Source organism: Zingiber officinale, chromosome 1B (genome assembly GCF_018446385.1).
Source record: "Zingiber officinale cultivar Zhangliang chromosome 1B, Zo_v1.1, whole genome shotgun sequence".
In the NCBI taxonomy this organism is placed as follows: Eukaryota; Viridiplantae; Streptophyta; class Magnoliopsida; order Zingiberales; family Zingiberaceae; genus Zingiber; species Zingiber officinale.
The window spans coordinates 11,877,579-11,938,526 of record NC_055986.1 but is presented as its reverse complement, the minus strand read 5'-3'; the positions used below and the strand labels follow the sequence as shown (position 1 = coordinate 11,938,526).

At 44.3% G+C, this 60,948-nt stretch overlaps 3 protein-coding genes across 3 annotated transcripts; all 3 read left to right on the top strand.

The window, feature by feature from the left end:
• The first annotated feature begins 1,717 nt into the window (after positions 1–1,717).
• LOC122050845 (GDSL esterase/lipase At1g28640-like) lies at positions 1,718–6,285 on the top strand. Its single transcript, XM_042611721.1, has 5 exons — positions 1,718–2,110; positions 2,173–2,373; positions 3,281–3,429; positions 3,640–3,916; positions 5,702–6,285. Exons 1-5 carry the CDS (start codon positions 1,861–1,863, stop codon positions 5,950–5,952), a joined length of 1,128 nt encoding a protein of 375 aa, XP_042467655.1. The 5' UTR covers positions 1,718–1,860; the 3' UTR covers positions 5,953–6,285.
• A 423-nt stretch (positions 6,286–6,708) lies between these two features.
• LOC122027786 (probable pectinesterase/pectinesterase inhibitor 21) lies at positions 6,709–8,495 on the top strand. Its single transcript, XM_042586826.1, has 2 exons — positions 6,709–7,690; positions 7,783–8,495. The coding sequence occupies exons 1-2, from the start codon at positions 6,709–6,711 to the stop codon at positions 8,493–8,495; spliced, it is 1,695 nt and encodes a 564-aa protein (XP_042442760.1).
• Positions 8,496–47,615: 39,120 nt separating this feature from the next.
• On the top strand, positions 47,616–49,381 carry LOC122027687 (probable pectinesterase/pectinesterase inhibitor 21). Its single transcript, XM_042586722.1, has 2 exons — positions 47,616–48,597; positions 48,669–49,381. The coding sequence occupies exons 1-2, from the start codon at positions 47,616–47,618 to the stop codon at positions 49,379–49,381; spliced, it is 1,695 nt and encodes a 564-aa protein (XP_042442656.1).
• Positions 49,382–60,948: the final 11,567 nt, after the last annotated feature.

Sequence of the window (60,948 nt, the reverse complement as noted above, 5' to 3'; positions counted from 1 at the left end):
ATCTTTCATCTATTCCATCACTATGCATTCATATTTTACCAACAGAGACAACCCATGGTATTATGTAAATGTGAAAAAAAAATACTTTTTTTTATTATTGAAGTCATGGAAGGGTGTCCCTTTCAAAAGGTTATCCCACTCTGTCAACCCTATATAGATGTACTTAAATATACAATTGGGCCAGTTTTAACTTTTTAATAGATCAGTTTGGATTTTTTGATAAATGGATTTCAAGTTTAAATCATGAATAGTTCGGGATGGATTTCGATCTATTCCGTAACATTCATATTATAACAATTATAATTTCATACTTATTCATGTTATAATAACATCACAACTGTTACAATACAGATTTGACATGTTTACCTAATATTCACGTTATAACCACTAGAAAACCATAACTACTATAACTTAAACTTATTATGTTCAACAATATTCATATTATAGTAGATATGATTTATAACTGTTACAAACTTGTTATGTTCAATAATATTAATATTCTAGCAGCTATATTTTTGTAGTTGATATAAAACGAACTTGTCCTAATTAATCGGTTCAAGATTTCATATGTGTAGCAGAAGATAATAATATCTAATAATATATTTAAGAATAGCTGTGTTAGGGAGAACGGGTGGAGATGGAGGACTCTTTTGATTAAAAAAAACACTCATATGATTAAAAATTATTATTTTGATTTTTATCCAATTTTTTAATCCTAATTTAAGGAATTGAATTAATAAAAATATTTTTAAAAAATCAATATATTTGTATTAGTCCTTGATAACTAAATTGTTTTAATAAAACATCTAGCCATCTAGGCATAATTTAACAGGATCAAAATTATACTAAATGGTTTATGATTTTTTTTTAAAAAAATATTAAAGAATATTATTTAAAATAATGGATAGTAAATTTTATCATAATTTTTTAAAAATTATTATGTGAGTTATAAATTTTAAATAATATATTAAAAATTAAAATTAAAAAAGGTTATAAATACTTTTTTAATAAATGTATATTATAGAATGCATTTTTACAAATGATAAACTTTAAAATGATCAATTATATAATTTACTGATCAATTTTTTTTTTAAAAAAAGTAGGATATAAAAAATGATAATTTAGATCAAAATTTACTATTTAATAGTTATGATAATTTAGAACAACAACTCCTATATTATTAGTTTAAGTTGTTTATTTTAACGGATAGATTTACCATAAAGAGAATTTGTTTATGTTTGCCATTTTAAGAATTTCTTGTTTAATTACGTACTGCTTCATTTTTGCCATTTTAATTAACTTTCTCGTTTAAACCGATCAATGAATTTCCGAACAAGCATTTTGTGCATGTTTGCTCCAGTTTCATGATGCAAAACGTGATGTGTTTCATGTCGGCTCTCAATTTAGACGGGATGAGTCAAACAATTTAAATAGACTAAATTAAAATTATATTAATCTGTTTAAAGATGAATGTAGACGGACTCATCTATCTGGACCAGCGATTTACACGGATCAGTCCATGGCGGACGATTTCTCAATCTGTCAAAATAACAGATCCAGTTTGTCTCAGTACAGTACGGATTGACTTGTTTGATGGCTCTACTCAAAGATAGATGACAAGAGTTAAGTACCAAATTACTCCGGAGGATTATTTATCACAACTACACCTCCAAACCTGGTCTATTAATATAAGTCTACTCTTTGCTACTAACATGGATTAGATAGACGGGTGACCGAGCTGGCCAGTTATTGTCGTCGGGATTTCTAGTCGCTGCTGCCAGTTTAAGGAATAGACTTTTCATTTATTGGACGATTCGGCTTTGATTTTTTCGCGTTGGGTTCGCCTCCTCCACAAGGTCGATGGCATCCGTCGCGGCGCCCCCTCCTTCAGTCGCCCTCGCCGTCGCCTTTCTCCTTGTCGGCGGCCTCGCGACTGCCGCCGGATGCTTCTCTGCCATCTTCAGCTTCGGCGACTCCATCACCGACACCGGCAACGCCGTCCGCCTCGGCAGAGTGGGCGGTCCCAGCGGCATCTCGCCGTACGGTCGCACTTTCTTCGGCCGCCCTACAGGCCGCTTCTCGGATGGCCGCGTCATCCTCGACTTCATTGGTATAATCTGGTTTGGGCGATTGAAACGATCGATGTTAGTGACTTTGAATCGATTGGTGCAGCGCAGGGATTGGGGTTGCCGCTGGTCCGACCGTATCTCGAGGGAGGGGATTTTCGCAGGGGGGTTAATTTTGCGGTCGCTGGAGCCACCGCCCTCGACCTCGACTTTTTTCGTGCGAAGGGGATTGATGCTTCGTGGACCCACAAGTCCTTGCGCGTGCAGATTGAGGAGTTCAAGCAGTTGCTGCCGTCGCTCTCCTCTGGTAGCCTTTCGCCTCTTTCTTTCTTCTATTTGTTCCCTCCAATTTTGTTGGAAAAGGGGCTTACTTTTTATTGGCAGTGATAGGTACTCCTGCGGTAACGATTCATTTTTGCTAGGCAGTGCACTTTTAACTGTTAGTCATGTAGGGTATAAGACCTCTGTAGCACCATGTGTTGGTATTTTCACTATGAGAGGATCACTGATAGGATCAATCCTAATAAGTTAGACCTTCAATTCGGTCATGGAAATCAACCCCTCTGTTGATCGAAATTGGTGCACGTAAAATGAGAAAATCATTTCCCTTATGAAGCCTCACAGTAGAGTCTTTGTGTTTCATGGTAGAAGCAATAGCTGAATGCCTTTTTTTCAGAGAGCAATTTCCTTTGAAACAATAAGATGACAGACGCAAAAACTCACTCCACAAAAGAGAATTCATTTCTATAATATGAGCAAGGAAAGAAACTCCCCAAATTGTGTACAGGAGCCCTGTAAATTCTCCCTAAACTCCTCTCTTGATAGTATTAGAGAAGGAAAAAAAACCCACCAAATTCTAGAAGTTCTCAAGAAGAAAACTATCTTCTCTACATGTTTTTTAGTCTCGCAGCATGTACCCAGACTCCAAGGTATTGTTGTGACTCCGACATGCTTTTAGATATTTTATTGCATGCAGTGTGCCATAGCTTGTAGTTGGGCAACGTGTGCTGTGATCCCGCATGCTTGTTTTGTGCACTACCCACCCAATCTTGCTGACACAACAATTCAACTATCTTTTGCTTGATAATTTACATTTTTATTGAATGATTGGTTTTTTACATATCAGTGAATCATTTATGTGCCAAAGAAGCTGGATTCAACACTGCACGTTCTTTATTTTGATTTCTAACTTTATATTTTCTATGTCTGTCTAGATCCCAAAGAATTATTGAATACTTCATTGATTCTGCTGGGAGAGATTGGAGGGAATGACTACAACCATCCATTCTTCCATGGAAACAACGCAGATGATATAAGAACCTTCATTCCTAGTGTGATTGATGCAATTAGTTCTACAATCAGTGTGAGTCATCTGCTGTTGATCTATTTGTAATCTTCGTACACCACAATGATGACTATTACTTGATGCTTCTACTCCACCATTGTTAACTAGATTTCTTATTGCTTCTGATCCTTTTATCTTCCTCTGCAGAACATACATTTGGATTCTTGCTGAAAGAAACAAAAAAACTGAACTACAACTCTATACTAACTATTTTCCCTTTTTGGACAGGATTTAGTAGAACTTGGGGCAAAGACATTGTTAATTCCTGGAAATTTTCCACTTGGATGTGTTCCAGCTTATTTAGATGTATTTGAGAGCAATGATGCTGAGAAATATGACTCAGAAACAGGGTGTATTAGGTGGTTGAATGAATTCTCCGAGTACCACAACCACCTACTTCTAGAAGAGCTGGAAAGGCTTCGAAAGCTTCACCCACATGTTACCCTCATCTACGCAGATTACTATGGTGCAACTATAAGCTTCTTTCATGCCCCCAAACTTTTTGGTGTGTATTCCTTTCTACGGTATACATCAAATATTTTAGGCTAATATTTTTGCAAAATTTTATAAACTTTATTTAGGTTTGTGCTACCCACAAATTTGAGAGCTGGTTAGCACTGAGGTTGTGCAATTATAGTTCAATGGCCATCGTTTTCATTTTGTTGTTTTAATCTCATCTTAATTACAATCACATCAGTTTAGTAACCTTAGTTGAAGAAATAGACACTATCATATTCATGTAAAGGAGGTACAATCATGTAAGGACCTTCCGGTAAGTATAATCAGAGCATGCAAGAAGATGATAGTCAATCCACTATATGTCAGTAATCTTCAATCATATTAGCTAGTTCCTAGCTGGAGCTGTCATGTTATTTGGTTAAGCTAACACACTAGCTTTGCATGCGTTGTAGTTTTACTGAACTATGCAATTTTGCTACAGTGTCTGTCTTCTATTTCTTTCATCAATACTTGGGCATGAACTGCCTAGAGAGTTAAGCAGAAGGAGAGTAAATGGAACAGTAGGTTGTGGCAGGAATGACTGCATAAGTATTTCAAGGGCTTGTAATCTTGGATAATAGCATTAAATTGTTTGCTTTAGTACATGTTTCTATTAAGATATGCTCTCCAGGAGGCTTTGTCTTAAGACTAGAACCCCAATGTTTGGCTTTCTTAATATTTGTAGATGAGCTGAGAGATCATTGAAGTATTATGAAAAGCATATTCCTGGGCCATCATAATGTAAGGATCTATTCCAGAATGATATTCAATTGCATCTCCGTAATTTAGAGGGCAAGCAAATGAAATTTCAATAAAGTCATTTTCTTCGGTTAGGAAAATGTTTAGTTAAGGGAAGGTCTAAGTGACCTTTGTTTTTTCTGTTGGAAGATAAATATGTACTTGATTCACCTTTGTCTTAAATGTATTTGGCTGATCAACTCAATTAGTCAACTATTTTTCCCTTTTTACAGCAATTCCACTATTTCATCTTTCCACTTTTTTTTTTCTTAAAGTGCCCTTATATTCTATTTAATGACAACTCATAAGGATGCCTTTATATGATTTCTTAGTGTGTAGAATGTTGTGTATATACCTTGTAGATATTTGGATGAGAAAGATAAACATGCCTTATCCATTGTAACAAGTAAATGCCTTTTAAGCTGACGAATGTGAGAAACATCTACATATTTCTTCTCTTGAGGATCTCACTAGATGAAACCGCATGCTAATCATATTTAGCTCATGGAAATTGGGTTTGTGTAGTCTTTTGATTCAATCTACTTAATGAAATACTTAAAAAACAATTGAGAAACCATAACTAAAACATTGAACTTGGTATTTGCCTTCAAACATAGTGTTATCCCTGAGTTGTATTTATTCTGAGAACTTAGAAATGATATTTGTTTCTAGATAAGGAACTCTCAAACTTAGTCCTAATTCTTCCAGGACTACCGCAATGGAGCATTTCATGCAATTAGTTGCTCTCTTTATGTTCTTGTGGCGACCTATGTTGTTTTGTTGAGTTATTATACTCACAAAGAAATACTGATCATTGTTGGTTGACAAACAATGACATGAGTCGGTTGTAATTAACTGAAAGAATTCTCTATGCCAGTTGCGATCCAAAAAATATTATACTAAGCGATGTCCGTAGACTTTCATCTTTGGTGAAATTGGGTGTGTAACATGCTAGATGAAGAATTAGGAAGTTTCCAAATACCAATCCTTTCGTCATTCTATTATAAATGCAGTTTGATTGAATCTTGATACAGTGAGGTAATTCTGGCTGCAGGATTTGAGGCTCCACTCCATGCATGTTGCGGATCCAATGGTCGATATAATGTCAGCCGTTCTGTTCAGTGTGGCCACAAGGATGCAAAGGTCTGCAGTGATCCATCTGCGTTCATTTCCTGGGATGGCATCCACCTAACCGAGGCAGCTTATGGCACAATAGCACGAAGCTTATTAGAAGGTCCACATGCCAAGCCTTCACTGCTCCAAACATGCTCAGGCACCCCACAGAATGAACTTTATGACTTCTAGCCAATTTGGTCTAGCGACGGTTCATTCGATCCCTATTTTGGTATATAAACTTTCTGAGTTTGGGAGCATCCTTACAGCTGTTTCGTCAGCATGTACTAGTAGTTGTAGATCATAGAGACTGTAGTATCAGCTTATAAGATTTCTGAAGAAAGAAATTGTGATTCAACAGCACAGTTGTATAGATAAAGTCCCTTCAGCGATGCTGTCGACAGATATAGGGAAAAAAGATACTAAACAACTGAAACAAATTTTTGCTATTGTACGGTCCTGTCATGGTGCATTGTCTGGATATTAATGAACTGTTAATTGGGAAAATGTACTTTAGATATTAAATATAGTTCCGATTTGATCAATGAAATCGATATCGAAAGTGATATTAAATTTGACTCTTTTTTTTTTTTTTTATAAAATAGGCTCGAGATCGAAGTTGGTTCATCCATTTATCCTGTCAATTTGTTGACCAAGGAAACAATTCTCTAAATTAAGGAAGTCGAGCTGGCCATAGCATCGAGGTCGTTGTATGGCGCCGAATGCATCCCGTTCCTCTTCCTTCACGACCACGAACACCCTCCGTCCCTGCGCTATATAATGGCTCGGCCCTCTCGTTGTCCATCATCCTGGGTTCGGGGTCCTCCCCTTCCATTCAGATACCATCTCCGAATAAATTCCACCTTCCATTATCCGATAATAAATCTCTTGATTGGAAGGGGACGGATAAAAAAGATCTAGTTTATTGGCCGGAAAATAATTTAGATCATGGGGAAGGCCGTCATTCTTGTGATCTCTGCCGTCGTACTAGTGGCCTGTGTTGCCACCGTCGGCGTCGTCACCGTTTCCAGCCGCCATGGCGCCGATTCGTCTCAGCCGCAGGTGGCCGAGCTGTCCACCTCGCGGAAGAACATCAAGGAGTTCTGCCGGCCCACCGACTACCAGCAGACTTGCGAGACCACGCTGTCCTCTGTCGCCGGCAACAACACCGAGCCCAAGGACCTCGCCAATCTTGTGTTTAATGTCACCATTAACCACATCAAGCAGGCCTTCGACCACTCCTCCACGCTTCAGGAGGCCGCCAAGGACCCGCGCACCTCCGAGGCCCTCGCGAACTGCCGGGAACTGCTGGACTACGCTATCGACGACCTCCGCAACTCGGTCAACCATCTCGACGATTTCTCCATGGAGAAGATCGACAAGTTCATCGACGACCTCAAGGTGTGGATCAGCGCCACCATCACGTACCAGGAGACGTGCCTCGACGGGTTCCAGGACGCCGACACTGATGCCGCGGCATCCATGCGCAAGGCGCTTAACAGCTCCGCCGAGCTCACCAGCAACATTCTCGCCATCGTCACCAACTTCGGAGATGCACTAGAGAAGTTCAACTTCGGGGGCTTCAATCGCAAGCTCCTTGCAGTCGATGGCGAGTCGTTCCCTTCTTGGGTATCTGGCGGCCAGCGAAGGCTTCTTCAGTTGAGCCCGGCGGAGCTGAAGCCCGATTTTACAGTGGCCCAGGATGGCTCCGGCGACGTCAAGACCATCGGCGAGGCCTTGAAACTCGCTCCCAAGAACAGCACGAAGAACGTGGTTATCTACATCAAGGAAGGAGTGTACAATGAGCTCGTCCAGGTCAACCGGAGCCATACCAACATAATGATGGTCGGCGACGGGCCGACCAAGACCAGGATCACCAGCAATCTCAACTTCATCGATGGCGTCAGCACCTTCAGAACTGCCACCGTTGGTATGTGATTCTCTCTGAAAGCTATGCTTATAAATTCACACACAGTTAAAAACAAATATACCACGTACAATAAATACAAATTATCGATGCAGCTGTGATTGGAAATGGATTCATCGCCAAGGACCTATGGATCGAGAACTCAGCAGGGGCAGCAAAGCACCAGGCCGTGGCTCTGCGAGTGCAGTCCGACAGGTCAGTGTTCTACAACATGAGGCTCGACGGATACCAGGACACCTTGTACGTCCACACCTACCGTCAGTTCTACCGCGAATGCACCATCACCGGCACCATCGATTTCATCTTCGGCGATTCCGCCTCCATCTTCCAGAACTGCCTCATCTTGGCCCGGAAGCCTCTGGACAACCAGCAGAACATCGTGACAGCTCAGGGGCGCAAGGACCGACGATCCGCCGGCGCAATCATCCTCCACAACTGCACCATCAGCGCTGACCCAGAATACTTCCCCTTCCGCAACAAGCTTCCCACCTTTTTGGGACGGCCATGGAAGGAGTACTCCAGGACCTTCGTGTTGCAGTCGCAGCTGGACGACCTGATCAACCCCCAGGGCTGGCTGCCGTGGTTCGGTGACTTCGGCCTCAACACTTGCTTCTACACCGAGATCGACAACCGTGGCCCCGGCGCCGACAAGAGTCAGAGGGTAAAATGGAAAGGAGTGAAGAACGTCGATCTCGCCCACGCCCAAAAGTTCACCGTGGAGAAATTCATCCAGGGCAGTACCTGGCTTCCTCAGACCGGCGTACCCTTCATCCCCGGCCTCCTACCTCCCTCAGGATCCACTAATTAGTTATTTAATGTTGTATTCATTCTATTACATGAATTATTAGCATCATCGACGGCGGCGTTCACCCGCAGGAACTTGTTCGGTCGATGATCACAATTCTTGTCACCGGCATCTTCCCAAATTAAGCATGCCTTTGATAATTTATGTTTACCAAATGTTAACCAAATGAAAAAAAACTCTGATCTTTTGCCTTTTCTACTCCGATTTCGTCGGATTTTATTGTTAATCTAAAAATGTTTAAGGGGAAAACCTCAGATTTTTTTGTTAATCCAAGATTCTAAAGGCTAAGTTGGCTTGTTAACCGATGTTAGAGCGCCGGTACTTGGTAGCTTGAAGGTAAAAATTGTTGGACTCCGTGGTAGTTTTGATGTGATCAACTAAGTTAGTTAGGTCCTGCGTTTTGTCTGAACCCTGTGTCTGAGTGTGCAGGAACTTAGGAGCGCAGAAAGTCGAGCGGAAGACGCAGCTAGCGAGAAGGATGGCACGGGAAGGGAGCCGACGGGCTCGGTGCGAGAGGCGGAAGAGTACTCGGTGGAGCGAGAAGAACGTGCGACGCTCGAGGGACGGAAGCGGACGAAGCCCTTTCCCTTCATTAACCGAAGTCAGCCGTTGGTGACACGTCAGCAACACATCTGCCAACGATGAAGTGATCGGTCGACAGAACCTCATGATCGGTCGACGAACCCAAGTTTATCCAGAGACTGAGTCGAGCGTTTTCATCGGGCCAGCGCAGAGGAAGACCGTTGGCCGATCGGTCGACCGAACCTGAGCTCGATCCACAGAGACTGCACCTGGACGGAAAGCTGGGCAGGTACAGCAGGTTCGGTCGACCGAACCTGGGGATCGGTCGACCGATCCCTCTCGAGTCAAAACCTGATCCCGAAGATCAAGTCATCCGATAAGCTCTAGAACCCCTATATAAAGGTGGCTCTCGGGCAGCTTTAGAGAACAACGATCACGAGCAAAACTTAAATCTTGTAATCTCATTCTCTTAGCAACTACTGTGCTGTCAAAATGTAAAAGGCTTCTCCGCCTTCAAAGAAGGAGTTTCTTACTGCGCTTTCCATCGCCCTGGATTAACAACCCTCTTGGTTGTAACCATGTTAAAATTCTGTCTTCAGTTCTCTTTCTATTTAGTGTTGCTTTATTTTAGAGTTGAAAAGCTTTGAGGAGGGTAAGTTTTATTTGCATGCAATTCACCCCCCTCTTGCCGGTCCCCGCTGCACCTACAAGTGGTATCAGAGCCCAACAGCCTCAGAAGGACTAACCGCCATCTGAAGCACAAAGATCAGAACAATGGCCGGCGCGAACATTCATCCCCCAAAGTTCGACGGAGATTTCGCTACATGGAAGCGAAAAGTGGAGGTATTCTTTAAAACTGAATTTGATATACTTTTAATAATGAAATATGAATATGCAGCGCCGAAAGATAAAGAAGAAAACACGTGGAGCAAGAAGGAACAAGCCGACTTTGTCGCCAACGGAAAGGCTGAGTTCCACCTGCTCAGCGTTCTGCCACCTCAGGAGGTAAATCGGATCGGAAGCTACGACTTCAGGTACTTCCGAAGCGAAGCTAGCAAGGCGCGACATCCTCCGGACCCAGTTGACGAACCTCCGGATGAACCAAGGCGAAAAGGTAGCGCAACTCCAAGCAAGGATCAAAGAGCTGATCACGCAACTAACCAACCTTGGAGAAGAAGTAATGAACCGGGACTCGATTCGGTACGCGCTCAACGCCTTCCCGAGAACTCCCGAGTGGGCCTCCTTAGTAGATGCGTACTACATCTCTAAAGATTTCGAGGTAAGTACTCTAGAACATTTGTTTTCTACTTTTGAACTTCACGAATCTCGAGTTGCAGAGCCTAATGGAGTAGAAAAGATTAGTCAGAACATCGCTTTGAAGGCAAGAACAAACGATTCTGACTCCGAAGCCTCGATCGACGGATCGGAAGCGGCACTATTGGTAAGACGCTTCAATAAATTTTTTAAGTCTAATAAATTTAGATCGCAGACAAAGAGGCATCAGCAAAAGAAAAGGGTGGTTCGTTGCTACAATTGCAACGAAGAAGGACATATCAAAGATGACTGCCCAAAACTGAAAAGCAAAAGTAAAGAAAAGAGTAAGAAGCTAGCTCGACCCAAATACAACCTAAAAGCCATGTGGGATGATTCATCATCCTCCGAATCCGATGTCGAAGAATTTTCGGAACTAGCACTGATGGCCAACCATCAGCTAGAAGAAACGTCTAGCTCAGAAATGAGCATAGATGAAGGGGAGGAACAACAAAAGAAGAAGAAAGCTATGATGAAGGGGGAGCATCGTAAGATGAGGTAAGTAAGGTACGTGCCCTAAACCGTAAACAATCCTTTCGTTTTATTAAAGCTCTTTCTAAAGAATTAGATAAAGTAGAAAAGGAAAATGAATATTTGAAATCAGAAAATGAGGTTTTAAAATTAGAAATTAAAAAAATTGAAAACTGATGCATGTTTTAAAAATAATTTTCCAAAATCAAAACTTAAAATTTATGAAAAATTAAATTGGTAAATAAGGAAGTATCAGGGTCAACTTAGGAAAATTCCTAAGAATTATATACCCCCTAAGTTTTTGACTAATCCTGTAGGAAGTAACCTTTATTGGATTCCAAAATCTATGCTAAACTAAGCTCTTAAAATTAAAAGTTTTATAGAGAGAAAATTAAACATTTTCCTTACACTACAAGAAAATTGGGATTCTACAACACTTAAAAGACAACGTTTTTTATAAAAAGCGTTGTCTTTTTTCCTTTTACAACGCTTTTAGTGAAAAGCGTTGTCTATTTCTTTATGTTCTTACTAATAGACAATGCTTTTTTAAAAATCATTGTCTATTAATGATTTTTATGGATCAAAGACAACGTTTCTTGAAAAGCGTTGTCTATTGCTATTTTTTTTAGTGTATATGACAACGCTTCTTGATTTTTAGTGGGTCAAAGATGCCGATCCTTTTAATCCCGAGCCTGACTTCTGCTCTGCGCGCCCGATTCCTCTCTTCCCATATCTCCCCTCTGCTTGACGTGCTCTCTCTCATGGACGACTCGAAGACGACGGAACGGAGCTTCGACCTTCGGCGATCGACAGTGTCACTTGAGGAGGAAGTCGCCGGATCTCGACGATACCGGCGAAGTCCAAGCCATCTTTAGTAATCGATACCTAGGGCACGACTGATCGCCTGCTTCTCGCCGGACCTTTTCTTCTTTCCTCGGCACCGCCGGTGTAGATTTATTCCCGGAGCCTCAAGGATGAGCTATCTTGTTCTTCTTTGATTTCCCGCAAACCTCAGCGCCGAACCTTTCCTCGATTCCTCCTCTTCCTCTTGTGGCGCTGTGCCCTAGCCGGATCTTGGAGGTAAGGCATCGTACTCTGTGGGTTGTTGAGATGTTGTGTGACCGATTCTTCTTTTCCCTTGCTCACCAGAGACGTTCGATTGTTGAGGTAATCTGGTGGGGGAGTCTTCTTCCGGCAGCAACCATCTATGGTTGAGGATCAGCAGAAAGTGAACTGTTGATTGCCTCTAAACCTTACGTGAGAAAGATTCCAGCAGGGAAGTTTAGTTCTGTGGTGTTCTTTGGTCCCATCAGCTACTCTTTCATGGCAGTAACGATTCTGGATTGGGGATCAACAGAAGGGGCTGAGCTTGAGGTATGTGTAGGGGTTTTGATACATGATGTAGATGATTGTTAGATAGGTTTATGTGTTGAATTAGGGATGAATTGGATCACATTGGTTAATTGAATTTAGAATAGCACATGTGTAGTTGAATTTAGATCATGGTGTAATCTGATCATTTAGTAATTAATTGTGCGGACAAGTTGTTTTGTTTACAGTTTCTTTTCTTTTCTCTATTTTTGAGTAATTTATTTCTGCTCGAGAAATTTGTACTTTGACACTTTTATTACTTGTAAGTTGTATCCATGTTCTCTTTTATATAATGCTCAGTTAGATTAACATAGGGACATTGCAACTGATATATCTATATATTCTGGAACTCTATAAAATCAATTACTAGTGCTTGGTTGTTACATTGCACTATCCTTGCAGTTAAGATTGGGAGGCCAGGGTATAGGGTCTCAAAGCAATTTGATCCAGAGACAAAACAACGGTCTCTTCTATTTCAGGTTTCACCTAGTACTTTTATAATATTTTGATTAATATATCTGGTATTATGATTTCAATTTGCACACATTATGATTTCATTGACTCATGCCCATCAAGTGTTTGATTAAATGTCTCTTCCATTGTATATGTTTTAGTTGATACAATTTCTTTAGTTTAATTCCAAGTAAAGCTTGTTAGTTTAGTGATTTATGTTCCTATGATGTTTGTTCTTTATTTGAATGTAACTAGTTTAGGTTTTGTCACATGCTCTAGTTTATGTTCCTATGATGTTTGTTGGATTCTCTAAGGCACCGCATTCATGATGAGAATTGGAAATATATAGTAGAAATGTGAGTTCATATTTATTTTTATTAAGCATTTATGTTAATACAAAACTCATATATAAAAAATCATTAATATATGAAGGACCTTAAGATTGTTTAATTCAAACAAGGGAAGGAAAGGTAGAAAAAAAGGCTATGTGGGAAGTAGTAAAGGTATGTGTAATTATATATAACAATCTTCCTTCATGTGTATGTTTATCATTAATAATTTGTATCTAATTACCATAGGCTCCTCGACAACAAGATGCCAAACAATGTGGTTATTATGTGATGTGATTTATGAGACAAATTGTTGAAGAAGTTGAAATTATCGAGAGAGATTCCCTACGATCTATAGTAATGTTTTCTTGCTTATGTCTCAAATTATTTGAAATAAACTATTTAAAATTTGCAAAGTCAATGTTGATTTTTTTCATTAATGTTCACAGTTCACACAAGGGAGTATTCTCGAGAAGAAATTGATGAGGTGCGATCGGAGTTGGCAGAATGTATACAAGATCATATTTATGAGTAGATGCGTTCAAGTTTATGTAAGTTCATTACCTTGTTTTAGCTAAAGTTTATGTAAGTTCATTATCTTTAGCAAGAAGCAACTTCTTGCTTCTTTGGAATCCATTATCAGCTATGCTTGTTAGTTTTTTCCTGCACTCTCATATTTTCAATGGATTGGCCATGGACATTGTATCTCTTAGTTCTGTTTCGTGGAAGGTTTCTGACAAATTGAATTTCCAGATACAATAGCTTTTATCTCTCAGATTATTGCAGCTTAGATACAGGAATACCTGTCCATTTGCTCACTATTTCTGCTGTCACAGCCAACCCTTTGTTTCAAAGTATTTTGATGTTATTGATCCTTCAAGGACGAACAACAATCTTTGACAAGGTAGCAGCAACTTGATTTCTTAACTTACCTTTGCTAATGATATCATTTTGTTCTTTTTGCTCATATCAAGATTGTGTGAGTGATATTGTCCAATTGAAGATGGACAGTCTGGAATCAGACTGTGTTCATCTTTTATGCTGAATTGAGAGCTACTAATATATAATTGGTACAACTTCCACTCTAGAACATAGAACCATTTGTTTCAACAAGGTGTAGTAAAGTGTCAAATTACAAACTTTAACACCTCTTTACCATCATTTCTAGACATTATGATTTCATTCTTTTCCATTAGTAAAGTGTCCATCTCTTGCAATTATGAAGCATGACATTCTACATTCTCTACAATTAACTGTTTGACGAACAATCCATAAACTGCATTGTGATTCGTTTGTGGATTGTTATGGCTATAACATCTATGCTTGTTGATTCTTGTTTCATCTCTCGTCTAAACTATTAAATTTTAGATTATTTTTCCTTTCGTCCTGAACAAACTTTGATTTCACAGTTAGACCTTTTAGTTTTATGGAAATCTACATTCGTATAAGAGTTGAATGAAATCTAGATATCAAAATATTGTCTAGTGAAATGTGGAAACGTTGATGAGCTCATTCCATTTTTTGAAGCCTACTGCTTCTTGTTTATGATGAGTGGATGAAACGTTGGTGATCTCATTCCAAATTCTGAAGCCTACTGCTTCTGTAAAGAAACAGTTATGCTGTAGGAATTCATTCTGTTGAATCCATTCTGAAGCTTACTGCACATACTAAAGAATTCATTCCATTCTGAAGCCTACTGCACAGACTAAAGAATTCATTCTGTTGAATCCAGATTTTCTATGGCACTACATCTAGAATTATGATTATTTTGTCTTTCTCAATCCAGATTTTCTCATTATTGTATGGTGTGAACTGTGACCTTTATTTTCAGCTTTAAGAGTTAAAAATATCTTTTGCATTATACTGATGGTATTATTTTCTGTGGCAGATACACAGTGGTAGGTGTTTTGTGCCAAGTCTCAAGCCGACAATCCTTTTTGAACAATATTTCTAGTAGAAGTAAGCATGCAGATCGTTATCTTTGAGGCCGGCTCACTATTTTGTGTTTGTTTGTTTTAAATTTGAATGTCACTATCTACTATGAAATAGAACTATTTAGTCTTTGTATATAGTTGAATTCTTCTATAAATTCTAATATTTTATGGTTGTATTCTATTGTTTTGGTTTCAGTTTGAAATCATTAGCCGAGCTGATTAAATGCTATTTTATATGTCAAATTCGAATCTAGACATGGTAAAAGAAAATTAATAGTTTTGTAAATATAAAAAAATGATTTTGAAAATAGTTTTTTTTTTTAATTTTAAAAAAATAACGTTTTTAAAGCGTTGTAAAAGTGTTGTCTTTGCCAAAAACAACAACGTTTTTAAAAGCGTTGCAATAATGTTGTTTTTCAGAAAAAAGACAACGCTTTTAAAGCGTTGCAAAAGCGTTGTCTTTGCTACAAACGACAACGCTTTTAAAGCGTTGTCGTTGAGCAGACTTTTAACAACAGTGCCTTTAACAACGCTTTTTCAGGCACAAAGACAACGCTTTAAAAGCGTTGTCTATTAGCTTTTTTCTTGTAGTGTTATGAAGGCTTTGTCTAAGGAAGTGGTTGTTGCTCCAATAACCAAGAAGGTCTAGTGCCTCGCCACGACCTGAAAGCTGAAATATTGAAACAAAATGTTTAATTAACTTTCCGAAAAAGCATTAAAAGTAGAATTAAAATGCTTTGAAAGTGTACAAACATTTTTTTGTGACTTTTCTAAGTTTTGGATTTTTTTTAAATTTTTTTAACTTAGAAAATAGATTTTTACTTAGAAATTTTTTTTCTATCTTAAGAACTTGCTTCCCCGTTTTTACTGTGATCAAAGGGGGAGAAAAAAGTACAAGTTTAGGGGGAGTTAGGAAAATTAAAAATTTAAATTTTTAATATTTTTCTAAATACTGTTGCAATTTTATTTATTACAAATCTTATGCTTAAAATGCTAGTTTAGTAATTTTTCTTCAAAATTACTTTTTGTGTCTGTTTTACCCTAACTTGAACTTGAGTTGATGCACATCAAAAAGGGGGAGATTGTTGGACCCCGTGGTAGTTTTGATGTGATCAACCAAGTTAGTTAGGTCCTGCGTTTTGTCTAAATCCTATGTCTGAGTGTGCAGGAACTTAGGAGCGCAGGAAGTTGAGCGGAAGACGCAGCTAGCGAGAAGGATGGCACGGGAAGGGAGCCGACGGGTTCGGTGCGTCCGAAGGACGAGAGAGCTGCGGAAGAGTACTCCGGTGGAGAGAGAAGAACGTGCGCGGCGTTCGAGGGACGAGAAGCCGGACGGAAGCCTGCTCGAGGAGAAGGCCGGGAACTGGGTTCGGGTGAGCCCTATTCCGGATGGCCGTAATCACCCAAGGAGCCGAACCGGATCAAGTCAACTGGAAGTTGACTTGTCAACGGTTCGGTCGACCGAACCTATTGATCGGTCGACCGAACCCTTCATTAACTGAAGCCAGCCGTTGGTGACACGTCAGCAACACATATGCTAGCGGTGAAGTGATCGGTCGACCGAACCCAAGTTTATCCAGAGACTGAGTCGAGCGTTTTCATCGGGCCAGCGCAGAGGAAGACCGTTGGTCGATCAGTCGACCGAACACAAGGATCGGTCGACCGAACCTGAGCTCGATCAACAGAGACTGCACCTGGACGGAAAGCTGGGTAGGTACAGCAGGTTCGGTCGACCGAACCTGGGGATCGGTCGACCGATCCCTCTCGAGTTAAAACCTGATCCCGAAGATCAGGTCATCCGATAAGCTCTAGAACCCCTATATAAAGGTGGCTCTCGGGCAGCTTTAGAGAACAATGATCACGAGCGAAACTCAACTCTTGTAATCTCATTCTCTTAGCAACTACTATGCTGCCAAAGTGTAAAAGGCTTCTCTGCCTTCAAAGAAGGAGTTTCTTACTGCGCTTTCCATCGCCCTGGATTAACAACCCTCTTGGTTGTAACCAGGTTAAAATTCTGTCTTCAGTTCTCTTTCTATTTAGTGTTGCTTTATTTTAGAGTTGAAAAGCTTTGAGGAGAGTAAGTTTTATTTGCAGGCAATTCACCCCCCTCTTGACGGTCCCCGCTGCACCTACAAAAATATCTTTAGACAATTAAGACAAATTATTTTTTATCGCACCTTCTTTCAATTTTTTAAAATGAGATACCTGTTCTCAAATACATTATTAAGTATTATTATTTGTTATCGCACATATTATATCCTGACATGATCATTTAATTGTATAAACAAGACAGATTCATATTGATGCTGTGATGATGAGGGGTCTTATCTTGCTGTTCCGGTGGAAGTCAAAGTCAAGACGATCAACGTGCAGATTACATTGGCCAGTTGGGCGAAGCATGCCCTGACTAAGGAAGATGGCCTCGATCCGCCGCCTCCTTCGACACGAGGAGGAATCAAACGGCCGACACTCAAAGGATTATTAGACGCCGAACGAAGGAGGAGACAAGGTGCAGAAGCTGGGTTGAGCGACTACCTCGCTCGGCCAAACAATAGGGCCTGATGGACAGAATCAAACTTCGGCCGAGCGGCTACCCCACTTGGCCTGGCAGCAGATCTCGACAGTGGCAGAGTGGAACTTCGGTCTAGCGGATACACGCACTGGAGTAGCGAGATTCTGGCCGACCGGACGGGACACCAGAGTAGCAAAATTCCAGCTGAGCGGCCAACCTGCTCGCCCTAGCAGTACACCGGGCATGGACAACTAGAAGATCGTACGGCGGAAGCTTCCATTGTCACTTCAGAAATATGCTTAGCCCGTTAAGGTACTGTGTTAGGGACACTTTATTGACAAGTCTTTTCAGGAAAAATTTTGAGAAGCGTGTTCTCCTTGGGAAGCATGCACGCGCACTACCGGAGCTCTATATAAAGGGGGTCCAAGCATCGACGGAGGTATACAATCTTCACTATTTGCGCTACAGCCTTCTTGGTACTTCGTCTTATACTTCATCGCTGGTGACTAACTTGAGCGTCAAAGGGTCAACATCGGAGACCCCTTCCCTGGCTCTGCACTGACGTAATTTGTGTTGCAGGTCCGAGCGAAGTCTACAAGCGGTCAGCGGGAGCGCCACATCCCCGGTTTTCCATCTCTTCGACTTTCGTACAAGATCATATTTGGCACCATCTGTAGGAACGTAGCCTGCATCCGAGCCGAGAATATGGAGGATGCTGGACGACTCACCACCGTGATGCTCACCCAGGAAGAGCTCGACATGCTCATGCAAGCCCGAGCGACAAAGATGATCGAGCAGCAGCAACAATAACAGGCATTAGCCGATCGGTAAGCGTCACAGCCTGCAACATTGGCGGCAGGGAGACGAGTGGGGTAAGAAGACCGAGCGGAGCAAATCTTCATATGGGGGCAGAATACAAGGTCGACCGACACACAGGGGGAAGCGCAATCCCCGCCGAACTCCTTCCATCGCACCTTATTCCAAACCCCCTCGGAAATAGCTCAGGCGAATCAAGAGCGGGAATCGTCTTTGGATGATGCTCCCGTTCAGAATGCACGAAAAGACTAGGCGCCCCGAAGCAACGCGTCGCCCGAACAGATCAACCGGAAATTCTCTGAAGAGATCTTACAAGACCCTCTGCCAGACACTATACCTCGCTGGAGATCGGGACATACAACGGATCGACCGATCCAGATGATCACCTGGATAGGTTTGATAACGAAGCCACTTTGCACCAATATACAGATGGAGTGAAGTGTCAAGTCTTCCTCACTACCCTCTCCGGATTGGGGTAGTGCTGGTTGTTAGAGTGTATACTAAAAGCCTAGCTTTTGTAAACATTTATTTGTTGAAATAAAAGAATCACATTGGTCAATATTTGTATTTATTTGTTAAATGTAATTGTTCAATTAATTTATATAGTAGATAACATGGATTGTGGTGTCACACTCAGAAGATCATATTGTCGGTTCTCTATAAATTATAAACAGTTGCTCGCGACTAAGATGGAAAGGAACAAACCATCAGAATAATTGTAGTGAAATTAAGTATTAGTTTATCTTGATTAATAAATTACACTGATATACTTTAAGTGTATTGAGTAGGATCATTTAGGTATATTCTTTTTGTACTGACTTAGTAAAAAAACTAGACCTTAGTTATTATGGAAGTGTGTGCTTTTAATCCTAATATAATAACAAGCACATATATTTAATATTTATTTCTTTGACTTATCAATGGGTGAGGTTTAGCTCGATAAATCAATATGCCCGATAAGTTGGGAAATGATATTACTTATAGTGTGTGTTGTTGATTATAGAAGGAATTTGTTTCCTAGTTATCTAGGTTGAGAATGTCCCCAAGAGGAGCTCATAAGGATTGCCATGTTAAACCCTGCAGGTGGACCTAGTCCGACATAACAATAAAGTTGAGTGGTACTACTCTTGAAGCTAGATATTAATTAAGTGAGTTGTCAGTAACTTACTTAATTAGTGGACATTCGTAATCTTAAACACAGGGAGACTAACACACTCATGATAAGAAGGAGCCCATAATGTAATTTGGGATTGGTGCGGTAGTGCGGTAATAACTCTCTAGTGGAATGAGTTATTATCGATGAACTTGAGTTGTGTGTTCGGGGCGAGCACGGGATACTCAAGCTCATTGGAAGGTCAAAACCAATTTCTCCTCTAGGTCCCTGACGTAGCCTCATTATAGCCTCAAGTCCATCCAAATATAAGGCTCTTCTTGGTGTCCAAGAAGGGGGTCGGACCATTGCTTGGTGACCAAGCAATGGCCGGCCACATCCTCTTAAAGGGGCCGACCCTATAGCTTGGTGACCAAGCTTGTAGGGACCGGCCAAGATTAATTCAAATAGGAGGGGTGTTTTAAATTTTTAAAATCTTCTCTTTGAAGAAAACTATAAGTTTTAAAAGAGAGATTTTAATTTTTAAAACTTTCCTTATTTGAATTAGGTCACATGTTTTAATAGAGAGTTTTAAAAGTTTTAAAACTTTCCTTTTTTTAACAATCCTCATGGTTTAGAAAAAAAGGGAGATAAGTTTTAAAATTAAAATTTTCTATCATCATGTTAAAAAGGAAATTTTATAAGAGAGTTTTTAAATTTTAAAACATGGTTTTAATTTTTTAGAAACTTTCCTTTTTTAACTCTAGGAAAGAGAGTTTGTAAAATTTTGTAAGAGTTTTTCTCTTGTAAAATTTTATAAAAAAATTATTATTATTCTTTCCTAAATATGGTGGTCGGCCACCTTGCTTGGTGTCCAAGCAAGGGGCCGGCCAATCCAAATCCTAAACCAAATAGAATTGATCACAACCATTGATTGGTGATTGATTCAATCAAGAGAAAAGAAAAGAAAAAATAAAAAGGAAAAAGGAAAAACTCTTGGATGATTTCATTTTTTGTAAAAGGTTTTTCCTTATTTGCCTTGGGCAAGTAATATAAAAGAAGGGGTGAGGGGGCTTCATGAGACACAACTCTTATTCTTTTTCTTGGGTGATCTCTTGGTGTGGCCGACCCTCTCCCTTCTTCCTCTCCTTTGCTCTCTTCTCCTTGGTGGTGGTGGTGGCGGTGGCCGGATTTTAGAAGAAGAAGGAGGAAGCTTTTGGGTGGTGTTCATCTTGGAGGATCGTCGCCCACACGACGTCCAAGGCGAGGCGAGGAATACGGCAGAAGATCTCGAGGTCATTAGCATACAAAGAGAAGGTATAATTAGCAATTGTTTTCCGCATCATGCTAGTTTTTCTCTTTGTAAGAATTCTAAATACAAGAGGCAATTAGATCTAGTTTTACGAAATAGTTTTTCGAGTTTGTGTTTTCTTATTTTTTGAATTTGTGATTCGATTGTTCTTTTTGGTTAACCTAGAGTTATTTAAGGAAATAAATATTAGCTTTCCTTAAAAGGCTTTGCCTAGGCGGAAGGTCATGTGCCTCGCTATGCAGTCTTGGAAGCCAATTTTGGAAATTAATATTTATGGAATTAATAATTTAGGTAGATTTGAATCAATAGTGTTAAGTTCCGCTTGCGATTCAAATCTAAACCATTAAGAACATATAAGTTAAATTTGGAATCAATGATGTTAAGTTCCGTCTGTGATTCCTAATTTAACTTCTAAAGAACACAATAGGTTATTTAAGGAAAGGTTCGACACTTGTACAAAAATTTTGTACAGTGGAACCGGTACGTTTTCCTAGGATTAATCAATAATTGGTATTAGAGCTAGGGTTTGCCTCTGTGTATTTTTAGAATTCAAATAGGTTATGCACATGTCATACATAATTTAGGCAGGAAAATAGTAGGATGTGCTAACTCTTTGGTTGCAGGCTCCAACTATTATGACTTATTGATATTGTGTGTGATTGGACCCTTGGACATGTCAAGGACATTATTTGTGTGCATGATTGTATGTATAAAATACAGCAGGAGCTATATTAATTTTAGAGTTTTATTTTGTTCGATCTAGAATACATGTACATTCCCTCGAGGAATATAGGATCGATATATGTAAAATTCTATTTTTATCGCGGATCGGATTCTTGCGAGGCGAGGTACTTTTGGAGCACCAGAGGCACAGCGGAATAAGAAGCAAGAAGGATGCGACAACTCGACCCGATGACGGTGGCTAAAGATGGCAGCAGCTAGGGTTGGAGCATACTGAAGACAGTGATGGAAAAGGCCATAATAGTTGAAAAATTAATTTCCAAATTTATTGCTTTTATTTACTGTGATGTTTATATGCATGTGATGAATGCTAGCATAGGTTAAAATCTTCATTTTTAAATAACTAAGTGGGAGAGGGATTTTAATAAATCCCATAGTCTCCATTACTGGTTTGTAAGTGATGCAACAAGCTTGCGTGTTGGCTCTGAGTGCCTCCCTCCACAACGGATGGGTTTGTTGCAGATCACTAGATCAAACTTCCTTTTATGGATGGTTATAGGAAATTATTTAGGAGCGTGTGATCTTCTCCAACTGAAGGGGCACAATCCTATTTAATGGACTTAGTATCAAGTAATGATATACACTTAGATGCATTCAATAGTATCCTCCCCAACGAAGTCACTGCTATTGTATTGTGTGACCAAAGTAAAACCAACTATTAATTTTATTTGTCATAAAGTTAGGATGACAAGATAATAAAATTAATGGGTCACACCCTTCTCTTACAAATGTTGAATTTGTATACGTCCACACTAACGTGGCATGCAATATTCACGGTGATTTGAGGTGTTGGTTAATTTAAAATAGTATTGTTTGAGGAATCAATATTATTCTAAATTTAGAGTCTTGACCAAAGTTTATTTTTGTGATTCTTAGGATGACTTTTAACCCACTAGCCATTATATAGAAAGAGAACAAACTTACTGGTCCCAACTATATTGATTGGAAAAGAAACCTGAACATTGTTCTTACTGCTGAAAGCTATAAGTTTGTACTGACTGAGACTTGCCCTGATGCACCTGACGGTGACTCTACCCCAGAGGAGATTGAGTATCATAAGAAATGGGCAAAAGCTGATGAGATGGCGCGGTGTTACATTTTGGCATCTATGTCAAATGTATTGCAACATCAGCATCAAGATTTACCAACAGCTTATGATATAATGAACAATCTCAAAGAACTCTTTGGGCACCAAAGTCGGACTGCTAGGCAAGAGGCAATGAAGAAGCTAATGACAACCACCATGTCTGAGGGGACACCCGTAAGGGATCATATCCTCAAAATGATGGCTTATCTGAATGAAATACAAGTCCTTGGAGGAGAAATCGATGGGGAAACCCAGGTCGATATAATTCTCCAAACGCTACCCAGAAGGTTCCGCTCGAACTATAACATGAACAAAAGAGAGTATACGTTAGCGGAACTTAACTTAGATGACGAAAAGGAATATTTCGTCACACAGTCTGATTCACTATGCCGAAAATGGTTCTACTTCTAAGTCGAAGGCAAGAAGAAGAAGAAACATGTCTTTTCAACAAGAAGGTGAATAAACCTCAGAGTACAGACAGAAAGCTGGAATGAAGAAGCCAAGGGCAAGTGCTTCATCCGCATGATACTGGACATTGGAAAGCCGGCCCTCGTAAAGAACCGTAACAATAAAGGTATATCTCATACTCTAGTAGTTGAAACATGTTTAGCGGTATTATCTACCAGACACCTGTGTGTAGGAATGGATCCACCGATCATGTATCGCATTTCTTTGCGGGTTCGAGGAAACCACGACTATTTGATGGAGAGATAATCGTGGGCAATGCTACTAAGGTGCTACGTGCGGGAGACGCTACTTATCTTTTGATAGGAATAAAAATTTGATTTTAAGAAATTATCTTTATGTACCCAGTTTTAGAAAGAATTTAATTTCAGTTTCTAAACTGTATTTGGATGGATATTCAGTCTCCTTTAGTAACAATGTCGTTATAAAGAGAAATAAGGTGATTATCTGTTCTGATGCATTGGTTGGCGATTTATACACTTTAAATTCAATTTCTCCCACAAAGCAAAATATGGAAATTAATAACACATCTTCTAACTCTAATAAGAGAAAAGAATCTTCGGAAATGAACCAAACATATCTTTGGCATCTGAGGCTTGGACATATTAACTTAAGTAGGATTCAAAGGCTTGTAGCCGATGGACTCTTAGGTTCATTAGAGTTGGAAAACTTTCCAACATGCGAATCCTGCTTGGAAGGTAAAATGACCAAGAGACCTTTTAAGGCCAAGGGGTATAGAGCCAAAGATGCGTTAGAATTGGTTCATTCTGATTTGTGTGGTCCTATGTCTATCCAGGCAAGAGGTGGTTATGAATACTTCGTCTCTTTTATAGACGATTATTCAAGATACGGATACATTTACCTGATGCGCCGCAAGTCTGAATGCTTTGACAAGTTCAAAGAATATAGGGCTGATGTGGAAAAACGTCTTGGTAAAAATATCAAGACACTACGGTCTGACCGTGGTGGCGAATACCTCTTTGGAGAGTTTAGGAATTACTTATCAGAAGTCGGGATTCAATCCCAATTGACTGCACCTGGTACACCCCAACGAAGGAATAGGACTCTTATGGAAATGGTTAGATCGATGATGAGTTATTCAGAATTACCAAATTCATTTTCGGGATATGCTTTAGAAACAGCGGTGTACATTCTGAATATGGTACCTTCTAAAACAGTTCCTTTTACTCTCATGGAATTATGGAATGGGCGTAAGCCTAGTCTGAATCATATCCGGATATGGGGTAGTCCAGCACATGTGCTGAAGGGAGATACTGACAAGTTGGAATCACGTACAGAATTTTGTCTGTTTGTGGGATATCCAAAAGGAACGAAAGGTGGTTTGTTTTATAAACCTAAAAATCAGAAGATCATTGTTAGCACCAATGCTCGATTTTTAGAAGAAGATTATATAATGAATCATAAGCCCATGAGTGAAATAGTTCTAGAAGAAATTAGAGAGGACACGTCTACTTTAGTACCAACAGTACAAGATGAAGTACCACAAGAAACTACAACACGTGTCACACATGATACACAGCAAGAGACAGTGCCTCGTCGTAGTGGGAGGGTTGTAAGGCAACTTGAGAGATTCATGTTTTTGGGTGAGTCTTCGGACTTGATCCCAGGTAAACATGAAACAGATCCCCGAACATATGATGAAGCACTCCAAGATTTAGATGCAGTATTTTGGCAAAAGGTAATGAATTCTGAAATAGAATCTATGTATTCTAATAAGGTCTGGGAGCTTGTAGAACCACCTAATGATGTAAAAGCCATTGGATGCAAGTGGATCTACAAAAGGAAAAGAGGGATAGATGGGAAGGTAGAAACCTTCAAAGCAAGACTTGTTGCGAAAGGGTATACTTAGAAAGTGGGAATCGATTATGAGGAGACTTTTTCACCGGTAGTAATGCTTAAGTCTATCCGGATACTCTTATCCAGTGCCGCTCATATGGACTATGAGATTTGGCAAATGGATATCAAGACAGCTTTCCTTAACGGAAGTCTTGAAGAAAACATTCATATGAAGCAACCAGAAGGATTCATTGAAAAGGGCTAAGAGCATCTAGTGTGTAAGCTCAATCGGTCCATTTATGGACTAAAACAAGCTTCAAGATCTTGGAACATCCGGTTTAATGAAGTAATCCAGTCATATGGATTTATTCAGTGTCCGGATGAGTCTTGTGTATACAAGAAGTGTAACGGAAACGTGGTGATATTTCTTGTACTATATGTAGATGATATTTTGTTAATTGGCAACAATGTCAAGGTATTATCAGACGTAAGGGTATGGTTGTCCAAACAATTTGATATGAAGGACTTAGGAGAATGTGCACACATTCTTGGGATCAAAGTTATAAGGGATCGCAAGAAAATAATGTTGTGTCTATCCCAAGCTTTATATATAGATACGATTCTTGCTCGTTTTAGCATGCAAAACTCCAAGAAAGGTTTTTTAACTTTTAGACATGGAGTAGCCTTATCAAAAGAGATGTCCCCGAAGACATCAAAAGAGATTGAGGACATGAAGGCAGTTTCTTATGCTTCGGCTGTAGGAAGCCTTATGTATGCAATGCTGTATACGAGACCTGATATCTGTTTTACCGTGGGCATGGTTAGCAGATATCAGAGTAACCCGGGACAAGGACATTGGACTGTAGTAAAGCATATATTAAAGTACCTAAGAAGGTATATGCTAGTTTACCAAGCAGACGATTTGCTCCCTGTGGGATACACGGATTCAGATTTTCAATCAGATAGGGACAATAGTAAATCTACGTCAGGCTATGTGTTTACTCTAGGAGGTGGAGCCATTGCATGGAGGAGTGTTAAGCAGAAATACGTCTCAGACTCAACCATGGAAGCTGAATATGTTGCAGCCTCTAGGCAGCAAAAGAAGCCGTATGGCTCAGGAACTTTCTAATGGACTTAGATGTGATTCCTGGTTTGCCCAAGATAATCACAATTTATTGTGATAATAGCAGTGCAGTTGCAAACTCAAAGGAACCACGAGCTCATAAGGCAAGTAAACATATAGAGCGCAAGGCCACCTGATAGAGACATCGTCAAGCGAGGAGAAGTTGTCGCCGCTAAGATTGCATCAGAAGATAACTTGGCAGATCCTTTCACAAAGGCCCTTCCGGCGAAAGCTTTTGATCGGCATGTGGAGGGGATGGGAATCAGATGTAAGGCAACAGATATGACAACTTAGTCTTTTAGTATAAGTGGGAGATTGTTAGAGTGTATACTAAAAGCCTAGCTTTTGTAAACATTTATTTGTTGAAATAAAAGAATCACATTGGTCAATATTTGCATTTATTTGTTAAATGTAATTGTTCAATTAATTTATATAGTAGATAACATGGATTGTGGTGTCACACTCAGAAGATCATGTTGTCGGTTCTCTATAAATTATAAACAGTTGCTCGCGACTAAGATGGAAAGGAACAAACCATCAGAATAGTCGTAGTGAAATTAAGTATTAGTTTATCTTGAGTAATAAATTACACTGATACACTTTAAGTGTATTGAGTAGGATCATTTAGGTATGTTCTTTTTGTACTGACTTAGTAAAAAAACTAGACCTTAGTTATTATGGAAGTGTGTGCTTTTAATCCTAATATAATAACAAGCACATATATTTAATATTTATTTCTTTGACTTATCAATGGGTGAGTTTTAGCTCGATAAATCAATATGCCCGATAAGTTGGGAAATGATATTACTTATAGTGTGTGTTGTTGATTATCGAAGGAATCTGTGTCCTAGTTATCTAGGTTGAGAATGTCCCCAAGAGGAGCTCATAAGGATTGTCATGTTAAACCCTGTAGGTGGACCTAGTCCGACATGACAATAAAGTTGAGTGGTACTACTCTTGGAGCTAGATATTAATTAAGTGAGTTGTCAGTAACTTATTTAATTAGTGGACATTCGTAATCTTAAACATAGGGAGACTAACACACTCATGATAAGAAGGAGCCCATAATGTAATTTAGGATTGGTGCGGTAGTGCGGTAATAACTCTCTAGTGGAATGAGTTATTATCGATAAACTTGAGTTGTGTGTTCGGGGCGAGCACAGGATACTCAAGCTCATCGGAAGGTCAAAACCAATTTCTCCTCTAGATCCCTGACGTAGCCTCATTATAGCCTCAAGTCCATCCAAATGTAAGGCTCTTCTTGGTGTCCAAGAAGGGGGTCGGACCATTGCTTGGTGACCAAGTAATGGCCGGCCACATCCTCTTATAGGGGCCGACCCTATAGCTTGGTGACCAAGCTTGTAGGGGCCGGCCAAGATTAATTCAAATAGGAGGGGTGTTTTAAATTTTTAAAATCTTCTCTTTGAAGAAAACTATAAGTTTTAAAAGAGAGATTTTAATTTTTAAAACTTTCCTTATTTGAATTAGGCCGCATGTTTTAATAGAGAGTTTTAAAAGTGTTAAAACTTTCCTTTTTTAACCATCCTCATGGTTTAGAAAAAAAGGGAGATAAGTTTTAAAATTAAAATTTTCTATCATCATGTTAAAAAAGGAAATTTTATAAGAGAGTTTTTAAATTTTAAAATATGGTTTTAATTTTTTAGAAACTTTCCTTTTTTAACTCTAGGAAAGAGAGCTTGTAAAATTTTGTAAGAGTTTTTCTCTTGTAAAATTTTATAAAAAAATTATTATTATTCTTTCCTAAATATGGTGGTCGGCCACCTTGCTTGGTGTCCAAGCAAGGGGCCGGCCAATCCCAATCCTAAACCAAATAGGATTGATCACAACCATTGATTGGTGATTGATTCAATCAAGAGGAAAGAAAAGGAAAAGGAAAAACTCTTGGATGATTTTATTTTTTGTAAAAAGTTTTTCCTTATTTGCCTTGGGCAAGTAATATAAAGGAAGGGGTGAGGGGGCTTCATGAGACACAACTCTTATTCTTTTGCTTGGGTGATCTCTTGGTGTGGCCGACCCTCTCCCTTCTTCCTCTCCCTTTGCTCTCTTCTCCTTGGTGGTGGTGGTGGCCGGATTTTAGAAGAAGAAGGAGGAAGCTTTTGGGTGGTGTTCATCTTGGAGGATCGTCGCCCACACGACGTCCAAGGCGAGGCGAGGAATACGGCAGAAGATCTTGAGGTCATTAGCATACAAAGAGAAGGTATAATTAGCAATTATTTTCGACATCATGCTAGTTTTTCTCTTTGTAAGAATTTTAAATACAAGAGGCAATTAGATCTAGTTTTACGAAATAGTTTTTCGAGTTTGTGTTTTCTTCTTTTTTGAACTTGTGATTCGATTGTTCTTTTTGGTTAACCTAGAGTTATTTAAGGAAATAAATATTAGCTTTCCTTAAAAGGCTTTGCCTATGCGGTGGTGGTTGCTCCCATATCCAAGAAGGTCATGTGCCTCGCCATGCAGTCCTGGAATCCAATTTTGGAAATTAATATTTATGGAATTAATAATCTAGGTAGATTTGAATCAATAGTGTTAAGTTCCGCTTGCGATTCAAATCTAAACCATTAAGAACAGATAAGTTAAATTTGGAATCAATGATGTTAAGTTCCGTCTGCGATTCCTAATTTAACTTCTAAAGAACACAATAGGTTATTTAAGGAAAGGTTCGACACTTGTACAAAAAATTTTTACAGTGGAACCGGTACGTTTTCCTAGGATTAACCAACACTGGTTCCAAAGACTGCCGGACGGCTCAACGAAGCTTCAATTACTTCTTAGTCGCGTTCCAGTACCATTTCGCCAGTCGCCGATGCTATCAGAAGACGAGCGTCAACCTTTTTACCCTAAAGCAAGGGCCTAAGGAAGCGCTCCGAGCGTACATACATCATTTCAATCAAGTAGCCATGGGCATCCCCTCGGTCTTATCCGAGACAATGATGAACGCCTTCACTCAAGGGCTCATCGAGGGAGACTTCTTCTGACTGCTCATTAGGAAGCTGCTCAGGGACTTCGACCACATGTTCAAGAAGACCAACGAATATATAAATGTGGAAGAAGCCCAAGCAACGAGAAGAACAGAGGCACCGACTGAACCCTTGGTGACGACCGAGCGTCGACAATCAAGCAGCCATCAGCCACCCCAAGGACTGAGGGCTGAAGGAGCGTTGCCGCACCAAGAGACCAGGACACATGCCGTGCAGCATGTGGCTTCCGGTCAGTAGAAGGCAGCAAAAGGCAAGGTGTGGACGTCGATGTTCTGTTCTTTCCACTAGTCGACGACCCACAATACACATGATTGCCACGGTCAGACACCAATCATCAGCCGACTGACTCCAAGAGGATACCCTCGCTGATCTCCTTCTCCCGATCGGCGATAAAGACATCGATCTACTGGGCGGTGAGAGGATGAAAGAAGGACACCCAAGCGGCACCATCAACATCTATGGAGGGATGACACTGATCCCTTTCGAGTTCCGGCCAAGTGAAATAGACCCTCCGCTCGGGAAGAAAAAAACAGAAGCAACATATCCCGAGGAGAAATAGGCATGATCGCTGGAGGGCCGACCGACCGCGATTTCAACAGAGCCAGGAAGTCATATGCTCGGCGATTGGAGATCCACGCGGTGGGATGCAGCAAGGAGAAGACTGAATGGCCCGAAATCAGCTTCGACCCCAACGACTTGGACGGAGTGGAGACCTCTCATGACGACGCGCTGATCATCCGGGTGGTAATCGCTAATTATACTATTCACCGAACTTTTGTTGATACAGGGAGTTTGGTGAACATTATCTTCAAGAAGGCGTTCGATCAATTACAAATTGATCGAAATGAGTTGCTACCCATGATGACCCCTCTTTATGGTTTCACGGGCAATGAAGTGTTGCCGCTCGGACAGGCCCAACTTGCCATCTCGCTCGGGGAAGAACCATTGAGAAGAACCAGAACCACGAATTTCATCATGGTGGACGCCCCGTCGACCTATAACGTCATCTTGGGCTGACCAAGCCTCAACAAGTTCTGGGCAGTAGTGTCTATTTACTGCCAAAAAATCAAGTTCCTGGTCAGGCCTCCAGATTACCTCCCGGTCAGACCTCTAGATAACCTCCTGATCAGGTCTCCAGATCACTTCCTGGTCGAGCCTCCAAATCACGGTCAGACCTCCAGATCACTTCTCGATCAGGCCTCCAGATCACTTCTTGGTCAAGCCTCCAGATCACCTCCCGGTAAGGCCTCCAAATCACTTTCTGGTTAGGCCTCCAGATAACTTCCTGGTCAGGTCTCCAGATCACTTCCCGGTCAAGCCTCCAGATCATTTCCCGGTCAGGTCTTCAGACCATCTCCCAGTCAAGCTTCCAGACCAGTTCACGGTCATACTTCTAGACCACCCCTCAGTCAGGGTTCTAGACTCTCGTCCCAGCGTGAATTATAAGTGAGCTTGCTCTCACGACCAACGACCTCTCTGTCAGTATTCTAGACTCTTGCCCAGTGCGAGTTATAAGTGAGTCTTCTCTCATGCCTCTAGACTCTCACCCTAGTGCGAGTTATTAGTGAGTCTGCTCTCACGCCTCCAGACTCTCGTCCCAATGCGAGTTATAAGTGAGCATGCTCTCACACCTCCAGACTCTCACCCCAGCGTGAGTTATAAGTGAGCATGCTCTCATGCCTCCAGACTCTTGCCCTAGCGCAAGTTATAAGTGAGCTTGCTCTCACGACCAACGACCTCCCGGTCGGTATTCCAGAATCTTACCTCAGCGTGGGTTATAAGTGGGACTGCTCTTACGCCTCCAGACTCTTGCCCCAGCGTAAGTTATAAGTGAGCATGCTCTCATGCCTCCAAACTCTCGCCCCAGCATGAGTTATAAGTGAGCATGCTCTGACGCCTCCAGACTCTCGCCCCAGCGCGAGTTATAAGGGAGCTTGCTCTCGCGACCAATGGCCTCCCGGTCGATATTCTAGACTCTCGCCCCAGTGCGAGCTAGTTATAAGTGAGTCTGCTCTCACGCCTCCAAACTCTCACCCCAGCGCGAGTTATAAGTGAGCATGCTCTTGTTGCGACCGTTGGGCTGGCTAGAAGGGGGGTTGAATAGATCTGCACAAAATAAAACAGAAAATACCTTTTTCGGACTTAAATGAACACTTGCATAAATAAAATTAGAATAAACAAAAAACATAGGCTCAAGGGATTTACTTGGTTACAACCAGGGAGGTTGTTAATCTAAGGAAGTGAAGTGCACTAAATACTCCTTTAGGCGGAGAAGCCTCTTACAGCAGTAAAAGCACAGAAAGATGAAGCTAAACTAACAAAGGGAAGCGCACAAGTGTTGTAAATGAAATTTCTTATTGATTGATTAGCTTCTGGACCAAGGCTGTATTTATAGCCTTGGTTGGGGCACCTAGAAGGATTCCAGACACCTGGAAGGGGATAAAACTTTATCCCTTTCGTAACGGTTCGTGGTCAAACATGATCTGGATAATATCGCATTCCGGGCGCCGGACTGGTCCGGGCCCTCTACTCCAGTGCTGCTCGCCTCAGCCCGGGTCTTCCACTCCGGCTCCGCTCGCTTGGGTGATTTTAGCCAACCGAAATAAGGCTCACCCGAATCCAATTTCGTGCTTCTCCTTGAGCAGGCTTCTACTCCAGCTTCTCGTCCCTCGAACGTCATGTACGTTCTTCTCATCCACTGGTGTACTCTTTTGCGGCACCTCATCCCTCAGACGCACTAAGCCCATCGGCTCTCTCCCGTGCCGTCCTACTCGCTAGCCGCATCTTCCGCTCGACTCTCTGTGCTCCTAAACTCTTGCACACTTAGACACAGGGATCAAAAGCCAACATGACCTAACTTAACTTGTTTGATCACATCAAAACAATCTTGGGGTTCCAACAATTTCTCCCTTTTTGATATGAGCAATCCAAGTTAAGTTAGGGTAAACAGACATAAAGTTAAAACAATAAATTCTATAATAAAGTGCAAAAATTAAAAAAAAATATTTAATTTGAAAATCTACCTCCCCATAGACTTAATATTTTTCTTCTCCCCCTTTGATCACATAAAAATGGGGTACAAAGAAAAATCTAAGGGTAAGAATTTTGGAAAACTTTAGAGAAATTTTGAAAATTATTTTGATATATATAAAAAAGTTTGGCACTAATTTTTAGAATATTTTAAGTGTTGCAGAAAAAAAATTCTAAGTAAGAAAATTTCAAGTAGAAAATTTTTTAAAAAAATTGTGCACCATAAAAATAAAGTTTGGTAAAGCAAAGTTTATAAAATTTCCTAAGTTTTACCAATTAAAAAAAATCCTAAGTTAAACAAATTTGCAAAAGAATTTTTTTTAAGTTAAACAAATTTGTAAAAAATTTGAGGATTTTCCAAAAAAAATTTGAGTAACTATTTTTTTTAAGAAATTTCCAAGTAGGGGAAAAAATGTTTGGAAAACTTTTTAAAGTATTATCTAATTTCAATTTAACGCTTTATCAGTTAGTCAATTAAACATTTTATTTCAATATTTGACTTCTAGGCTGTTGCAAGGCACTAGGCCTTCTTCGTTATTGGTTCATCAACCACTTCTAGACAAAGCCTCATAAGAAAATTAAACGCCCCGGGACTATGGTGCAGCGGCAGGGCATCCAGGTTGTCACCCAGGCACCCACGGTTTGAGCCCCAGCTATGGCGAATTTGCAGAAATTTTTCCTCCAAATGGGACACGCAACTAAAGGATGTTGGTCTCCTGGGCTGCCCGCTGCAAGCACTTCCCAATTTGAAACTTCCGTGGGGCCGGACCGGGCCCATCACCCCATGCTCGACGTTACCCAGCTTGGTTAATCATTTTTTTCTCATAAGGAAATTAAACATTCAATGTACTCTCTGAAAGCCCTAACCTTAATTTAGACAAGACTTTGGAACCCAATATAGGTTCCATCCAACTGGATTAATTAGGAATTTCTTAGAGACATATTTCTTTGAAATATTTCTAATTTATCCTTTGTGATATCTAAAATACCAATTTATGTTATTAAAATTTTTAAAACTTGTGTTATATGAGCATGCATTATTTTTCAAGTTACTTATTTCTTTTTGCAAAATATCATTTTCCAATTTAATCTTCTCAAATTCTTCTAATTGGTAAGATTTTTCTAGAATTAATTTTAAATTTTAAATTTTAAATTTCTTTTTTCAAGTTTGCAACAATCTTTGGTTAATAATTTTATAAACTTAAATAACTTGTTAGGTGGGAGAGATCGTACCTGACCTACCTTGTCGACTTCGTTATCCGTAGCTCCCCTGAACTGTTGCTTTCTTCTGATGTAGCTCCCCCTTCATCGATGCTCATTTCGGATGAGCTTGCTTCATGTTCGTTTTCTTGATGACTTTCCATTAATGTAAGTTCGAAGAAAGCCTCGTCTTTCAATTCGGACGACGTATCGTCCCACATCGCCTTTAGTGTCTTGTACTTGTTCATTTGAACAGGCTTCTTTCCTTTGTCTTTTTCTTTATTCCTTAGCTTGGGGCAGTTGTCTTTGACGTGCCCTTCTTCGTTGCAGTGGTAGCATCTAATCGTCCTTTTCTTTCTACCCTGCGAATGGTTAGTTTTTCTTGATTTACATAACTTTTTAAAACATCTTACCATCATCACCGTTTCCTCGTCGTCGAGAGAAGATTCTGACTCATGTTCGTCTCTTGTTACCTTGAGGGTGATGTTGTGCTTTGGCTGCTTCTTACTTGCACATCTCGATTCATGCACTTCAAAAGTTGAAAAAGTTCTTTTAAGGTAATAGATTCTAAGTCCTTAGAGATATAGAAGGCATCTATTAATGATGCCCATTTGGTATTCCTAGGGAATTTATTAAGAGCGTACCTTAGTGAATCTCGGTTACTTACCTTTTCTCCGAGATTCGAAAGTCTGATGATGAGCTCCTTAGTCCTCGAGTGAAGATGTGCAATCATTTCATCTTCTTCAAGCCATAGGTTCATCAGCTGGTTGCAGAGTAAGTCTCGACTCGCGAGCTTGGCCTCGGACGCCCCTTCATATAGCTCAAGGAACTTCTCCCAAATCTCTTTTGCTGAGTTGTAGGTGCTGATCCGGTTGACTTCTTGTGGCGAAAGGATGCTCAGCAGATGGAATTCTACTTTGTCGTTTGCCACATAGTCGGCCTACTCTTTCTTTGTCCACTGGTATTCTTCCTTACCTTCGGGTGCTACAAAATCGAACTTCATTATTAAAAGTAATTCAAAGTCAATTTTAAAGAATACTTGCATTCGCTTTTTCCAGCTAGCAAACTCCCCCTCAAACTTCGGCAGGTATATGCTCGGTCCAACCATCGTCTTTGCTTCGATCGGCGGTTAGTCCTCCTGAAGCGTCTTGACTCTGATACCACTTGTTGCGACAGTTGGGACGGCTAGAAGGGGGGTTGAATAGTCATGTATAAAATAAAATAGAAAAATACCCTTCTCAGACTTAAATGAACACTTGCATAAATAAGATTAGAATAAACAAAAAACAGAGGCTCACGGAATTTACTTAGTTATAACTGGGGAGGTTGTTAATCCAAGGAAGTGAAGTGTACTAAATACTCCTTCAGGCGAAGAAACCTCTTACAACAGTGGAAGCATAGAAAGATGAAGCTAAACTAACAAAGGGAAGCACACAAGTGTTGTAAATGAAATTGTTTGTTGATTGATTAGCTTCGGGACCAAGGCTGTATTTATAGCCTTAGTTGAGGCGCCTGGAAGGGGATAAAACTTCAACAGTTAAGGAGACGTGAAAGTCAGAAGTCAAGGGGATGTGGCAGTCAACAGTCAGGAGGACGTGGCAATCAACTGTCAGGAGGACGTGGCAGTTTAAGGGGATGTGGCAGTCAACAGTCAGGAGGTCGTGGCAATCAACAGTCAGGAGGACATGACAGTCAACAGCTAGGGAAAGAAGAGGTAGGACTGTCGGGTGTCGTCAGACGTAGGATGCCCGATCGAGTGCTTATAGATCAGAATCCTAGATCTGAATTAGGATGTATAATCAGGGTGATGCCTGACCTGCTCTGACTGGTCAGGTTTTCATAGCTCGGTCATACCCAGGATGGTTCTCTCAGTAGGCCAACTCTCGGTTAGCTCTAGAGCGATCTCACCACAGCTCTCCCTACTCCTCAAGACTTAGGCCAGGTGTTATACCTGACAGATCATCCGGAGCTTCCCTAGTCATGCCCAGGCAGGACAGAAGGCGCTACACGACAACAAGGTCAGAGAATCGTAACTATCTGTCAGGGAATAACTGTTGTATGTCAGGGAATATTCTAATGGTCTGCAGTTATCTGTGAATAGAACCTTCTTCCAGTCCACAAGAGGGTGTCACGCGTCCTCCATCACCAGACAAGTCCTGCCACCCGACATTCCCTGACATCAATCAGGCTCTAGAGGTACGCACTTGTTGGATCGGATGAGTGTGATAGAGAGGGGGGGGGGGGTGAATATCACACTTTTAAAACTTTTCTTTAACTTTAGAAAACAGAGTCGTGCAGCGGAAAGTAAAAAGAGACTCGTTTGGTTACTTGGTTCGAAGCCTAGGTCGACTCCTATTCCAAGATCCGCGATTCTTGACCGTACAGATGGGCAATCCACTAAATCTCTTCTTTCCTAAAACCTTGGAAAGAAGCAATGTGTACAAAAGATGAGTAAGATAGTAACAATCTACTATCTTACTTGAGTTAATTACAATGCAAGCTTTTAATAAAAAAAATATACCGACAATTTGATTTAGGATGAAGCTTGGTTGTCACTTCTGGATGGAGTAGCTTGCAAGTTGTAGAGAAGAGCACGATCAGTAGAAGCTTGCACAAGATGAATTTCGAACCAAAACAATGATCTTCCAGCCTCGGACCTTGAGCTTACTTTTATAGGAATCGTCGATGTTCGGTCGATCGATTCCCGGGTTTGGTTGATCGAATTAGCCCCTTTCCTTCCTTACTGAGATTTGGATACTGATTCGATCAGTAATCAATGCTCATTAAGGGTTCGGTCGACCGATCCCCTTTTTCGGTCGATCGAATAACCTCCTTCTCCGTTCGTTGAGATTTGTCGAGATCCATACTTAATGCTGCATTAATGGTTGATTGTTCGGCCGATTGATCATCCGGTTCGATCGACCGATCAGTGCAATTTCCTTCTGCTCCTGATCGTTGCTGTCTGTGTTGAGTCATAATGGTTCGGTCAACCAATCGCTACGTTCGGTCGACCGATCCGACCGAACCTGCAACACATAGTTAAACAAGGTATTCCTGCATCACAAAGATTAGCTCAGTAATATATAATGCATGAGTAATATAAGACAGTAGAACTGTCTTGATCTCAACTTGGAAACCTTCCTAGTTTCTTCAGTTGGATCAGCGACTTTAGGTTTTTCCCTTCAAGAACCTGACCTCACTGTCGCTCCTCCAGTTGCATACCTCAACTTACCTGCCAAACATTGGTCCTCCAGACTTGTTTGGAATTTCTCTGCTCAGTGTCTGATCACCTGATCCACTAAGGCCTTTCCTGCAATACCACATTAGCCAGCAGCAATAATAGTAATACAGAATATAATGGTAAACCTAAACTTAGATTAACCGAGATCCGCTGGTCCGGTCGACCGCACGTCCAATCAACTTTGCTTGGAGTTCACTCCTCCAAGACTTCTCATTACCTAAGGTTATCTCCTCCTAGGTTTTTCACTACTTGGCTTCACTCACCAAGACTTAGTATTCAGCTACCCAGGGATTTGGTCCTCTAGACCTATCCACCTGGCTTCCACGATATACCGAGATTTTCCTTGCCTCAGTATTCGGCTATCCAGGGATTAGGTCCTCCAAACCTATCCACCTGACTTCCACGATCTACCGAGATTTCTCTTGCCTAGCCTCCAACTAAGACTTCCCTTGCCTAGCCTACAACTAGGACTTCCCTAGATCAAGCTCCATACTTAAACATACTTAAATATATTTGTCTAACATTAAAACCTTGGAGGTCGATTACACCAACAATGCACTGTCATATAAAAAGGGAGGTCCTCTCTCTTGCACAGGGACGCTCTCTCGTACATTTGCACTTATCTTCTACTCTTATTTCTCCTTCGTACATTGTTCTTCTGGGGGAAAAAGTACCTGACTTGAGCATCGGAGGGCTTGCTCTGGAGATATTTTCCTTGGTTTTTGGTCTCTAACGTTCCGTGTACTTGTCTAAGTGTGCGCAGAGCTCAAGTACCGCTGACTCAGTCATCGTTGTCCGTCAGCACCACATGGGGGGTCCATTCTTATAGGCGCATACGAGAAGGGTGTCCTAGTCGCCTCTCTGTCAACACCAGCAACAACTCATCCAACATTTGTCTGACTCAGATTCAGGACAAGATCAGATGCGTTTGTGAAAATTACTATTTTTGGTGTGAAAAAAAAGGATATTAACATAATTTCATTTTGGGCTTCACCAAATTAATAAATAAAGGGGACAGATTCTTAATAAAATAGTAAGATGTAGGTAGATATGTAGGACGTAGTGAACCAAGGATGTGAGCTAATGCACTTCAAGTATGTGGTGTGCCTAGTGACGAGTTTCCCCACTCTTCAAAAAAAATATTAAATCTGATAACATCGAATCTGGGTGACTGGCCTCATGAAAACTTTCCATTGATCGTCAGGTAAATTGAGATGCGCTTACGGTGGGCTATCCAAAAACCTAACATCCCATGATTGTGTACCTCATTTAAAAAAAAATCTATTAATACACTATAACTGAAGATCAAACTATAAGTATTTGGATAATAATTTAACGCCTTTTGACTGCAGCGTTCCCCACTCTTCTAAGAAAATATAAAAAGATGTCGGTGTATCTAGGCATAGGTATGGACGTGCGCGTGACATTTTCTCTACTAGTCTACTTTTCTATATCAGAGCCTGAAAGGAGAATTGGAGAGGTTGCACTGAAGTTCATCTTAATCTCCCTTCTAATTATTTCTAGTGTTCTTAATTCTTCGAGAACATTCATCATCGCCGGAGGCCTTCGTCGAAGTCGGACATATTCTCACTCAGGGTCCCGAAGCCTCTTTGTTCCTTAATCCGTCAAGAATTGACTCAGCAGAGGCCAATCCAATAGTAGTTGACCTCACAATAATTGACCCGACAATAGCCGACCCAATAATAACCGATACAATAGGAGCTATTCCGACTCATATCCATGGCCGACTTTAGGCGTAGGCCATTAAGGTCTATGCCTAGGGCCTCAATTTTTATTGGGGCTTATTATTTTTAATGTATTAAATATATTTTTATATATTTTTTAAAAAGATAATGGGAAAAATATGGTCCATATGATAAAAAAATTACACCATCTTATTCTCTAAAAATTAGGGTAATTATTTTAATATATTAAATATATTTTTATGTATATATTTATAAGAGAATGAAAAAGAATAGGGTCCACGTGATTAAATATTTATATTATCTCAATGTATCAAAGTTTCATATTTGATAAAGATCTCATTAGAGTTTTAATGGATAGAGTCAGGACTCTTTTTTAACAAATTAAATTTATTTTTAATTATGGATGTTATTTTATAAAATCTAATCTTTTCTTTTTCAATATCTCTCAATCATAGCTCATTCGTTGGTGATGTTTTCTCCTATCAATAAGAACATGAATTAGAAATGTTTTTATCTTATCCATACAATACAAAATAAAAATGCTAGTTTTTTTAAGTTCCCCCTTTTCCCCTTTTTCAACTTCCCCTTTCTGTGCTTCTCTTACTCATTAAGATTAGACAAGAGAAAATGCACTTAACACTAACATGCTGATGTGGTCAGTGCTACGATGCTTGTTGCTTGATTAAATTCAAATGTGTCATCAAAATCGAAGATTTTATTATTTTTTAGTAATAATGAGTTTGATACCTCTACCATTTCGCTTCCTTGATAGATATTAAGTTTAACTTTTATTTAAATATATTTACAGTAATAAATTATTCAATTTTCCATTTGTCTCCATTTTATCATTTACAATTGTTATGGTTTAGGTAATGAAAAATATAGTTTATTTTTTCTTTTGCTTTGTGCTTAAAAAGACTTTCATTTAGTTCTTGATAAATGATAATGACTGGTTTGATTTCATTGTGATCTCTATTTTCTAAGAATTGTATTCAGTTTTATCATTTTGTATATTATTTTTTATTTATTTGTATTTTGTGATTCGCTGATGATGATGAGTTAAGCATGGGAGCATGCTTTTTATATTGTTATCCGATTTTATTGTTCTTATTTCCTCAATTTTGTTTCTTCTAGTAAGAGTTGGTCTCTCTATCTTTCATTTAAATACATTTATTTTTAGCTAAGTGAATTATAAACTTATTAATTATTATATCTAATAATAATATTGTTTAATATAGTAAAACTTATATTTGCCTGAATTAGATTATCAAGTTAGAATATAAAATCTTAATTAATAATTCTACATCTAAAAGTGAAAAAATTGAATTATATAAAAAATATTTTTTAAAAATTAATATTTAATTTATTAAAAAAATTTAAAACATCATTTTCGATCCAAATTTGAATGAAAAAAATGAGAAATATTTTTTTTAAAACAATGTCAAAACCTAAAAAAAAATTTCTCTAAGACCTCAAATAGACTTTAGCCGACCTGGTTCATATCCGACTTATCATAGGAGTTCTGTTTTGACGTCACAAGGAGTATCATTTCCATTAGCTAATTTATATATACAAAAATGAGAAATAAAATTAATCGTGTGATGTTTCCTTATTACAAATATTACTTGGAAATAGAATTTAAAAATCATTTATAAGATATCCTCCCAACCAAAGTTGGTTCATCCATGAAACACGACAAGTCGTTGACCAAAGTAATTCTTGTCAAAATTTAGAATACCGAAGTAACCGTCGCCTGGAAAGCTTGTTGTACGGCGCAGAGTATGGACGTGCACATGAAAATACAAAAAGATGCCGGTGTATCTAGGCATGAGTATGGACGTGCACATGAAAATACAAAAAGATGCCGGTGTATCTAGGCATGAGTATGGACGTGCACATGACATTTTCTCTACTTGTCACTTTTCTTTGTCAGAGCCTGAAAGGAGAATTGGAGAGGTTTCATCAAAGTTCATCTTAATCTCCCTTCTAATTAATTCTAGTGTTCTTAATTCTTCCAGATCGTCCGTCATCGCTGGAGGCCTTCTTCGAAGCCGGACATATTCTCATTCAGGGTCCCGAAGCCTCTTTGTTCCTCAATCCATCAAGAATTGACTTAGCAGGAGCCGTCCCAATAGTAGCTGACCTGACAATAATTGACCTGACAATAATTGACCCAATAATAATCGATACAATAGGAGCTGTTCCGACTCATATCCGACCTATCATAGGAGTTCTGTTTTGACGTCATAAGGAGTATCATTTCCATTAGCTAATTTATATATGATGTGGATATAGGTGAGGGGCAGAGATATAATTAAAGGGAGATGGAGGGGTAATTTTATCTTTTGATCGTGTAGGGTTTAAGGAGATGAGGAAGCCATTGTAGTGGGGGGCTGGGTGCGTGAGGGGCTTGGTGGAGCTTTTTTCCGCTGCCAACAGAGAAGAGGAAGTTGCTCCCTCTCTCTCACCACCACCCTCGCAACGCCGGCGACAGCCCCTCCTTCCTCCTCCTCCTCGCAACAACCACTCCATCCTCCTTCTCCTCGCGACACCGCCGCCGGACTCCCTCTCCTCGCTCGCGTTTCGGCCGCCACCTTCTGCTAGCCTTCGGACAGTCCTCGCCGAGGAGGGCGCTCACTGCCGGATGCTCCCCTTCAGCACCCCTCTCTTCTTTTCTCTCTCGCTTCTTTGCCCCTTCCGCCGCCGGGAGGCTTCGGCGTGCTGGGCTCCGACGCCAACAGGAAGGAGGAGAGCAACTTCCTCTCTCGTTGCCTCCCTCGAGCGACGGCCTCCGGCGACGATCGCCTACTTCCTTGCCCATGTCAACAACGCGGGTCACCACCTCCTCCTCTTCTACCTGTGTACGCGCGCCACCCCCTTTCTCACGCTCTCTGGCCTTCGTCACTGGGGTTTTTACCGCCGCCCACCTGCCTTCTCTGTTCGGCACTGCCCGCCACCATCTCCTCTCCTTCTCCTCCTCTCGTCGGAGCTAGCCAAGGAGACACCACTTCCCCCTTTCATGGGCAGCCGGAACCCACACCCTCGTTACCGGCTTCGCTGGAACCTCCCCTCCTGCCGCTGTTCCCAAGCACAGGTTCGTCCACCATAGGCGTAGGCCCTATGGTGGCTAATCTGTTGGCGTACCCTTTTCGTTGTGCTCTGGCCTTCGCGCTAATTTGTGTGTGTGTTATGTCCCGACCTTGGCATTGATCTGATCTGTGTGTCGTTTCCTGGCCTACGTGCCGATCTCGCTTCCCGGCCTGTATGCCGATCTCGTGTCCCGGCCTGTGTGTAGATCTCGTGTCCCGCCCTGCGTGCTGATCTCGGGTCCCGGCCTGCGTGCCGATCTAGTGTCCCGGCCTGCGTGCCGATCTCGCTTCCTAGTTCGCGTATCGTCTTCCGAATCTAGGCCGCATTTGGCTCTATGACGCCAGACCCAGCTCCACATCCGGCTCCGAGTCATCTGCTCTTCTGGGTCGCGACAACTCGAGCAGCATCCCATCCGAGGGCGCCCCCCTAGGCCAGGGTACATCTCCGTACTCATCAAACATTTATTTAATTATTATATTATCAGTCTGTTACTCATATGTTCATTGGATCCGCCTCGAGCCTTGGGGTACCAGTGACTGGGGGGGGCCCGGTCACTGGCTGCAGGTAGCGTTGACCAGAGGACTTTTGGAGACTTGGTCAACACAGAAGTCATCTCAGCACACCCCCCTCCGGGACACCGTGACTCAGTCAACATTCCATTCACCTCATCCGACGGTCCGTCTGACTCAGCTTCCGGACGGGATCAATTTAGCGCCGTCTGTGGGAACATCCTTCACCTGTTCTGGAATGTGAAGATGGACGACGTCGGGAGGTTCTCTACTATTATCACAATTCTGGAGGATTTCGACGCATATATTATATTCTATCCTCACCCCACCAGTATTCGGGAGTCGAGGGATCGAGTGGAGCTTCAGCTGGTTGACAGGTTAGTTTTCTGTTGTGTTTTTTCCTGACTCCACGGGTATTTGGGAGTTAAGGGACTGAGACAAACCCTTAGCCGATTGGCATGACTTCCCGATTAGGTATGCTACAAGCTTTGCTCCCTTTTTATGATTATAGGAACTGATATAGCTCCCTGATAAGAGAGTAAAATCCTAGTTCCTTGATTATAGACTAGGGCCTTCGATTTTTGATTGGACACTAGGGGCCCAGCTACCCGCATATACACTTGGGACACAGCTCCCCGCTCATACACTAGGGCCACAGCTCCTCGATCATTGACTCGCAGTACCACTTCCCGATCAGGATCTAGGGGCTTCACTCTTTGATTGCAGGCTAGGGGCCTTACTCTCCGATCAGGGACCAGAGTTCCAGCTCCCCGATCAGGTGTGTTATAGGTTCTGTACCCTTCACCATGAGGCTCTGCATCCTCTTACTGCTACAGGCTCTGCACCCTTCACTATGAGGTTCTGCATCCTCTTATTGCTACAGGCTCTGTACCCTTCACCATGGAGCTCAACATTCTCTTGCTGCTATAGGCACTTAACTCTATTATTATTATATGCTTTGCATCCTTCACTTGTTGTGCAGCCTCTTACATCTACAGGTGTTGCTTCCTTCACCCACGGTGCTCTGCTTCCTTCTATGGCTATGGGCTCTGCTCCCTTATATCGGCTTCACGCCCTTTATCTTCTCCCCTCGCTCCACGGGTATTTGGGAGTCGAGGGATCGAGACAAATCCTCAGTCGGTTGACACCACTTCGCGAGTAGGTATGATAAAGGCTTTATTCCCTCATATTGCTATGGGATCCGCTTTTATGGACTTCAAGGCTTATCCTCTCTCGGTCGGGGTCGAGTTATCGCCACTGGTCGCGGACCAGAGTATCACCACCGGTCTCAGATCGAAGTATCGCTAATGATCTTTCGGTCGAGTTTCCAGACCAATGCTCGGTCGAGCTTCCAGACCAATTCCTGATCAGGTCTCCAGATCAAGTCCTGGTCCGACCTCCTGAACATTTCCAGGTCAGGTCTCTAGAGCATTTCTTGGTTAGGCTTCCAGAACATTTCTTGGTCAGGCTTCCAAACTTTTTCTTGGTCAGACCTCCAGATCTATCCCTGGTCAGACCTCCAGATCAACTCCAGTTAGATCTCCAGAACATTTCCTGGTCAGGCCTCTAGAGCATTTCCTGGTCAGGCTTCCAGAGCATTTCCTGGTCAGGCCTCCACAACATTTCCCGGTCAGACCTCCAGAACACCTCCCGGTTGGGATTCCAGACTCTCGTCTCAGTGCGAGTTATAAGTGAGCATGCTCTCACGCCTCCAGACTTTCGTCTTAGTGCGAGTTATAAGTGAGCTAAGCTCTCACGCCCAACGACCATCTAGGTCGGGTCCCAGACTCTCGCCTCAGTGCGAGTTATAAGTGAGCTAAGCTCTCACGCTCAACGACCGTCCAAGTCGGGTCCCAAACTCTCGCCTCAGTGTGAGTTATAAGTGAGCTAAGCTCTCACGCCTCCAGACTCTCGCCTCAGTGCGAGTTTTAAGTGAGCTAAGTTCTCACGCCTCCAGACTCTCGCCTCAGTGCGAGTTATAAGTGAGCTAAGCTCTCACGCCTCCAGACTCTCGCCTCAGTGCGAGTTATAAGTGAGCTAAGTTCTCACGCCCAACGACCATCCAGGTCGGGTCCCAGACTCTCGCCTCAGTGCGAGTTATAAGTGAGCTAAGCTCTCACGCCTCCAGACTCTCGCCTCGTGCGAGTTATAAGTGAGCTAAGCTCTCACGCTTCCAGACTTTCGCCCAGTGTGAGTTATAAGTGAGCATGCTCTCACGCCCAACGACCGACATGTCGGGTCCCATACTCTCGCCCTAGTACGAGTTATAAGTGAGCATGCTCTCACGCTCAACGACCTTTCGGTCGTCACTGACCCACTCGCCGCTCTGCCCGGCATGCATCACACTTGATTCACTTGTCGCTCTGCCCGGCACTCTCAACTCACATTTTCACTCACTGCTGTTGCTTGGTTGACACTCGCCGCTCACTTGCAGCTCTGCTTGACACTCATCACACTTGATCCACTTACCGCTCGACTCGACACTCTCAGTTCGTATTTCCGCTCACCACTCTTGCTCGGTCGACACTTACTACTCACTAGCCGCTCTGCTCAGCACTCATCATTCATGTTTCGCTCACTGCTGTGGCTCGGTCGGCACTCATAGCTTCGCTCGCCACTCTGTTCGGCACTCGTCATTCGCGTTTCACTCATCACTGTCTCTCGGTCGGCACTTGTTTGGTCATGATCGTGGCTTTGCTCGTCCGTCATTCTCTTTATGGCCAGGTCGCGATTCACTGTCTCTCGGTTGGCACTCGCTCGGTCTCGCTCTTTATTGCCAGATCGCGATTCACTGTCGCTCGGTCGGCACTCGATTGGTCTCGCTCTTTATTGCCAGGTCGCGATTCACTGTCGCTCGGTCGGCATTCGCTCAGTCTCGCTCTTTATTGTCAGGTCGCGATTCACTGTCGCTTGGTCGGCACTCACTTGGTCTCGCTCTTTATTGCCAGGTCGCGATTTACTGTCGCTTGGTCGGCCCTCGCTCGATCACGATCATGGCTTTGCTCGTTCATCATTCTCTTTATAGTCAGGTCGTGATTTATTGTGGCTCGGTCGGCCCTCGTTCGGTCACGATCTTTGCTCGTCCATCATTCTCTTTGTTGACATGTCGTGATTTATTGTCGCTCGATCTGCACTCGCGCGGTCACGCTCTTTATTGCCAGGTCGCGATTTATTGTTGCTCGGTCGGTACTTTCTCATGCGCATTCGATTCTACTTATCTGTTCGTCTACTCGCTCGGCATTATCTCGGTTGCCTATTTTTTGATTGCCCGGTCACGATTTACTATAGCTCGGTCGACACTTTCCAGGTCGCAATCACGGCTTCACTCGTTGATTCGTCTCTCTATTACCCGGTCGTGATTTACTGCTTCTCGGATGGCATTTTTTCGGTCGAATGATTGACATCGCCCACCCATTGTCTTCCGACCCGCTCGGCAGTCGTCCCCGCTCGGCAGTCGTTTTACCGCCCGGGTACCATTTAGATGTTCGATCAAATTCTGGGTTGGTTGCAGTTCTATTCGACACTTATAGCCTGGCCGACATTTATAGTTTGTGACTCACTCGTCGTTCTGTCCTACCCTCGTCGTTCGCGTCTCGTTCGTCGTTCTGTCATACACTCGTTGCTCGTGTTTCACTCTTCGCTTTGCCCCACATTCGTTGCTCAGTCGGCACTTGTTTTTTACTTCTCACTCAGCCATCGCTCTGCTTAGCATCGCCCGATTGCTCGCTCGATATCGCTCGATTTTCAGCCCAACATTGCCACAGCTACTCGTGCGATGTGATAAGATGAGCCCAGTGATAGGATTTTGTGTTCATTAGAGATTTTGCTTTAGGGTTGGTCTAGTCAGTCGGACTTGCACCTCCTTCGACTAGACTTGAGGGGGAGGCTTGTGATGTGGATATAGGTGAGGGGCAGAGATGTAATTAAAGGAAGATGGAGGGGTAATTTTGTCTTTTGATTGTGTAGGGTTTAAGGAGATGAGGAAGCCACTGTAGCGGGGGGCTGGGTGCGTGAGGGGCTTGGTGGAGCTTTTTTCCGCCGCTAACAGAGAAGAGGAAGCTGCTCCCTCTCTCTCACCACCACCCTCGCAACGCCGGCGACAACCCCTCCTTCCTCCTCCTCCTCGTGACAGCCACTCCTTCCTCCTTCTCCTCGCGACACCGTCGCCGGACTCCCTCTCCTCGCTCGCGTTTCGGTCGCCACCTTCTGCTAGCCTTCGGGCAGTCCTCGCAGAGGAGGACGCTCACTGCCGGATGCTCCCCTTCAGCAACCCTCTCTTCTTTTCTCTCTCGCTTCTTTGCCCCTTCCACCTTCGGGAGGCTTCGGCGTGATGGGCTTCGACGCCAATAGGAAGGAGGAGAGCAGCTTCCTCTCTCGCTGCCTCCCTCGAGCGACGGCCTCTGGCGACGATCACCTACTTCCTTGCCCATGTCAACAGTGCGGGCCACTACCTCCTCCTCTTCTACTTGCATACGCGCGCCACCCCCCTTTCTCACGCTCTCTGGCCTTCGTCGCTGGGGTTTTTATCGCCGCCCACCTGCCTTCTCTGTTCGGCACTGCCCACCACCATCTCCTCTCCTTCTCCTCCTCTCGCCGGAGCTAGCCAAGGAGACACCACTTCCCCCTTTCATAGACAGCCGGAACCCACACCCTCGTTACCGGCTTCGCCGGAACCTCCCCTCATGCTGCTGTTCCCAAGCACAGGTTCGTCCACCATAAGCGTAGGCCCTATGGTGGCTGATCTGTTGGCGTACCCTTTTCGTTGTGCTCTGGCTTTCGCACTAATTTGTGTGTGTGTTATGTCCCGACCTTGGCATTGATATGATTTGTGTGTCGTTTCCCGGCCTGCGTGTCGATCTCGCTTCCCGGCCTGCGTGCCGATCTCGCTTCCCGGCCTGCGTGCCGATCTCGTGTCCCGGCCTGTGTGCCGATCTCGTGTCCCGACCTGCGTGCCGATCTCGTTTCCCGGTCTGCGTGCCGATCTCGGATCCCGGCCTGCGTGCCGATCTCGGATCCCGGCCTGCGTGCCGATCTAGTGTCCTGGCCTACGTGTTGATCTCGCTAGTCGCTTCCTAGTTCGCGTATCGTCTTTCGAATCCAGGCCGCATTCGGCTCCATGACGCCAGACCCAGCTCTACATCCGGCTTCGAGTCATCTGCTCTTCCAGGTCGCGACAACTCGAGCAGCGTCCCATCCGAGGGCGCCCCCTGTGACAGGGTACGTCTCCGTACTCGTCTCTCATTTATTTAATTATTATATTATCAACTTGTTACTCATATGTTCGTTAGATCCGCCTCGAGCCTTGGGGTACCAGCGACCGGGGGGATCCGGTCACTGGCTGCATGTAGCGTTGACCAGAGGACTTCTGGAGACTTGGTCAACACAGAAGTCATCTCAGCACACCCCCCCTTTGAGACACCGTGACTCAATTAATATTTCATGCACCTCATCCGACGATCCGTCTGACTCAACTTCCGGACGATATCAATATATAAAAAAAATGAGAAATAAAATTAATCGTGTGATGTTCCCTTATTACTAATATTACTAGGAAATATAATTTAAAAATCATCTATACAATATCCTCCCAAGCAAAGTTGGTTCATCCATGAAACTCGACAAGTCGTTGACCAAAGTAATTCTTGTCAAAATTTAGGATGCCGAAGTAACCTCGCCTGGAAAACTTGTTGTACGGCGCAGAGTAAAGTTTGCTCTCCGATTTCTTACCAGCCGTCCGTTTCGGTTTGGTCTCGATGGCTCTCCCTTCTCGTTGCGCGCCGGCGCGCCCTCTTCATTCCTCACGACCACAAACCTCCCCTTCGTCCCTTCGCTATATAATGCCTCCGATTACTCCTTCTCCATCATCCTGCCTTCGGGGTCTTCCCCATTCCTTTCATCACCATCTCCAAATAAATCCCACATTCCGTTCTTCAATAATCTCTTGATAGGAAGGGGACGATCGATCAATTAATTAGCAAAATTTAGATAGTTAACTAGTTGGAGAATACTTTATCATGGGGAAGGCCGTCGTTCTCGTAATATCTGCCGTCGTCCTCGTGGCCTGTGTTGCCACCGTCGGCGTCGTCACCGTTTCCAGCCGCAATGGCGACGATTCGTCTCAGCCGCAGGTGGCCGAGCTGTCCACCTCGCGGAAGAACATCAAGGAGTTCTGCCGGCCCACCGACTACCAGCAGACTTGTGAGACCACGTTGTCGTCTGTCGCCGGCGACAACACCGAGCCCAAGGACCTCGTCAATCTGGTGTTTAATGTCACCATTAACCACATCAAGCAGGCCTTCGACCACTCCTCCACGCTTCAGGAGGCTGCCAAGGACCCGCGCACCTCCGAGGCCCTCGCGAACTGCCGGGAACTGCTGGACTACGCTATCGACGACCTCCGTAACTCGGTCGACCATCTCGACGACTTCTCCATGGAGAAGATCGACAAGTTCATCGACGACCTCAAGGTGTGGATCAGTGCCACCATCACGTACCAGGAGACGTGCCTCGACGGGTTCCAGGACGCCGACACTGATGCCGCGGCATCCATGCGCAAGGCGCTTAACAGCTCCGCCGAGCTCACCAGCAACATTCTCGCCATCGTCACCAACTTCGGAGATGTACTAGAGAAGTTCAACTTCGAGGGCTTCAATCGCAAGCTCCTTGCAGTCGATGGCGAGTCGTTCCCTTCTTGGGTCTCTGGCGGCAAGCGAAGGCTTCTTCAGTTGAGCCCGGCGGAGCTGAAGCCCGATTTTACAGTGGCCCAAGATGGCTCCGGCGACGTCAAGACCATCGGCGAGGCCTTGAAACTCGCTCCCAAGAACAGCACGACCAACGTGGTTATCTACATCAAGGAAGGAGTGTACAATGAGCTGGTCCAGGTCAACCGGAGCCATACCAACATAATGATGGTCGGCGATGGGCCTACCAAGACCAGGATCACCAGCAATCTCAACTTCATCGATGGCGTCAGCACCTTCAGAACTGCCACCGTTGGTATGCTTATAAATTCACACACAGTTAAAAACAAATATACCACGTACAATAAATACAAATTATCGATGCAGCTGTGATTGGAAATGGATTCATCGCCAAGGACCTATGGATCGAGAACTCAGCAGGGGCAGCAAAGCACCAGGCCGTGGCTCTGCGAGTGCAGTCCGACAGGTCAGTGTTCTACAACGTGAGGCTCGACGGATACCAGGACACCTTGTACGTCCACACCTATCGTCAGTTCTACCGCGAATGCACCATCACCGGCACCATCGATTTCATCTTCGGCGATTCCGCCTCCGTCTTCCAGAACTGCCTCATCTTGGCCCGGAAGCCTCTGGACAACCAGCAGAACATCGTGACAGCTCAGGGGCGCAAGGACCGACGATCCGCCGGCGCAATCATCCTCCACAATTGCACCATCAGCGCTGACCCAGAATACTTCCCCTTCCGCAACAAGCTTCCCACCTTTTTGGGACGGCCATGGAAAGAGTACTCCAGGACCTTCGTGTTGCAGTCGCAGCTGGACGACCTGATCAACCCCCAGGGCTGGCTGCCGTGGTTCGGTGACTTCGGCCTCAACACTTGCTTCTACACCGAGATCGACAACCGTGGCCCCGGCGCCGACAAGAGTCAGAGGGTAAAATGGAAAGGAGTGAAGAACGTCGATCTCGCCCACGCCCAAAAGTTCACCGTGGAGAAATTCATCCAGGGCAGGACCTGGCTTCCTCAGACGGGCGTACCCTTCATTCCCGGTCTCCTCCCTCCCTCAGGATCCCCCAATTAGTTACTCTTGCTCACTGATATGTATTGGCATTCATTCTTCTCCTCTGGAAATGTATTCATTCTTCTCCTCTGGAAATGTATGCATCTGTGAATTTTCAATGGAAAACTGATCTTGGATTTGGCGATTAAGTAATCATTTTCCTTTTCCTTGTCGAAAACTGATCTGTTTTCATTCGAAGTAAACAGAGCCTTGGCCTTGGCAAGTGGAGAAAGACTGTGCTATATGCCAATGCCTTGACAGGTGTGGGTGTGAGCCTTTTGCCCCTCTATTTTTCTTTTTTATTTCTGTTCCGATTTAAGATCCACGTGTGAATCATAGCTGTCTTCGAGATTGGCGGGTTCTATTGATGATCCGGCGGTAAGAACAGGGACCCCCCCCCTCTGAGGGAAGTCAACGCCACGTGAAAGTCAAAGGACCAAATGACCGATCGGAGAAGGGGAGACCGGTCGGCCGAATAGAGTCCCATCGGAGTCAAAGGCACCCGGCGAGGAGTCAGGGTTCCGACGCTCGTTGAACAGGATTGTACGGCCGAGCGGGTGGCCCATTCAGCCGAAGGAATAAGATAGCAATGCTGCGAACAGTCTCCACAGAGCACACTACCGGGAATATCCCAAGTGGACCAGCACGTGTGACCGGCCGGACGCAATGGGACTGCCGACCGGCCGGACACTCGACATGGAGTAAGAAGAGAACAGGACTAGGAAACATCCTCTGACAGCGGATATGGCCCACGAGCGAACCATACGTAGGATCTCATGACAGGGTTCCGCTGTCCCATCAGAGACGTGCTCGGATTATAGCGATGGGGTCGTGTAAGTTTCTCGACAAGCCCATATTGAGGTATGGGCGATGACACGTATTCACCTCGATATGTGTGCATGAGCTTCCCACTCTATATAAGAGGTCTCACACATCACCGGAGGTTCGTTGATATTCTGAGCCACCTTTTGCTGCCACTTACGACTTGAGCGTCGAGGATCGTCAGCCGGAACCCTTCCTACCGATTTCTGGTTCCGCGAGCGGAGGCCCGTCGCTAGTCGGGATATACGCCAGAACGCGGAGCACGTCACGTGCCCGTCGCCGTTGATTCAGGCGATTCAGCGGATCAATTTGGCGCCGTCAGGGCAACTCACGCATCCGATCAAGCAATGGGCGAGGCCGGGCCGACCGCATTGACGCCTCCACGGAGGAACTCGGCGCCTCGATCGAGTCGAGCGGCTAAGCTTGGAGCAAAGCGAGCACAAGCGCCGAGAAGCGAATCGGCGACAGCGACATCGATGTGGGCGAGGCGGAAGCACCTCAAGCCACGCCTTTCACGGCCCTATTCCGCACGCCTTGAGGCAGGCGATTAATCGTGATCGAGGATCTTCATCGGACGAAGTGCCAATATGAGACAATAGAAAAGGCAAGGCCCCCCGAGCGGACGCTTCTCCCGAGCGGATCAACCGTCAGTTTTCGGAAGTCATCTTGCGGGACCCTCTGCCGAAGCACTATGTGCCCCCGGTGATCGGTGAATACAATGGAACCACCGACCCGGACAATCATTTGGGTAAGTTCGATAACACGGCTACCCTCCATCAATACACAGATGGAGTGAAGTGTCGAGTTTTTTTAACCACCCTCTCGGGATCGGCTCAACAGTGGTTTCGGAGGTTGCCGGACGGATCCATCACAAGTTTTAAAGACTTCCGCACGGCCTTCCTTAACCACTTTGCAAGCAGTTGGCGTTATCAGAAGACTAGTGTCAGTCTGTTTGCCATCAAACAAGAAGCCCACGAATCGCTCCGAGCCTATATCCAGCGGTTCAACAGGGTGGCCATGGATATTCCTACGGCCACCTCAGAAATCATGATGAATGCCTTCACACAGGGCCTCGTGGACGGAGACTTCTTCCGATCGCTCATTCTGAAGCCGCCCCGAGACTACGACCATATGCTACACCGGGCCAACGAATACATCAATGTGGAGGAAGCCCAAGCGGCCCGAAAAAAGGAAATTCCAACCGAGCGGGCTACTCCTGCCGAGCGGAAGCCTCATACCGCTCATCACCCGCCCAGAGGACCGAGGGCCGAAGCAATCCGCTCCCCCCATACTAGGTCACATGTGCAAGAGGTAGCTGCCGAGCGGCCCAAGACAAAGAAGAAGTGGACCCCAATGTTCTGCTCATTCCACCGGACGGACACGCATAACACCAGAGATTATCGGAGTCTTCCTCTAATCGCCCACCCCGTTCCCCGGGGTGGCGGCTGTCGATCGCCATCATCCGATAGGCGACATAGACTTCGTGAAGCCGAGCGGACGATACCTGACAGGCGGTAAAGACAGACTCCCGAGCGGCATCATACTCCTAGGCGTGAAGACCCTCTGATGTCAAGACAGGACTGTATCTAGCCGCGAAGAAGAAAATAAACAATACTTAGGCGAAATCAACATTATAGTTGGTGGGCGATCGGAGGAGACTCTAACCGAGCAAGGAAGGCTAGCGTCGTAGCTCCGGATCCATGCGATCCCCAAGAAAGGTGAGCGGACCCAAATCGACTGGCGCCCTGGATTTGAGGGAGTCGGTGCCACACGGACGCCTCCTCATCAAAGCGGTAATAGCCAACTACACTATTCACCTCGTTTTCATTGACACGAAGCTCGGTCAATATTATATTCAAAAGGCCTTCGACCAATTGCAAATTGATCGAGAGCCCATGACAACCCCCCTATGGGTTTCTCACATGAAACGTTTCGGGCCAGATCCGGTGGCCTATTATTCATGGAGAGGAGCCGCTGTAGGACCCAAACCCGATGTGGTGGACTCTCCGTCCATACAACGTAATATTGGGTGACCTCTCGGTGAATTCCGGCGGCCGTTTCCACTTTCCACCAAAAGATCAAGTTCCCATCAAGACAAAGTGGGAGAAGCGAGGAGATCAACTGGCAGCTCGGCGATGCTACGTCGAGATAGCGAGCGCCTTTAAGGCGCCGGTTGAGGTAACGCCATAACCGAAAACCTCCCTCTTTGGTGTATGAAGAAAAAGAGGAAGTGCAGATTCACCCGACCCGACCGGAGGCCACCACGTTCGTTGCGGCCGATCTAGAGGCGAGCCAGAAGAGGAAGTGATCAAATGCCTCGAGAACATGATGTCTTCGTCTCGCCGACGGCCTTGCGTTTGGCCGAATTTACGAGCATAGCGGCGAGCTACATGTCCGACGCTACAAGGAAAGAAAAGGGATTTCATCGAATGTAATGTCATCATCCGGCGGAGGTTAAGAAGCTCCGGAGGCCGCCATATACGCGAGGTTCGCAAGCTGGCGAACGTAGTATTAGTCTCAAGCCGGCAACAAGTGGAGAGTTGCATAGATTTTCTGGATCTCAACAAAGCTTGCCGAAAGGATTTTTATCCTCCGCCGATCGATCAATGGTGGACTCCACGGGCGAGTTGATATGTATGCTCGACTCTTATCAAGACTATCATCAAGTCGCCGCCCGAGAAGATCAGGAGAAAGTTAGCTTCATCATACACATACTGCTACAATGTGATGTCGTTGGATGAAGAATGTAGCAACACCTTGATGAACAAAGTGTTCAAGGAGCAGATTGGACGCAATTTGGAAGTATACGTGGACGATATTCTCATCAAATCCGTCCGATCGGCAGATCTCTTTAAAGGCATGGAGGAGACTTTCCGAACGCTGAGGAGGTATGGAGTTAAGCTCAACCCTCAGAAATGTCTGTTCGGAGCAAAGGGCAGACGTTTCTTGGGCTACATAGTGACCGAGCGGGGCATCGAGGCAAATCCCAGCAAAGTGAAAGCACTACAAGATATGCCGCCCCCAAGAAATCTGAGGGAAGTGCAGCGCTTGACCGGTCAGATAACTGCTTTGTCCAGATTCATCTCCAAGACTGCCGACCGGAGCCTATATTTTTTCAAAATCTTGCGCAAAGCCACTAAGTTTCACTGGGACAAAGAATGTGATCGGGCATTCGAAGATCTGAAAACATACTTGAACTCTCTGTCTGTGCTAGCCAAGCCAGCTATGGGTGAGCCACTTTGTATCTATTTATCTTCAACTGAGCAAGCAGTCGGCTCGGCACTAGTAAGGGCGAGCGGAGAAGAACCTGTATATTTTATAAGCCATATTTTAAAAGATGCTGAATCTCGCTACACTGGACTCGAGAAGCTGGCTTTTGCTCTGGTCCTCGCCGCTCGGCGCCTCCGTCCCTATTTCTTGGCGCACACTATCATCGTCCGGACAAATAGCCCATTGGGGAGAGTGCTGTTGAATCCAGAAGTGTCCGGACGACTCATCAAATGGACAACGGAGTTGAGCGAATTTGATATTTAGTATCAACCCCGCTCGACGATAAAGGCGCAGTCCTTGGCAGATTTTATCACAGAAGTGCAAAGGCCAGAGTCCGAAGCTATGTTGAAGATATTTGTGGATGGATCATCTACTTGGCTTGGCAGCGGAATTGGGGTATTGTTGCTCTCTCCACAAGAAGAACGAATGCATCTGTCCGTTAGGCTGGATTACAGAGCCACAAACAACGAAGCAGAGTATGAAGCCCTCATAGCCGGGCTGCAGGCCGCCCGGCATGTAGGGGCCGGACGGGTGACGCTGCATTCAGACTCTCAGTTGGTCGCGCAGCAGCTCACAGTCGCTGAAGCCTTCGAAAAGCTTAAAGTCAATTTCAGAGAAGTCATTATCCAGAAGATACCCCGAGCGGAAAATCAGGCGGCAGATGAGTTGGCCAAACTAGCAAGTTCAATAACGCCAATCGTCATCCAACGACCAATTGAACAAGTATCTTTGGTGGCACATGTCGACCAGATGGAGGGCCTCGCATTTCCGAGTGACTGGAGGACAGTCATCATAGAGTTTCTGCGCTCGGGCGCGACACCGTCCGATCGGGATGCTGCCCAACTATTAAGAAGGAGAGCCGGTCGGTTCACACTCATTGGAGACCAACTCTACAAGAAGGCTTTCTCTCGCCTGCTGTTGAAATGCGTGAGCTCGGGAGCAGATGACATCCTCCAAGAAGTGCATCAAGGATCGCATGGAGGGCATCCGGTGGACGATCGGGCTAAGAAGATCTGGCTTGGATACTTTTGGCGACGCATGTAGCCAGGAGCCTCGCTGACCGTTCGGCCTTTCTTGCCAAAAGTACCATAACTTCTCCCACCGATCGGCGGAGGAAATGAAAGCAGCTACCGTGTCCTGTCCGTTCGACCAATGAGGAATGGATATTGTAGGCTTGTTTCCTATGGCGACCGGGCAGCGGAAATTTCTACTAGTGGCAGTCGATTATTTTTCCAAATGGGTGGAGGCCGAGCCGCTAGCCAAGATCACCGAGCAAATGGTCAAGAAGTTTATCTGGCAACATATCATCTACCGGTTCGGCATCCCCCGTTGACTTGTTTCCAACAACGGGCGGCAATTCGCGGGAAAGTTGCTCGAAGATTGGTGCAAAAGCTATGGCATCGAGCAACACTTCACGTCCGTGGCATATCCCCAAAGCAATGGTCAAGCCGAAGTAGCCAACCGAGAAATTTGGGAGGAAGCTGGGTGGATGAAGTGTCGGGCGTCCTATGGGCCATCCGAACGACCCCGAAGGAGGGAACGGGCGTGACGCCATTCCACTTAGTCTATGGGGGTGAAGCAGTGATTCCAGTTGAAGTGGGTGTCAAGTCCGCCCGGACCCAGAACTATGATAATGACAACGCCGAGCGGAGGAACATGGAGCTGGATTTGGTCGACGAGGAGCGAGCTAAGGCGTCCGTCCGGCTGATGGCGTACAGGCAAAGAATGAAGCAGAACTATAACCGGCGCGTGATCCCTAGAGCATTCCAAGTCGGCGATCTCGTCTGGAAAAAAGTAAAGCTGGTCGGCGACGTCGGTAAGCTGGAGGCTCCTTGGGCGGGCCCCTTCAAAGTCATTGAAAAGCTCTGCTCTGGTGCTTTTTATTTGGAGGATGAAGACGGTCGGCGGCTAGATCGACCATGGAGCGCGAATCATCTTCAGCCGTATCGAGCTGGGTGAGAGGTGCGCTAATGTAATTTTATATACGTTTTGGTCGCCTATGTCCTTGTAATGCAGGAAGCAGAAATAATTAAAGGATGACAAATAGCTTAAGCCAAAAGCAAAGGGAGTTAAAATCCGGAAGACGCCGTCGACGTTAAAATCGAGAGGGCAGCCGCCTATAAACCCTTGACGGAATGGACCGACGTTAAAATTTCGGCCTAATAACCCTCCGAGAGGAAGAGTGACGTACGAAAATCGAGAGGAGCGGCTCGCTATAAACCTTCAGCGGAAGACCGCCGAGCTCCAACGTTAAAATCGCGCATCTATAAACCCTTGCGGAGAAGACCGCCGAGCTCCGCGTTAAGACGAGAAAATCGAGACGGCTCTATAAACCCTCCGAGCGGAAGACCGTCGAGCTCTGACATTAAAAATCAAGAAACGAGCCGGCGTCTATAAACCCTCCGAGCGGAAGACCGTCGAGCTCCGACGTTAAAAATCGAGAGACGAGCCGACGTCTATAAATCATCCAAGCGGAAGAAGGCAATAAAAAAGACTTTGCGAATAAGTATCCAAGGGTATTCGCCATCGATAATCGTTCGACCGCCCCTACGTTCCGCTCGACCCAGTACCCAAAGGTACTTCAATATCCGCGAACAACATCTTCTGGCGAAGCAGGACATATTCAGCCGAGCGGAATACTTACTTAAAGTACTTCGTAAAAATCCCTTTCGAATACGAGAGGTTTGATAGGAGGCGAGCGGATAGCACACATATCGACTAGCAAAAGGACAAAGCAAGCAAAAGGAGATTATATTAAAAGAAACTAAGGCCGAGCGGCCGGATTACAAAAGGTGATAGTTTATCGCCGAGCGGCTAGATTACGTTTAAGCTTCTACTCTAAATAATCGTAAAGATCCTTTGGGATGTTATCGAAGAGCGCCACTTGATCTGCGGCCGGGATGACGGTGGACTCGGGAAGTTGCCCCCTTGGACTTCAAATATGTCGTCGTGGCGGTCATAGCAAGGTCGAAGGCAGTATACACCCGTTCACAGACCTTCTCCGAAAATTCGATCGAACGGATGTATTTCTGTTGCAGGGCAGCGACCCGGCTTGGTTCGGCCTCCTGATATTCTTTAAGGGCCGCTCGGGAAGCATCGGTGGCTGCCTCGTGTTCTTGTAAAGCCACCTCGAGCTTTGCCACCTCGTCCGTTCGGGCAACCTTCTCTTTGGCCAGTTGATCCATCAACTCCTTCACTTTCTGCTCCAGCCCCCGGGCCTCGACATTCTTTTTCTCCAGATCGGAGATGGCCGTGTTTTTCCGAGTGGTGGCCAAGGTTATCTTTTGGTCGAGCGTCTTGACTTGCCGCTAGAGCTCACCCAAAGTATGGGCCTGATCTGCCGTCTTCTTCTGCTCGGTCGCCAGCAAAGCTTGAACCTTCTTCAGCTCCTTCTGCAACTCGGCATACGAGGGGCCTTGAGAGCTGGACGGACCGCTTGCAGCCTTCAGTTGTCTCAACTCCTCGTCCACCATCGCTAGGCGGTTAGAGATAGCTATCTCCTCCACCCATCTCTAACAAAAAAGAAAGAATAGAGGTTGTTAGTGGCCGATCGGAAGGAAGTCATACAAAACGTGGAAGAAAACGAACTTACCCCCGTGGCCTCTTGCATATGGCTGTTAGCCAAATTGCGGAGGGGGATCATCGCAACGCGCGCCTGAGCGTCGACCCACATCTCGGCTAGGGGCCCCTTCAAGGTGATTGTGTGCTCGGGCGCGGTTGGACGATCGGCCTCGGGTAGCAATTCTTCAGTCGGAAGGTGAAGTGTAACCCGGACAGTGCAGCCATGACCGGGGGTCGTCCGAGCGGATGATGGGAGAGGATCAGAAGCTGGCGCCGAAAACTGGGATAAAATGGTCGAACGTCGGACTTGACGAGGAGCAGGCGGAAGGACGCTGACTGGAACAGCCTCAAGAGGGTTCGCCAGCGCGTCCAACTGAGAAGGGGTCCGGTCAGAGGAAATAGCCTCGATCTCTGGAGCCTTGCCGCGAGCGGTTGCAGTAACCTGCTCAGATGCTTGGACCGCGGACGCGGCCGATCGGAGTGGAGTCTCCACTCGGCGCCTCTTTTGTCCAGGTTGTTCCTCTTTCCGAGCGGAACCTTCCTCTTGGACAGTTGGTCCTCCGCTGGGGGTGGCTCCGCTTGCCACGTTCTGCTGAGAGGCCTGAGCGGCCGACTCTTCATGAGTCCCGCTCTCCCCTTCATGCGAGCCGACCGGTTGGATGCCGAGTGTCTCCATTTCTTTGGCTGCCGTGGCTTCGAGCGCCGCCACCTTCCTCTTTAGAATACCAGCCATGACCGACTCCATGATAATATCCGCTGCAAAGGAAAAAGAAGAAAATCAGTTAGTAATCAAGGCAAATGACTAAGTAAAATTCTTACCGAAGCTGCTCGGGAGGGGGGCTCTGATCGGACTCAGGCCGAATATGTATATGACCCCTTCCGGAAGGAACTTGTTGATGTCAAACCGCAGGACAGCGAGCATGTTGGCGGCATGAAGATAATCCGATCGGGTCTTGAATTTTTTGAGCTCTGGGGAAAGAGGATTCCCGACCTGCCATTGGGTTCGGAAGGGAGCCCGCTCGGGAAGGCGAATGTAAAAGTAAAATTCTTTCCAATGCTTATTGGAAGAAGGAAGTTTATTGAAGAAAACCAAGCCAGACCGAGCCTGGAACATGTAAGTGCCCGGCTCGGACTGTTTTGGGTAATAGAAGTAGTAGAAGACCTCTGGTCGGAGGGGAATGTTATGGATTTTAAAGAGGACGACTACACCGCATAAGAGGCGGAAAGTATTGGGGACTAGGCTTCCGAGCGGAATGCCGAAAAAGTTGCAAACTTCTACAAAGAAGGGATGAATGGGGAGTCACAGACCGGCCGTGAACTGATAACGGAAAACACAAAATGCTCCGCGCGGCGGTTTGTTTAGCCGAGCGGAATCTGTGGGTAAGATGATTTCAAGGTTGGAGGGGATCTCAAAAGTATTAATTAGAAGGTCGGCGTCACGCTGATCGAAGCGCGACTCCATGGTAGTGTACCATGGGCCGAGGGTTTGGTCTTCGGGTTGAGAAGATTAGGCCATTATCCGAGCGGACGAAACCAAAAAAGACGAACGCAGAAGATAAAAGCAAGATGGCAACGGAACAGTATCCCGAAGATGGAAACTTGGGAAAGAAATGCAAAGAAAACACCGGAAGCAAAGAGGGAAAGAAAGAGAACCTTGCAACGAAGAGGAGGATCGAAGAAAGAGCACCGGAGATCGCCGAAACCAGAGGAAGGAGATCGCCGGAAAGCTGGAACGCGAGAAGTTGGGAGGCACGCAAGAGCAAGAGTGCGGCGAAGGGAGAAAATGGAGCTTTTTATAGGGTGAAGCCCGAGCGGCCTCCACCGTTGGATCCAGGTCGCGAGAATCAGAGCACTCATCGCGCCATTCATTTCAAACCGCCTCGATCCCATCAGAACACCATGCCATCGTCGTACGATGACGGCAGTGTCGCCACGTGGCATTCAACCACTGGAACGCATTTAATGAGCGCGTGCTAGATCTTAATGATGGAGATTGGCGGAAAATTCAAAGAGATGCTGAGTAACGGTGGCGTTGACTGGCGTTTTGGCTGCCCCTGGTCTCCGGGTGGATGGTAGTTGCAGCACGCCGCTCGGCCCAACTGATGGTCCAGTCAGTCAGACTAACCGCCTCCTTCGACTAGACTTGAAGGGGAGGCAAGTGACCCGGCGGTAAGAACAGGGACCCCCCCCCTGAGGGAAGTCAACGCCATGTGGAAGTCAAAGGGCCAAACGGCCGACCGGAGAAGGGGAGATCGGTCGGCCGAATGGGGTCCCATCGGAGTCAAAGGCACCCGGCGAGGAGTCAGGGTTCCGACGCTCGTTGAATAGGATTGTACGGCCGAGCGGGTGGCCCACTCGGCCGAAGGCATAAGATAGCAATGCTGCGAACAGTCTCCACAGAGCACACTACCGGGAGTATCCCAAGTGGACCAGCACGTGTGACCGGCCTGACGCAATGGGACTGCTGACCGGCCGGACACTCGGCATGGAATAAGAAGAGAACAGGACTAGGAAACATCCTCTGACAGCGGATATGGCCCACGAGCGAACCATACGTAGGATCTCATGATAGGGTTCCGCTGTCCCATTAGAGACGTGCTCGGACTGTAGCAGTAAGGGGTCAGGTAAGCTTTTCTGACAAGCCCATATTGAGGTATGGGTTGAGGACACGTATTCACCTCGATATGTGTGCGTGAGCCCCTTTCCAACTCTATATAAGAGGCCTCACACATCACCAAAGGTACGGGTTCGTTGATATTCGGAGCCACCTTTTGCTGTCCACTTACCTGACTTGAGCGTCGGAGGATCGTCGCCGGGAACCCCTTCCCGGCCCGATTTCTTTGCAGGTTCGTCGGAGGCCCGTACGTCTAGTCAGGGATCTACGTCAGCAACGCGGAGCGCGCCACGTGCCCAGCGTCCGTTGATTCAACGATTCAGACAGGATCAATTGGTTTGGTTGTGAGTGAGCTCTATAAGTCTACAAAATTTAATGAGTACACTCAAGTCATTCCTTTGCGAGCGAGAGCAGAGGAGAGAGGAGAGAGGAGAGAGGAGAGAGGAGAAAAAGGTCGAAGAAAAATTTAAATTTCTTATGTGTGTACCTGTGTTCGTGGGAGCAGACTTTCAGTTATACTATCTCGTGGGAAAGACGTTGACCACTTGTCTCGTCTAGAAGTTGAGTAGGTAGATAGCCAATGAGGTGACAAAAATATTGATAAGAGGAAGAATTTTGAGCCAAAATCTATGAACTGGAGCATCCTACGGACAAAGTCAATGGGATATCTTTCGATCCTTAAGTTAAATTAATAGTCGAGCAAAAAACTGAAGAAGACAATGATCAGTAAAATAGTAAAAATGGATGTGTGTATGTGCGTATGTATATTTGGCTAACGGAGAAGATCCCTTTTTATACTATCTCTACCTTCGCAATAATTAAGTGGCATAGAATGTCTGGCCTCAAAATATGTCGAATGGTGGAGAATATAAGACAACCTTCCTCTAGGCAGAGGAAGGTTCTATTGTGTGTAAATTTAAGTAATGAAATATTATTTGATAAGTAACTATTATCTCTGACAGGTTGTTGCAATTCTTTGACAATGCTGTCTCCTAAAAGGAGTCAGATCGACCTGAATTTGACCAGGTTTAAGCTAAGAATAATGCTCATATGCAGAATGAGAAGCTAAGCTCTGTAGATCTAATCGGCTATGTGGCCGCTCGGATTTATGTTGGGAGCCTTGTTCAAAAAGAGTGAGGAGTTGAGCCCTACAAATCCGACCGGCTCTGTGTCCGCCTGAGTTTATGTTGGGAACCCCATTCATGAAGAGTGAGGAGTTCATCCCTGTAGATTCAGTCGGCTCTATGTCCGCCCGAGTTTATGTTGGAAATCATGCTCATGAGTGGGGGAGTTAAGCCCCATAGATGTGGTCAGCTTTGCG

Coding starts and splice junctions, on each gene's coding strand:
- LOC122027687 (XM_042586722.1), top strand. CDS start 47,616: ATGGGGAAGGCCGTCGTTCTCGTAATATCTGCCGTCGTCCTCGTGGCC. Junction 48,598..48,668: donor CTTCAGAACTGCCACCGTTG/GTATGCTTATAA, acceptor TTATCGATGCAG/CTGTGATTGGAAATGGATTC.
- LOC122050845 (XM_042611721.1), top strand. CDS start 1,861: ATGGCATCCGTCGCGGCGCCCCCTCCTTCAGTCGCCCTCGCCGTCGCC. Junction 3,430..3,639: donor CAATTAGTTCTACAATCAGT/GTGAGTCATCTG, acceptor CTTTTTGGACAG/GATTTAGTAGAACTTGGGGC. Junction 3,917..5,701: donor TCATGCCCCCAAACTTTTTG/GTGTGTATTCCT, acceptor TTCTGGCTGCAG/GATTTGAGGCTCCACTCCAT.
- LOC122027786 (XM_042586826.1), top strand. CDS start 6,709: ATGGGGAAGGCCGTCATTCTTGTGATCTCTGCCGTCGTACTAGTGGCC. Junction 7,691..7,782: donor CTTCAGAACTGCCACCGTTG/GTATGTGATTCT, acceptor TTATCGATGCAG/CTGTGATTGGAAATGGATTC.